This window comes from Mustela lutreola, chromosome 1 (assembly GCF_030435805.1).
Source record: "Mustela lutreola isolate mMusLut2 chromosome 1, mMusLut2.pri, whole genome shotgun sequence".
Classification (NCBI taxonomy): domain Eukaryota; kingdom Metazoa; phylum Chordata; class Mammalia; order Carnivora; family Mustelidae; genus Mustela; species Mustela lutreola.
In genome coordinates this window covers 177,823,330-177,895,418 of record NC_081290.1, presented here as the reverse complement: position 1 = coordinate 177,895,418, position 72,089 = coordinate 177,823,330, and the positions used below count along the sequence as shown (strand labels likewise).

General features: G+C 41.6%; 2 protein-coding genes and 1 pseudogene across 6 annotated transcripts in view; 2 read left to right on the top strand and 1 right to left on the bottom strand.

Annotated features, from left to right (window-relative positions):
* LOC131834822 (caspase-1-like) overlaps window positions 1-7,695 on the top strand; it is a 17,394-nt gene extending 9,699 nt beyond the window's left edge. Inside the window, exons 5-10 of one of the 2 annotated variants that reach the window (XM_059179487.1) lie at window positions 123-296; window positions 1,412-1,646; window positions 2,447-2,590; window positions 3,961-4,070; window positions 5,550-5,653; window positions 7,595-7,695. In XM_059179487.1, the coding sequence (XP_059035470.1) occupies window positions 123-296; window positions 1,412-1,646; window positions 2,447-2,590; window positions 3,961-4,070; window positions 5,550-5,648 (762 nt within the window). In that variant the 3' untranslated portion in view covers window positions 5,649-5,653; window positions 7,595-7,695. Of the gene's footprint in view, window positions 1-122; window positions 297-1,411; window positions 1,647-2,446; window positions 2,591-3,960; window positions 4,071-5,549; window positions 5,654-7,594 lie in introns of those variants that run through there. The other variant, XM_059179503.1, reaches the window with a different exon arrangement.
* Window positions 7,696-16,193: 8,498 nt separating this feature from the next.
* Window positions 16,194-33,223, top strand: LOC131834806 (caspase-12-like). Of its 4 annotated transcripts, none has more exons than XM_059179450.1 (12): window positions 16,194-16,365; window positions 17,715-17,963; window positions 19,184-19,243; window positions 21,094-21,342; window positions 22,666-22,713; window positions 26,252-26,343; window positions 26,766-26,939; window positions 28,003-28,237; window positions 28,823-28,969; window positions 31,950-32,059; window positions 32,386-32,505; window positions 33,054-33,223. In XM_059179450.1, exons 1-11 carry the CDS (start codon window positions 16,359-16,361, stop codon window positions 32,482-32,484), a joined length of 1,470 nt encoding a protein of 489 aa, XP_059035433.1. In that variant the 5' UTR covers window positions 16,194-16,358; the 3' UTR covers window positions 32,485-32,505; window positions 33,054-33,223. The 4 variants fall into 4 exon arrangements, with proteins under 4 accessions (XP_059035433.1, XP_059035438.1, XP_059035458.1 ...); XM_059179455.1 differs by having other exon boundaries at window positions 16,195-16,365; window positions 19,196-19,243; XM_059179465.1 differs by lacking the exon at window positions 21,094-21,342 and having other exon boundaries at window positions 16,201-16,365; window positions 19,196-19,243.
* Window positions 33,224-55,104: 21,881 nt separating this feature from the next.
* Window positions 55,105-55,184, bottom strand: LOC131822801 (U4 spliceosomal RNA; annotated as a pseudogene).
* Between the last annotated feature and the right edge of the window lie 16,905 nt (window positions 55,185-72,089).

Below are 72,089 nucleotides of genomic sequence, written 5' to 3'. Positions count from 1 at the left end.
CTGGTACAGGATAGAGGACTGGGCAGCTCAAGGAGCCCTTAGCGCAGTAACAGTGACCAGCAGATGAGGGTTTCAAAGGAGCCTGAGGTAAGTCAGACTCACCGTATGTCTGTTTCCTGCAGATCTACCCAATAATGGAGAGAAATGATCGTACTCGGCTGGCTCTCATCATATGCAATATAGAGTTCGATCATCTTCCGCCCAGGAATGGGGCCGAAACTGACATTGCAGGGATGAAGAATCTGCTGGAAGGCCTCGGCTACAGTGTGGACGTGAAACAGAAACTCACTGCTGAGGTCGGGGCCCCTCACCCGCCCCTAAGTGTATATTCAACGCACATCCTACTACGAACATGTTAGCTTCAGCATGTTAGGCAAACACCTTGACATCCTTATGTGTGTGTGTGTGTGTGTGTGTGTGTTAAAGACATGGAAGTAAGAAACATGTCTTTTTTGAGCTCTAATATCGTCAGTTCCATAACTGGGCAAAGTGGCTGGCATGTGTATCTAGACAATCCTCAGTTCCAAAGCGGGATGTTTAGGAGTCCGTCCCAACAGTCCCAGGAAATCCGAGTGTGATGTTAGTGTCATGGCAGTGTACTCACCATTACGTGCCCAGTCCCAGCTGGGTCCTAGGGTCTCTTCCTGGCACTGGGCACAGGTCTGTGAATGAGATGGGCAGCTCCCAGCTCCAGTGCTCTGGGCTTGCTTGGTGTGGGATGATCGTACCGAAAGCAAAACAGAACGTGTCACAGATTTGGTACATCCCTGGAAGAGTGAAAAGAAAGTTAAAAGTAAGTAAAGAGAAAAAAGAACAAGGAAACATGGCAGCAAACTAGTGAGTGGGGATCCCAGCAAACCTGATGTTAGATGGGCTCTTCAGGGAGCTAATACGGAAGCGGACCCATGAGTCTGGGAACCGCATGCCCTGGATAGCTGGGGATGACCTGTGTTCTGGATCGGAGGGGAAGCCACACAGGAGCCGTACAGAAACACCAGGGCAGCTGGAACCTGGGGGAGGCGAGGTACGGTGAGAGAGGAGTATTTGTACATCAGAGGTTTGATTTTATTCTAAGCATAGAAGGGAACGGTTTTACAAGGGTACTGGGAGGACGCATTTATGACACAAGACTCCTATCAAGTACTGAGAGACGGAAAGGAAAAAGTATGTAGGTGACAAAAAGTGACCATAAAATGTATGAAGAGGACAGTTTATGTATCACCATCAGGACTGGAAAGTTCTACCCACTGCTCCATTTTAGAAAGAAAACCCATCCTGGAGCAAGCAGTGCCTGGAGGCATAGTGAGTGGGGCGTTCTGGACGATTCTTACGCTGCTGCTTGTGATAAGCAGGAGGTGAGACCAACTGAAATGCTTCTCCTAGCAAAGTAAGATCTGGTGGTTTTTTCCAGGGTATGGAGTCAGAGCTGCGGGCCTTCGCCTCCCGCCCAGAGCACAAGTCCTCGGACAGCACGTTCCTGGTGCTCATGTCTCACGGCATCCTGAGCGGAATCTGCGGGACGGCGTTCAGCCCGGAAAATCAGGATGTGCTGCCTTATGACACCGTCTTCCAGATCTTCAACAACATCAACTGCCACAACCTCAGGGACAAACCCAAGGTCATCATCATCCAGGCCTGCAGAGGTGGTGAGTTCTAAGAGGGAAACCCCAGAGGTCATGCCAGTGTCTGCTGAGAACAGTGATGTGTGCTTTGCTTCTAGAGGAGACGATCTTAGACCCCATTCGGGGCAAACAAACTAGACTGAATTAGCAGGAAACTTGCCCTAGGGGGCTAACATCAGGAGCATCTGTCCCATCAGTGGACACATTTCTGTTCAACTCAAGAAGACCACTAGCATTCCTAAATAGAAGTTAAACACAAATATTCAAATCCTGGAACAAAATGATCTTAATGAGGGCTTTCCTTGTTAACGTTTTACATTTTGACAATCTCTGGCTTGAGAAGAATTTCCTTTGAAAGTGAGCATAGCATGTACTAGCCGCGTCTTTTTTCCTCAGGCATATTGGAAGGGAAATGAGTGGGAAGGTGTGGGAACAACAACAACAACAAAAACCCAAAAAACAAAAAACTTTTCTCCTGACTTCCAACTGTCCTTTTGCTTTGTGGAGCAGGGTTTTGGGGGAAAAGGAAACAAACATAACTTAGCTTAAAAAATGTAACCACGCTCTCTGAAATTAGGCAAATAAGGCTTTAACTTCTGCTGTCTTCCTCACAAACGGGCCCTTCCAGTTTTGCGATGCTGTCAGCGCTCACTGGCACATTGCTGAAGGACCCTAGAGAAGGGCAGAGCGCTGTGTGTGTGTGTGTGTGCACGCGTGTGCGTGTGTCTAACTGGTTGGAATAACTGCTTAGCAACAAAGTTGTGGGCAATTGCTCTAGTCATCCTGAGAGGCACACAGTGTGCAGAAATTTGATGTCTCCACAGAAAATCTTGGGGAAGCGTGGGTCAGTGACTCGAAAGCAGCCTCCGCCGACAGCTTTTCCCATCAACCTCTGCTCCTGGAGAGTGACGCCATCCACAGGGTCCACGTGGAAAAGGACTTCGTTGCTTTCTGCTCCTCAACCCCACGTATGTGTCTTTCCAGGGCACACAGGGATTTGTGGGCCTGAGGGGACCCCTGAACGATTCTAGAAAATCAAAACAGGCTCCGCACAGCAATGATCCGAGGCAAATTTTATGTGTTGTCGATATTGTTTAAATCTTGTCTCATCTGTTCTATGGAGACGAAGATTCTGTTTTTTCCCTTTACTTTCTAAGATCGTACTTTTATTATAAGGGTTGTGCTTTCGAGTCAAAGGTACACCAAACATTAAAACAACCTAATGCAAGGAACCTCCTTTCCCATATATCACCTTAAAACAAATGACTGATTCCTTTTTCTACTAAATCCATTTAACAGTTTGAGGAGAGTTTTTCTGGATCCTGGGACTGGCTGCCCTTTCTCAGAGGATCATGCAAGCCTTCCATCACACACCCCAGCCCAGTGTGGATGACCCCCCCGCTTTTTTTTCCTTAAAGATTTAATTATTTAACAGACAGAGATCACAAGTTGGCAGAGAGGCAGGCAGAGAGAGAGAAGAGGAAGCAGGCTCCCTGCTGAGCAGAGAGCCCGATGCAGCGCTCGATCCCAGGACCCTGGGATCATGACCTGAGCCGAAGGCAGAGGCTTTAACCCACTGAGCCACCCAGGCGCCCCATAGATGCCCCCTTTAAAACAAGTAGAAAGTGATACCTTGGGGCGTATTTGATGTACTAACAGTAGAGCAGTGTTTAGTTCTTGACCTCTATGTAATCATCTGAAGAAACCTTACATTTGGGTGTTTCTAAGTTGCAAATTTTTATTTTCAGTCTTTTTAAACCACTTTATAGAAATATGACTGACATCTGCTAGGACTTTATGAGCTTGGAGATAAGAATATATCTGTGAAGCTATCACCACAATCCATGCCATGAACGTATCCAACCCCTCCAAAAGTTTTTTTTCGGTCTGTTCACCTATTTTGTTGATGACACTATGAAAGACAGCACAGTAATTAGTCTGTAAATGGCCACCTGTGTAAATGTGGTGACAGTCTTGAATCCTTCTGAGCTTCTAGCTTTTCCTCTGTAAACTGGGATAATTCCAATGATCTCTCAGACCTCTTTTGGAAGCCAAGTGGATAACAGAGGGCACAGAGTTAAAAGTCAGTCAGTCCTAACAATACGATAGGATTACTGGGTCATCTTTTGCAGTTCTGATGGGCTGCCCTGCTAGTTCAACCTCTGCTAGCTTTTTATTTGTCTATTTGCTTCCTGTCTGTAAAAAATGAGTTAACGTAGGGTTATAGCTCCTTCTCCTAAAGACACCGAGATAACTACCAAGCTATACTTTAGAAAAACTTTAAGCGAAGTAAGAGTGAAGGCCCCAGTCCAAGGCTTACCACCTCCTCTCTTCATAGATAACGTATCCTGGAGACACGTCACAAAGGGATCTCTCTTCATTGCACAACTCATCACATGCTTCCAGAAATACTCTTGGTGTAATCACCTAATAGAAGTATTTCAGAAGGTAAGCTTGTCTTTCCTCTTCTAGTCATTTGTCTGTTCAGGAAGCCTTTGCCAGGTGACAATGTCGGAACTGGTCAGGCAAACACAAGTGGAGTGGGACCTGGTTCCTGCCATCTAGGTGTTTAAAACCTGATTGAGGAAAAAGAAAAAGAAAAATGTCAGTGCACTATAGCAAGAGATCAAAATATAAAAGAAATAATATAACATATAAGTTTGTATGTCATGGGGTATAAGTTCTTAAGTTTCAAAGAGTGGGAGGTATTTGCATTAATTTTCATTGTTTACTTTATAAATAAATATGAACTTGCTGGCATATTTGTGGGCTCTCTCCTGGTGACAAAGGGGTGAAGGAGACACGTGTGACCTTAAGGTTCTGTAGCAGGTACGTCGTTTGTGAGACACACGGTCACTGAACAAGTAGGCCAGCAAACAAATGTGTGGTTATGGATTGTGATGGAATCTGTAAAGAAAAGTCTGAGGACATGCGAAGGGGGTGGTCCAGAAGGGGGCCTGATGCTGCTTCCCCGGCTCTGGACACTCCTTAGTGGCCCCCTTTCCCTGTTTACTTTCCTCCGTGGCTCTTCCCTCCATGCACTTAGTATATGTATTTATAGGCTCATTTTTAAAAAATCTGTATTTACTCACTCAAATGTGAATTTACGAAAGCGGGAATTTGCTAAATGCGACATTCAGGCACATAGGAATTAATATCCATTGAATGAAAAAATGCTTGAATAAATAAATAGATGTTCTCCCCTTTTTTAAGGAACAAGGGATTGCTATTAAGAACATGGAAAACTGTGGTTGTGTTTTCAATCAAAAACATAGAGAACAGTTACACTCTTCTGGAAGAAGAAGGCAATACCACAAGTAAATTGGAGAAGTCAGCAGCATGACATGAGTTGGGGTCTCTAAATAGGAACTTAGCAAGCTAAGTCCTTTGGATGAGTAGGATTTGGACATTGCACTTGGAAGGGCATTTCCAGGAAAGACTAGAAATAATCGATCTAGGTTCAGCAGGATCTCATTGATCAGCCTGTGGCAAAAGACTTTAAGTCAGCCTGGTGGCAGGGATATGAAAGTTACTCAGTGTTCTGGACTTAACAAAATCCTGGGATTTGAGTCTCACTAAATTGAGGAGTTAACCCTGGTAGACATAGAAAGTAGAGAATTCTCAAGATCCAGTTCTCATGAAGCGACCCCAGGGGAAAACTAATTGTCAGATCACAAACAGAAAACAGGAAATAGAGTTTGTAAGGGCTTGGATTAGACATAAAGTGTTTGAGAAAAAGGACATATTCTGACACCAGGTATCACTTTCAAGAGGTAGGGCAGCACTGGCAAAGAGTCTGAGTGTCCATGGGGCTGGCAGCATCAACCCTAGGAGCACCCTGAATTCCCAGAATTTTCTGGCTCATGGTGAAAAATTTTTCCTGAGAATTCGTAAGAGGCATCATCTAGCCTCTCTTTTTGTTTTTAGGTACAACAATCATTTGAAAAACCAGATGTCAAAGCCCAGATGCCCACCATTGAACGAAGTTCTCTGACAAGACCTTTCTATCTCTTCCCTGGCAACTGAAAACGGTAAGTGCCGAGAGCTGTTGGCAGGTGCAGTAAGTGGGAAAGTCATATTGGTGGTGAGGTCCAAGGACCAAGTGGCGGTTGACAGCTTAGTTGGTTCCATTAGTGTTCCTGGTTGATGTAGTTTGGTGGTTAGTTGCTGTTTTTACTCTACTTCTGTGCATCTGAATCCTACCTCCACCTCCACAATCGAGCCGTTGGGTTAGTTGAGCGAAACCAAGTCAGGAAGTAATGAACTGTGCAGGACACAGCGTAGCAATTATTAAAATAGAAATGTCCTCATGTTTCCACTGACTTGCATTCATCTCTCTCATTCCCTCCCTTGCCCACCCCTCCCACATACCGAGTTTCCACACATTGCCTCAGATCCTGAGAACATGGGAAACACAGGAGCAGGGAGAGAGCAGGACTTTGGTCCTCTGAGTGCACACGTGTCATGTCGCCGCTCTGAGCGACCGCTGCCAGATGCTACAAAAGCTACCCTGTGTGGAGGCAGACTCCGGTTCCGTACCACTCCCACGGAGCGGATCTCACCCTCGGACTGTGCTCTCACAACTGCACATGCTCTGCATGAACCCCCTGAGCACCCACCGCCACATGTAGTAGTATTGTTGTTATTATTAGTTTTGGTCAAAATATTTTAGAATGGGTATATCAAATTAGACCCCAAATTTAGACCCCAAGTTAGACCCCAAGTTAGACCCCAAATTATTTCACTTACTCACAGCTGCTTTATATCATTATAAGCAATTATGAGTCTGCCTCTCAGAAACATCACTTAAATTCTGTTTTATCATGAGGTTGATCTCAGTGGTTCAGTGTGTGCCCCTGCCATCTCCCGCCCTGGGTTTCTGACACGGTCCCAGCGCAGTTGCCCAGATACTTCAGTGTAACAGCTGCTAAGGCCTAATGAGTGCAAGAGAACTACATGGAGGAACTGGCTTGTTTATGGGACTCGTATGTATCCGGCACCGACTACGTTCCAGGTTCTGATCCAGATGCTGGCAATATACCAGGCAACAAAGCAAGTGGAGTCCTTGCTCTGAGACGTGCGCTCGAGTGAGAGGGGACAGACTCTAACCACACAGGAAACAGATCCTGCGTTGAGAGGGAGAAGAGCTAAGAGAAATGGAGGAGGTTAAAGAGCCCCAGAGGGAGGATGCTGTCGGGCTACAGATAAGATTATTTAGGCAGAATTTCCTTCAAGTGATAAAACGATATAGTCAGAACAAGGAATGGACAGGCTGTGGTGGTGGGGGGGGACCTTGGGGTACCTGTTGGGGGAAAAGTGTCCCACCTCAGGAAACAGCAAGTATAAACACCCTGAGGCAGAAACGGGCCTCACATGTCTAAAGAAGTGTCAAGAGGCAGCAACCTGGAGGAGAATGAGATCAATGGAAATGGGAGAGGCAAATTCAGAAAAGTGGTGGGAAGCCTGTTCACGTGGACCTTGGTGGTCATGTGGTAAAGGTTTCAAATGTTTTATCCCGAGTGAGACAGAGAGGGTGTTTCAAGTGCTCTTACATACGGAAATGACATAATCAGGGGCCTGGGTGGCTCAGTGGGTTAAGCCTCTGCCTTCGGCTCAGGTCATGATCTCAGGGTCCTAGGATCGAGCCCCGCACCAGCCTCTCTCCTCAGCAGGGAGCCTGCCTCCCCCCTCTCTCTCTGCCTGCCTGTCTGCCTCCTTGTGATCTCTCTATCAAATAAATAAAATCTTTAAAAAAGAAAGAAAAAAAAAAGAAATGACATAATCTAGTAACAGAGATTTCGCAAAGATCACCTGGAGTACTTTCGGGTGAGTAGACGACAATAGTCACAACTAGAAGCCAAAGGAAGTGGCAAGAGCCACCCAGAAGAGGAAGGGAATGGAGCCATGAGAAGAGACAGACTGAGGTCTTTCAGGGATTGTTGTCTTGATTCTGCTCTTTTTCTCTCCTTCAGGCCATCGCAGGCAGCGCAGCCCGTCTTGACCAACTTCGGAAAGTACCTTGACCAAAGCATGCTCATGTGACCTTTGGTATTACAATAAAAAAGAAAACAAATGAACTGTCTTTTACATCCTCTAGCAGAGAATAGGATTTCCGTTAAAATGGTGGCTGAATGGAAATCAGGTGAAAGACGTAAGCTGGATTTTCCAGCTTTATGACTCACGGGGTGTGTGTATTTCCTGGGGGAACATAACCGGCCATGACTTGACCTTAGCAATAGGGTGACAGGAGGCAGTACCTGTCCAGAGACAAGAACTATAAATTGGTCAGCTCCTCACTTATATACTTATCAGACCCTAGACCTACAGAATGATCTAGAACAAGTTTTCTAATTTATTACTTGGCCAACATTATAGATGGAGCTCTTTTTTTCTTTTTCTTCAGTAAAGTGTGAGTTCAAATTAATCCCATGTATCTTTCTTCTTGCTCTCCTGTTTTTCTTAAGTACTTTTTCCCCAGACTTCTGCACTTCCTACATTTCAGGAAAATCTTATCCTTTAGCAAGCCCCTGACTGTCATCTAAAATAAGTTGGGCTTTTGTCCAAGATGGTGTAAATTCAGTGTATTTGTATAAACACACAAATGCAATTAGAAACACCACAGAAAATGCAAGGGAGTGTTAGCAGTGGAAGGAGTAATGTCTACTCTTCTGGAAGGATGAGTGTTGGTAGAGGAATTTTGGCTACATGGCCACTAGAACTACTACGTAAGGAGATACACCACTTCTACCATGTTCACGGAGAATGCTGGATAGAAATTTTAGCACATAGCTGAACTAAATTAAAAAAAAAAAAAGTGCTCTGGATGTCAAATAGAAACATCATAGTTAAAATTTATAAAAGTTAATTGAATGTCAAGATTATTGTAAAGATTTCGATTATTAAAAGGGATTTTTGTGTATAAGTAACTAATTTAAGCCTTACAACAGCCCTGTACTTACTATCAACATCCTCGTTTTACAGATAATTTAGAGCTTAAATGACCTGTCCAAGGTCACACAGTTAGCAAGTGAAAGTTCTGGACTTACTCTGAAATCTGAGTTATTAACCATTGTGCTGTGTTGTCTCTCCAATGCAAGGACAGACTAAAATTGTAGGGTTTCTGAACTGTAGGGGTTAACTGAATTTTGAATTGTAAGGATTAACTAATACTACAAAAATTCATGCTGGCTTTATATCTGGACTTGGCCTGCTCATGTAGACATGTAAGTCACATCACAAAGATTCAAAAATATGTTTCACAGATGCCTCAGTCTTTGACTACCAAGTGGTAATACTAGAAACCCAATAACAGAAAGACTGCCTCACATCTGTATATAGCACAGAATGAAAATACACACGCATACGCACACAGATTCCAAACATAGAACTATGTGTACATATAGGCACATACAAAAACCAGGAAGAAAAACATACAAACTAAGCATTCGACTTAAGAAATCAGAATATACTAAACCAATACATAAATAGAAGTAAGCAAATCATACGGATTCAAAAGAACGCATGAATGAAATTGTAATGAAACAAAGGACTGAGCAGGTCACTGAAGCAAACACTGGCCCTTTAAAGGGCTAATGAAATTACAGACAGCCAAGATTGAATGTGAAAGAAAAGAATTAGCATAGAGACAATATTCAAGATAAAAAGGTATGATAAATATAGGTAGACATAAATACAGAAAAAAAAAAATTAGAGAAAGGACACCTGGGTGGCTCAGTGGGTTAAGCCTTTGCCTTTGGCTCAGGTCAGGATCTCAGGGTCCTGGGATCGAGACCCGCACCTGGCTCTCTGCTCAGCAGAGAGCCTCCTTCTCTCTCCCCCTCTGCCTGTCTCTCTGCCTACTTGTGATCTCTCTCTGTCAAATAAATAAATAAAATCTTTAAAAATAATTATCAGAGAATATCACACATAACACAGAGGAAATATACGGAAAACTTTCTAGAAAAGGTAAATTAATAAACTTAACACATGATAAAATAAAAAGCTAAATTGACCCATAAACATTAAATAAATGAATTTTTCTTTGTCATATTCATCTGCAAAAATGATGAGTAGACCCAAATTGTTGTAAAGACATGTCTTACAGAACTTCTAAGAAACTGATTCATTCTACTTTCAATAAACAGTTCCACATGAAAAAGAGAAGTATGCTTCTTAAAATCTCTTATAGGCCTTATACAAAACTGAAACAAAATGTTAGAAGAGGAGGAGAAGTTAGAAAAATATTGGCTGATTTCTCATAAACACTCATGTAAAGATTCTAAAAAACATGTTAGCAAAACAAATCTAGCCGTATCTGAAATACTACTAATATTTATTAATTAGTATTTGACGATACTAGCATTTACTCTAAGGATGTGGTTATAGTTTAATAAGAGACATATTTAGGACAGCTTTCCTCGAAATAAAATTTAAAAAGTAGATGCAAAAATTTTAAGAAGTTTATAAATGCATTTAATAGTACTGAGAATTCATTTATGATAAAGAATAATTAAAACCTTAGAAAAACAAGAACAAAAGCAATTCCTTAATCTAATGCATATATTTAATAAGAAGTCAACCAACAAAATAGAAGTACAGGAAAAACAATGTGTGAAAATCTATAGCCTCCTTATGCAGAAATATTTGAGGATTACCTTTGAATAAGATACAAGTAAAAAATATTTCTATTCAGTTTTGCACTAGAGTTCCAAGCCAAGAAAGCTGAAAGTAAAAGTATGGAACACAAAAATAAAATCATCATTGTTCTTGAAAAATATGATTTTATTCACTAAAAATCTCTTCAAATTAATAATATATTCCCTGGATTTGTAAGAATTCAGATCAATATACAAAATAAAACAGCATTCTCGTATTTAAAAGATGATAGGAAGTGTTTGCTTTTTAAAGGCTCTTCTTGCAAATAGCAATTTACATCATAAGATATTTGAAGGTAATTGTAAACAAATACTTGCAAGGTATGCATGGAAAATATTTTTAAAAAATCACCAAGTGACATGTAAAGAAGATTTAACTACTGTGAAGGATATCCTCAACACTGATTAGAAGACAAATGTAAAGATTTCAATTTCCTACCCAAATTAATCTATAAACCCAACAGAATAACAAAGAAAACCTAACAGGAAATTTTCTCAAGCTGGATAGTTTACTTTTTTATTTTTTTTTAAGATTTTATTTATTTATTTGACAGAGAGAGATCACAAGTAGGCAGAGAGGCAGGCAGAGAGAAAGAGGGGGAAGCAGGCTCCCCGCCGAGCAGAGAGACCGATCCGGGACTCAATCTCAGGACACTGAGATCATGACCTGAGCTGAAGGCAGCGGCTTAACCCACTGAGCCACCCAGGCGCCCTGGATAGTTTATTTGTATGCCTTGTTTAGAAAATACAACAGTAAGAAGAGCTAAGAAAACAATTTTGTGTTGAAGGGATGGACACTGCCTAACTACAAATCAGGACATGATGTAAAGCTCCGTCAAGGGAAACAAAGCGAAACAAACCATTGGACTCCATCAAGACACACAGTGATTGGGAACAATGAACAAAACTAAAAGGCAGCATGTGGGATGGTGAAGATATCTGCAAGGACATATCTGAGAACGGGTTAGTATCTAAAATCTGTGAAGAAATTATCAAACTTAACAGCGCCTCCCCGCTCCCCCCAATAATACAACGCTTACACTTTTCAGGGGATGCAACATGGTATAGTTACTCTGGTAGGCAGTATAAAGGGTTCTCAAAAAGGTAAAAATAGGGGACACCTGGGTCAGTTTAGAGTCTGACTCTTCATTTTGGTTGATGTCATGATCGCAGGGTCATCAGATCAAGCCCCGCATCCGGCTCTGCCCTGGGTGTGGAGCCTGCTTAGGATTCTCTGTCCCTCTGCCCCTCACCATTCCCCACTGCATGCTTCCTCTCAAACAACAATAACAACAATAAAAAAACCCTAGAACTACCCTGAAACCCAGCAATGGCACTACTAAGTATGTACCCAAAGGATACAGAAATACAGATTCAAAGGCGTACACACCTCAATGTTTATGGTAATGTTATCAGCAATAGCCAAACTATGGAAAGAGCCCAAATGTTGACAGAGGAATGGATAAAGATGTGGTTTATATATGTACAATGGAATGTTATTCAGCCATAAAAGTAATGAAATATCATTTGCAATAACATGGATGGAACTAGAATTTATTATGCTAAATGAAATCAGTCAGTCAGAGAAAGACAAATACCATGTGATTTCACCATACGTGGAATTTAAGAAACAAACAGGTGAACACAGGGAAAGGGGGAAAAGACAGAGGGAAGGAAACCATAAGAGATGCTTGACTGCAGGGACCTGTAATGGAGGGGGTAGGCTAGATGGGAGATGGGCATTAAGGAGGGCACGGGTTATGAAGAGCCCTGGGTGGTGTGTGTAAGTGATGGACCACTAAATTCTACTCCTGAAACCAATTCTACCACATATGTTAACTAACTAGAATTTAAATAAAAACTTGAAATGAAAAAGAAATAATATGAAATGAAAAATAAATAAATAAATAAACCCTCATTTCTTCTTGGAAATGTTGCTGAGTAGCTTAATTTTCCGTATGCAATTCTCTGTATACGAGCTGATAATCGTCACACCCATACAATTCCCTTCATCTAAAATTGGACTGTTTTTAACCCATATTTTTGTTTTCCAGTGTCTAACGTCCTAAGATTTTCACTGACTTCTGCATCCATAACCAAGTGTTCTGTGCTTTTTTCAAACAATAACTCTCAATGCTAAGAAACAATGAAAAGCATTTATACTATTATGGCTATGTGAATCATCTCTGGACAAGTACTGTGTTGGGATGTATTTCCACCTTTTGGGGGCTGATCCCTCAGTAACTGTCCATTCAGAGAAGAATATTTCTAGCCTCAAAATCTACCACTTTGTTATTACCTGGTCACACATGCTTGCTTTTCTCTCCTATAATTCTAAGGCTAAGGCATCACTTCCCACTTAACTCCTTCATGCTTGCTGACCGAAATTGTTCAATAATAGTCCCATTGCTGTCCTACATCATGTTCCCACTGAATGATGTCATTGCTATTGCCACAAAACACATTATAATGATCCCATTAAACAACACACACACACACACACCGCTCTCTTCCCCATAACTCCTCAAAGCTCCCCAAACTCCCTTTATTCTCTCTCAAATCACTTCCAGTCCCTCTTTTGTCTCTAACCTTGAATCAAAAACAATTCTTGTTAATGTAACCAGTGTCTTCCACATTGTCAATTTGAATGTTTAATCTTCAATCACCGCTCTGACCAATTAGAAGTACTTCAGAGTGATGTTGACATCTTCGGTTAAGTTGTGTATTTGAGACTTTTCTTGTTTCTTGAGGAAGGCCTATATTGCTATACCTTTCCCTCTTCTGACAGCCTTTCCTGCACCTCCAAGGTTTTGAACTGTCTGTCATGTTTTCATTTCATTTGCTTCCATGTATTTTTTTTTTAAATTTCTTCTTTAATTTACTGGTTAACCCATTCATTCTTTAGTAAAATGTTCTTTATCCTCCATGCACTGGAGATCGTTCAAAAATTTTTCTTGTGGTTGACTTCAAGTTTCATAGCATCGTGCTCTGAAAGTATGCATGGTATGATCTCAATTTTTTTGTACTGTTGAGGCCTGATTTGTGACATAGTATGTGATCTATTCTGGAAAACGTTCCATGTGCACTTGAGAAGAATGGTTACTCTGCCACTTTAGGATGAATGTTCTCTATGCATTGGTTAAGTCCACATGGTCCAGTGTGTCATTCATTGTTGTGGTCATCACCATGGAGGTACATGGTCCAAGGTGTCATGTCCTTGTTGATTTTCTGCTTAGATGATTTGTCTAATGCTATAAGTGGGGGTATTAGAGTCCCCTACTATTATTGTATTATTATCAATGAGTTCCTTTATGTTTACTATTAATTGACTTATATATTACAACTGTCAGATTTTCCTGTTGGATAGACTCCTTAATGATGACATAGTGCCCTTCTTCATTTCTTATTAGAGTCTTTGGTTTAAAATCTAGTTTGTCTGTTATATACATATGGCTACTTTAGCTTCCTTTTGACATCCATTACCATGATAGATAGTTCTCCACTCCACTCCCTCACTTTCAATCTGTAGGTGACTTTAGATCTAAAATGAGTCTCTTATAAGCAGCATATAGATGGGTCTTGCCTTGCTTTGCTTTTCTTTCTGTCTTTTTTTTCCCTTTCTTTCTTTCTTTCATCCATTCAGATACCCTATGTCTTTGGCGTGGAACATTTAGTCCATTACTTTCAGAGTGATTATTTTTTTAAGATTTAATTATTTATTTGATGGGGGGAGGAGTAGAGGGAGAGGGAGAATCTCAAGTAGACTCTGCACTGATCACAGAGCTCAACAAAGGGCTCAATCCCACGACCCTGTGATCATGACCTGAGTCAAAACCAAGAGTCAGATACTTAGCCTACTGAACTCAGGTATCCCCATTCAGAGTTATTACTGATAGGATTTAGTGCCATTGTATTACCTATAAATTAGGTGTTTCTGGAGGTTTTCTCTTATTCTTTCTAGTCTTTGTTGCTTTTGTTTTTTCCCACTCAAACAGTCCCCTTTAATATTTCTTGCAGGGTGTTTAAGTGGTCATGAACTTTTTTAGCTTTTGTTTGGGAAAATCTTTATTCTCCTCCTATTCTGAATGACAGCCTTGCTGATTGAGTATTCTTGGCTGCGTATTTTCCCATTCAGTACATTGAATACATCATGCCACTTTCTTCTGGCCTGCCAAGTTTTTGTGGATAGACTTGCTATCAACCTTATTTGTCTTCTCTTGTAGGTTAAGGGTTTTTTTTTTTTCTTTCTTTCGCTGCTCAGGATTATTTCCTTATTTGTGTATTTTGTAATTTTTAAATATAGTATTTGATATTTAAAAATTAATCAAGAAAAGAATTAAAAATTATTATATCATGAAATATTAGGCAGCCTGGTGAGTAAGGCAGGATAAGTTAACTACATCTTATTTTTCATAAGAGGTAGTCAAGAACATTGTTGTATTTGGTCTATCAAAAAACAGAGGGATAAAATATGCACGTTACTGAAAGATCTGAAAATCAGCATAAGAAAACAAAAATGAATAATTTAGGGAAATTACATATAGAATGTGGGACTGAAGATGGGAGAGTTGTACTGAGAATATGTTTTCTATTATGCACTTTTCTGTACAACTGAATTAGATGCCTGCTGCATACATTACTTTGATAGAACATCTAAAACTTATTAATCTATCAGGGCACCTGGGTGGCTCAGTGGGTTAAAGCCTCTGCCTTCAGCTCAGGTCATGATCCCAGGGTCCTGGGATTGAGCCCCGCATCGGGCTCTCTGCTCAACAGGGAGCCTGCTTCCTCCCTCTCTCTCTGCCTGCCTCTCTGCCTACTTGTGTTCTCTGTCTGTCAAATAAATAAATAAACTATTAAAAAATAACCTTATTAATCTATCAACACTGTTAATACTATATGGTCATTAAAAAAATGAAATAGTTCCTAAGGTACTTTAATTCTTACAAATTTCTTTCATACATTGGGAAATTATAAAAAGCCAACTGTTGATGACATGGGAAAAAAGTTATTGGTAAGTATGTGTTTCTCTATTGGTGAGAAACTGCCCCAAAACACAGTGACTTAAAACAATGGGCCTTTTCTATTGTTCACAAGTTGATTATCAACTCTGTGGTTCTTCTTGTCTCTGGGGTTATCCAAGTGCCTGAGATCATCTGCACACGGGTTAGGCATCTCCATGTGATGTCTCTAGCAAGCTATCCCAGTCTTGTTCATGTGGACAGTCACGTGTCCAAGAGGAAGAAATGGGTTACATGTCTACTGGCCTGGCAAAGAGCTTCACAGGGTCCATTTACTGCATCACAGTGGCAAAACCCAGTCAGAGTTGAGTTTATAGTCAGACCAAAGGAAACAAAGATACTCCTGATAGCAGCCATCAATAACATCAGTACTATACTGAGTGCTTTTTAAAAGCACAGGATAAGAATTCTTACCAATGTAAGCTAAGCATATAATTGTGGTTAATTTGTGGCATGAGATTAAAAAAGACCGATGATCTTACTACATTTCATACAATTTGCATTATTTAATTTTTATAGCAAACATCCTATTGTTTAAAAAACTAATCTTGAGTAAAAGAGTCAGTATAGTAAAATATACACATTTTCCCAGTGCTGACCAGTACACAGATCAAGAAAGAGAGAAGAGATCACATACCTCTGTTTTTAAAAATGGTATCAGGAATAGCACTATTTGTCAGGCTCCAGTCAGTTTCCTGCTCCCCTTAAGTCTTGCAAACTCACACCTTACTGCAGGGGCTGAGTGGGTGTCTGTGGTGAGACCTCTCTGCCATTTCATGGCTATGGGGTAGCACAGAGGGTCCATTTGACTTCAAAATAGACTGCAAAACAGAACAGAGAAACTGTGTGAGAATGAAGAGGAAAGACATGTTTGCTTCCTGTTTTCTAGTAGAAGTAAGACACGTATCAGAAAAGTCAAATTCTATCTCCACACAGACAAAGAGAACTTGAAAAGCTGTAGTTTCCCATTTAGGCAATACCAGCATGCCAGAACCCTGAGAGCAAAGGGAGAAGGCTGCTTTCATTTTCACTACTTTCCTACCCAGAGAGACAGAACAGCAATGGCTGGTGAGTGTCTCCGGTTTTCTGGCATTTATGTCTGTGTTTTGGGGGAGTGACAGCTCAGGAAGGAGGGCAGGACAGGAGATGGAGCCCCGAAGGGGGCTCTCATGAGACAGGGCTGTTTTGCTCTGGGAATGTGAGGGATGGGGAGCTTGGGGCACAGCAAGCAAGTGTGCTATCAGACAAAGCATTTTTAGCAGAGAAGCTACAGCTTTTGTGGGGGGTGGGGGGAGGAAGTGTAAAAATTCTGGACCTATGTTCTCAGAACATTCCTAAGATTTTAGTCTTTTCTTTGAATTCATACTGCCTGAGCTTTCTTTCTTTCTTTCTCTCTTTCTTTTTAAGATTTTATCTATATTTTTGACAGACAGAGACCACCACAAGTAGACAGAGAGGCAGGCAGACAGAGAGAGAGGGGCTGAGCAGAGAGCCCAATGAGCGGTCCCGATCCCAGGACCCTGGCATCATGACCCAAACCGAAGGCAGAGGCTTTAACCCCCTGAGCCACTGAGGTGTCCCCTGAGATTTCTAACCATTTCTTCAGTGTATTTCACTTCCTCCATATTTCCGCTCTCTGTATGACCTCTTGTTTCCAGCAGTGAGCAAGCCAGCCACAAAGTGTGCTCTCAATCTCAGACTACAGACCCACCCTGCCAGCCCTGGCCAGGGAAACAAACGTACATTTTTCCACAGATGATAGATAATACTTCCACGCTTTACATCTACACATACTAACTACAGTGTGTTCTTTTGTTTAAAGATTTTATTTGTTGATTAGACAGACAGAGATCACAAGCAGACAGGCAGGCAAAGAGAGAGAGGGAAGCAGGCTCCCCGCTGAGCAGAGAGCCCGATGCGAGACTCAATCCCAGTACCCTGAGATCATGACCTGAGCCAAAGGCAGCGGCCCAACCCACTGAGCCACCCAGGCGTCCCTACAGTGCGTTTTTAAAAGAGATAATGATAAAAGTGACAGGAAGGGAAGCAATCACAGGTGATACCAAGCTGAAATGAGGCAGCCATCACTAATGGAGCAACTTAATGAAGTTGTTTAAGTTGCTTTCCTTCCCCGAGGCTCACTTTCTCCACCAGTAGAAGGCATAGGTTTGGGGAAGATCGGTGCTTCTCTGTGTGTGGTCCTCAGAACAGTAACTTTAATATCACCTAAGTCACGGGTGGAAATAAAGATTGATGTGCTCCACCCTGTCCTATCAAATCAGATTTCTGGGAATAGGGTGCAGGAAGCTCTGTTCATCGCCCTCTCAGATACTCTCTTCCTTGTTAAATTTGAGAACCACGCACCTAAATCAGAGACCTAACGTCCTGCAATTCCTAAAATCGTATTGTCCTCACAGAGAAGAGATCACTACAAGACCCAGTTAAAGAAATAAAGATGATTGCCAGTACCATGCTTGGTGGCTTCTTGGAAGACTTGAAGGAAAAGAAGGTATTAGATAAACGTGACTTACAAACAATAGGGAAAAAAGTGAACTTCATTGTGAATAAGACTGAAAACCTGGTTGATGATCTCTCTGAGAAAACTCAAGTGGTAGGTCAAGTATTTATGGACCGTCTCGTCAATTCCAAGAGCCTGCTGAGTTTGAGTGAGTATCTTGGGCCAAAGGACTCCTAACTTATTATCTGCCCTCCTATGCAATATCTGTTTTATTTCTATTTTCAAGTAGAGAACAAATTATCTGCATCTCCAGTACTTTCTTGCCTTCCCTCAGCAACGGTCACCTTCAATCACCCCTTAACATTTCCTGTTTACTGTATTATATCTCCCCTTGCTAAAACGTAAAGCCCATGAAGCATGGAACTTTGTCTGCTTTGTTTATCAAGAGAGCCCCAACTCATGGAAATGGCACCTGACACATTACAGGTGCTCAGTAATTACTTGTGAAATGCATGAATGGTCCTGGAGCTCTAGTAAATTCAGGGACAGCCCTTAGCTAATCTCTGTTGCTCTGGCCACACTCTAGACTCCAGAGTTATTTCCACCTGTAAAATGCTCAATAGAAAAAAACACCAAAATCCACACAGCAATCCACTATCTTCTGCTTAGCTGGAGCTTGGCCCAAGGCAAGAATCTCTGAGAACTTAGACTGTCTTTGTGAAAGGAGTACCTAGGGAGTTTGAGGAACATTAGTGGAACATGAGTATATCCTTCTCTAGGAAGCATGGGTTGGCTCACTCTCTCTTTGAAGAGTCAGGGGAGTCACTATTTTACGTTTTTCGGCACAAACTTTCTCTGTCACAGTGACTCAAATCCGATGCCGTGACATAAACTTAGCAATAGATAATAAGTACAAAATGGCTGTGAATGTGTTCCGATAAAGCTTTATTAACAAAAACTGCTGTTGAGCTGACCTTGGCCTCTAGGTTGGAGTTTCCTGACTCCTACTCTAGAGGACAATATATACATGCGAGTGTTCCCAATACTGAGGACATCCTTTTGCGATCATTTTGTGGTTGCTGAAAGACTACCTAAGTTTATAGACATGTGTACTTTCTTTCCTCAGAATGAAAAATGCTACTGCAGAAAAGCCTTGATTAAAGAATTTGATTATTCCTTGAATTATGTAAGCAGGAACATAATGAGCTCTTCACTGTGTTATAGAAACTCTGCTTCCTCCTTCACCTGGCACAAAGTCACAGTCCTCTAAGACAAATGTGGAGCTCAGACAAGGAACCAGATTTCCATGCTTTATAGGGTTACCGCAGGCCAAACATCATCAATTTCTTGTGAGTGAGAGGGAGTTACATGTGTGTAGATTCTAGAAACCTAGTTCTGTTAACAAATGTCCTTTTCCTGTTCTTTCAGAATCTCATGCTGAAAATGAGGATGAGGAATCTGAGAGCAGTGAGTCATCTTCTTTGACAGGTAAGTGCCATCAAATCTCATATCACAAATGAAAACTCAGACATCTAGGGCTGTCAGAAGGCACTACAGTCAAGACATAGGAAACTGTGTTTTTACTCACTTTCCATCTCTAGAAATAACCTTCAGCATTCAGCATTGATCCTTAACTTTTTGTTCATTCCACTTCAGAATCTGAAGATGAAAGTGAAAGCGAAAGTGAAAGTGAAGAAGAAGAAAATGCCAAGCCTTCCTAGGCATTGGCTGTCCCTTTGGCAGGTGCCACCAAACCCAGTGGCTCATGTAAACCCTCATGCGTCACTCAGGGTAAGGCCCTAAGTAATAGGGGCCCTAAGTTACAGTGGAGAGACCAGAGATGGGTTCAGAAATTCTGGGTTATTTCTTCCTTCTGTGCCACCCGAGACAAAGTAAGGTCAGCGTTCATATCCCCACTCGTTCATCCTCTAATAATCTGGAAGTGCAAGTGAAGATCATGAAATTAGGGAGAAGGCTGGAGGCCAAACATGGCTTCTGCCTGTGACAGTCAAGGTCATGGATGCTTGGTGACATTCTGTGAGCTAAGGCAGATGGGGAAGCTGTATGCTATAGTGGAAAGAGAACTGGAATAAAACCCAGGCAATCTCAACCTGAGCCCAACACGGCCACTGACTAACCATGGTCTCTGGTGTGAATGACCCAACCTTTCTGAGACTCATAGTTTTCAGTGAGATTAATAACATCTTTAAAAGATTCCCAAGACAGCAAACAGATAAGCAAGTAACAACTATATGAACAGGATAAGGATGTGGTTAAGAAAAGCATGTTAAGAAACACACAACAGGACTAGACGCACATACTGTGTGATCACTAGAGAAACGGATGAGTTACTGAACCACATCAAGGAATTGCAGTGTCTAGAAAGGGGCTACTGAAGTGTTGAGTCATGAGCACCATATTTTCAGAAGTCCGGGACAAGCTTCCAAAGGCACGAACACCTTGTAATCTGTTGTATCCATTATCCTTGTAATATCCGTATCCTTGTAATCACTGTTGTATCCATTATACACACATATGAACTGAGCACCTACTGTCTACCATTCTAATCACTGTTTCTAGCAGTAAGCAAGATGGGTCATGGAGTTGACAGTGTAATGAAGGTGCACACTTAGTACATATGAAAAATAAATAGTACAATTCAGGAAATGGACAAGAGAAAAGAGGTGAGGCAGGTGGGCCACAGTGAATAATTATGAGAACTCATTTGGGGTGATATTTCAGTACATGCTTGAACAACAGAGAGGGGGAGGGTTGTGCCACACTCTAAAGCAAAAGCATCCCCTGGAAGGGCAGCAGGCCCATGGGGGCTGAGCAGAGATGGACGTGCCATGCCATAAGCCAATCTGATGGGGGAGTAGCAAACTGGGAGGGCATGGTAGGAGGAGCTGTTCCAGGCTCCTGCTGAAGCTGCCATACCACTCTGGGCCTTTGTGGAAGTGAGAATGAACTGGATATTATTTGCAATAGAAAGTCTTTAGGAGTTTTTAAATGGAGGAATGATAAGCAAGCATAGCATCAGAAAGGCCAAATATTTCAGTTAAGAAATAATAGCTTTAAGCAGGGGTTGTACCAATGGGGAGGATGATAATTGGTGACATCTGGACCTCCTTTGCAGGTAGAGTCAACGAAAGCATAATTAGAAAAAAAAAATAATGCACTCTACTTTGACCTATTAAATTAGATTTCTAGGAATAGCATGCAGGAAGCTCTGTTCACCACGCTCTCAGATATTTTCTCCCTTGTTAAATTTGAGAACCCTGGGCCTAAATCAGAGATCTAATGTCCTGTCAATTCCTAAAATCCTATTGTTCTCCCAGAGAAGAGATCACCAAGAGACCCAGTTAATGAGATAAAGGTGATTGCCAGCACCGTGCTTGGCGGCGTCTTGGAGGACTTGAAGGAAAAGAAGGTGATAGATAAGCAAGAGTTACAAATAATCGGGAACACAGTAAATGTCATCGTGAATAAGACTGAAAACCTGGTTAGTGATTTTACTGAGAAAACTCAAATGGTAGGCAAAGTACTTAAGGACCATTTCTTCAATTCCAGGAGACTGCTGAGTATAAGTGAGTATCTTGAGCCAAAGGACTACTAACTTCTTCTTTATCTGCTCTCTTATGCAGTCTCTGTCTTCTTATTTCTATTTGCAAAAGGAGAACTATCCACATCTCTAGTAGTTTCTTTGCCTGACGACCTTATAAAAGATGGCAAAAGGTCCCGTAAACCCCGGCCCAGTCCATGTGCCAGCATCCAAAGTCACTTTATACTCGGACACATCACATCTATTTCCCTCAGCAACTGTCACTTTCAATCATCCCATAACATTTCCTGTTCACATTTTTATATCTCCCCTTGCTAAAACGTAAAGCCCATGAAGCATGGAACTTTGTCTGCTTTGTTTATCAAGAGAGCCCCAACTCATGGAAATGGCACCTGACACATTACAGGTGCTCAGTAATTACTTGTGAAATGCATGAATGGTCCTGGAGCTCTAGTAAATTCAGGGACAGCCCTTAGCTAATCTCTGTTGCTCTGGCCACACTCTAGACTCCAGAGTTATTTCCACCTGTAAAATGCTCAATAGAAAAAAACACCAAAATCCACACAGCAATCCACTATCTTCTGCTTAGCTGGAGCTTGGCCCAAGGCAAGAATCTCTGAGAACTTAGACTGTCTTTGTGAAAGGAGTACCTAGGGAGTTTGAGGAACATTAGTGGAACATGAGTATATCCTTCTCTAGGAAGCATGGGTTGGCTCACTCTCTCTTTGAAGAGTCAGGGGAGTCACTATTTTACGTTTTTCGGCACAAACTTTCTCTGTCACAGTGACTCAAATCCGATGCCGTGACATAAACTTAGCAATAGATAATAAGTACAAAATGGCTGTGAATGTGTTCCGATAAAGCTTTATTAACAAAAACTGCTGTTGAGCTGACCTTGGCCTCTAGGTTGGAGTTTCCTGACTCCTACTCTAGAGGACAATATATACATGCGAGTGTTCCCAATACTGAGGACATCCTTTTGCGATCATTTTGTGGTTGCTGAAAGACTACCTAAGTTTATAGACATGTGTACTTTCTTTCCTCAGAATGAAAAATGCTACTGCAGAAAAGCCTTGATTAAAGAATTTGATTATTCCTTGAATTATGTAAGCAGGAACATAATGAGCTCTTCACTGTGTTACAGAAACTCTGCTTCCTCCTTCACCTAGCACAAAGTTACAGTCCTCTAAGACAAATGTGGAGCTCAGACAAGGAACCAGATTTCCATGCTTCATAGGGTCACCGCAGGCCAAACATCATCAATTTCTTGTGAGTGAGAGGGAGTTACATGTGTGTAGATTCTAGAAACCTAGTTCTGTTAACAAATGTTCTTTTCCTATTCTTTCAGAAAATGAGGATGAGGAATCTGAGAGCAGTGAGTCATCTTCTTTGACAGGTAAGTGCCATCAAATCTCATATCACAAATGAAAACTCAGACATCTAGGGCTGTCAGAAGGCACTACAGTCAAGACATAGGAAACTGTGTTTTTACTCACTTTCCATCTCTAGAAATAACCTTCAGCATTCAGCATTGATCCTTAACTTTTTGTTCATTCCACTTCAGAATCTGAAGATGAAAGTGAAAGCGAAAGTGAAAGTGAAGAAGAAGAAAATGCCAAGCCTTCCTAGGCATTGGCTGTCCCTTTGGCAGGTGCCACCAAACCCAGTGGCTCATGTAAACCCTCATGCGTCACTCAGGGTAAGGCCCTAAGTAATAGGGGCCCTAAGTTACAGTGGAGAGACCAGAGATGGGTTCAGAAATTCTGGGTTATTTCTTCCTTCTGTGCCACCCGAGACAAAGTAAGGTCAGCGTTCATATCCCCACTCGTTCATCCTCTAATAATCTGGAAGTGCAAGTGAAGATCATGAAATTAGGGAGAAGGCTGGAGGCCAAACATGGCTTCTGCCTGTGACAGGCAAGGTCATGGATGCTTGGTGACATTCTGTGAGCTAAGGCAGATGGGGAAGCTGTATGCTATAGTGGAAAGAGAACTGGAATAAAACCCAGGCAATCTCAACCTGAGCCCAACACGGCCACTGACTAACCATGGTCTCTGGTGTGAATGACCCAACCTTTCTGAGACTCATAGTTTTCAGTGAGATTAATAACATCTTTAAAAGATTCCCAAGACAGCAAACAGATAAGCAAGTAACAGCTATATGAACAGGATAAGGATGTGGTTAAGAAAAGCATGTTAAGAAACACACAACAGGACTAGACGCACATACTGTGTGATCACTAGAGAAACGGATGAGTTACTGAACCACATCAAGGAATTGCAGTGTCTAGAAAGGGGCTACTGAAGTGTTGAGTCATGAGCACCATATTTTCAGAAGTCCGGGACAAGCTTCCAAAGGCACGAACACCTTGTAATCTGTTGTATCCATTATCCTTGTAATATCCGTATCCTTGTAATCACTGTTGTATCCATTATACACACATATGAACTGAGCACCTACTGTCTACCATTCTAATCACTGTTTCTAGCAGTAAGCAAGATGGGTCATGGAGTTGACAGTGTAATGAAGGTGCACACTTAGTACATATGAAAAATAAATAGTACAATTCAGGAAATGGACAAGAGAAAAGAGGTGAGGCAGGTGGGCCACAGTGAATAATTATGAGAACTCATTTGGGGTGATATTTCAGTACATGCTTGAACAACAGAGAGGGGGAGGGTTGTGCCACACTCTAAAGCAAAAGCATCCCCTGGAAGGGCAGCAGGCCCATGGGGGCTGAGCAGAGATGGACGTGCCATGCCATAAGGCCAATCTGATGGGGGAGGAGCAAACTGGGAGGACATGGTAGGAGGAGCTGTTCCAGGCTCCTGCTGAAGCTGCCATACCACTCTGGGCCTTTGTGGAAGTGAGAATGAACTGGATATTATTTGCAATAGAAAGTGTTTAGGAGTTTTTAAATGGAGGAATGATAAGCAAGCATAGCATCAGAAAAGCCAAAGGTATTCAAATATTTCAGCTAAGAGATAATAACTTTTAGGTTGGAGTTATACCAATGCAGAGGAAGACAAATGGTGGTATCTGACATCTTTTGGAGCTAGAGTCAAAAAAACTATGGATGGGTAGGGTGTTGGCTAATGTAGGAAGAAGAGGAATCAGGATGATCTTGGTTTTGGCTGGTAGCTAGGTGAAGGTTTTAATTAAGTGATGTAGAAGAAAGCTTATAGTTGAGGGAAAACTCAGGAGAACAGATGTCTAGGCACGGACAAACATTAGGGGTCTCTCCCCGCACATGTCCACTTTGATGCGTGTAGTACATCCCAGGAGTAGACATTGAAAATACACAGGTGGATTCAACCGAGTTGTTCACAGAAGAACCAGGCTTGGGACTAGCTCTGGCGATTCAGGTGCATGCAGACAGTAGGTAAGATGATGTCTTGAAGAGGCCACCTGGGCATTGGTGCTCACAGAGGATAACAGAGGGTCCAATGTAGAAAGGCCTAACTTTTCGCTGTGCAGCGGGAGAGCTGAGAGCCAGCAGCTTGAGGAAGAGCAGCCACAACACACAGCATCGCAGAAGCATGGAGAGATGCTGAAGGGAGAAGATGTGTTCTGCCAGGTTAAATGCTGAAATAGCAGCAAATGGTCAGTGGGAACCTTGATCCCAAGGATCTGAGGGTGACAGTGACAGCCAGTGTGTGTTGCATCAAGAACAAAATGAGATTGGGAAAATGGAAACAGGCTGTGGAACATCGCCTTTAAGGAATTGTGCTGAGCTGTGGAGCCCAGCCCCAGAGCAACAGCTGGAGGGGAAGGGCTTGGAGTGGAGGTGTCTGAGAGAGGAGGGCATGAAAGCGTGGGATTTGCCAGGGGGCGAACACAGCAGGGGGCAGGGGGAGACAGGGCTAGGACAGAGCTGAATAAAGGCCTGAGTCAAGTTCTTGCAGGAGAGAGGAATTGGAACTCAGGGCACAAGGAGAATCACTTAGACATGAGGAAGTGTATTTCTTCTTTTTATTGGGAGGGGAAGGACAGTAGATGGGGAGAGATACAGGCAAATTAACAGACTGGTTGCTTCAAAAGGTGAACTCATTTTTACAAAAAAAATAGTAGAAGGAACAGAAGAAGGCTTGTTTCCCTATGGAAAAACAAAAGGCAGGGGGTGGGGTGGATCGTTGGTGGCTATTTTCAAGTATTTGAAGGTAATGATTCATTAACAATCAGTTATAAACTTTTAATCTGTGCCAGACAATCAATCTTTCGAGATGCTGGATATAACAAAACTTAAACACACCTTTTCTGTCCTAATTAAGCTTACCATACAGTAAACACAATTAAGATTAAATATAATCATTATTCTTCTGGGGGCATTTACATAAAATAATCAAAACACAAGGTAAGCTATATGGAAGCCAAAGAAATATTCATCAGCTTTCAGTGGGCAAGGAATTAGACATTTTCTGGATGGTCTCAATGCAGGAAATACATACCAGTACCTACAAGGTTCACTCGTTGTGACCCTCAGGACTGTTTAGAGTGCTTTAGAACATGCACATTCCCCCATTAATGGAGACATTTCACTAGTGGCAATAACACAATAGGGATATTGTGAGTGGAGTTCAGATACCTGAATAATGACTTGACCAGGTCAGATGAACAAGAGGCTTCCTTGCAAATCTTGGGTACTGCGCACAAGTGAGGCTAATGTGCTGGGTATGAAAGATTAGTCCATATCATGGCCACTAACAAAAACAGAAACTGGTGGTGGGGTCAGTGAGAAGCAAAAAGAAAGAGGGAGTACTCAAGACTTTTGTTTTTGTCATTTTTTTAAAAAAATACAGAATGGTTTTCTGTTATATTAAGCTTTTTGAAGGAATGGCAATAAGCGTTTTCAAGAATGAGAGTCCAGTGAAAATATATTTGTATGTGCAAGGCTGGGGGGTGCTACTCCCTCAAGAGTTATTTTTTTCTCTCAGTTATTCAGGAAATCCAAGATTCCTCAATGGATATGGTGAAGATTTGTCCCTGCAAGCATTCTCAAGAACCGAAGACTGTGAGAGTCCAGGAGGTAACATGCTTTGAAATAGAAACACACATGACTGTCCATTCAAACCGCATACTGGGAACTCACTGGGAATTTTAGCTCTTGATACAGAAGCCTTTGGATTAGCCCAAAGGGCATAGAATGTTATTTAATCACGTCATCTAATTAAGTGGCCCTTCCGTCCAATTTCCTGTCTGTTTCAGCACATCCTCCAACATCCCTGAAACTCCTTCCCATGAACAACCAAATCCAGGTCTCCAGAGTGCATGCTCAGCTATGGTACACGTTTTCAGTCTAGAGTCCTATGTCTTTCTTCCTGAGCACCTATCTACATCCCCAAGTCCTTCAGGCATCCGTTCTGTAATCCTAGGGGTCTACTTCAGGTGGACTTCAGAGGCGAAAGTGGGCAGGCCACATGGAACTCACCCTGTGCCTGTTATTTGCAGGTATATCCAGTGATGGAGAAGGAGGGCCGAACCCGCCTGGCCCTCATCATTTGTAACAAAGTATTTGACCATCTTTCTGAGAGAGAAGGCTCTGAAAATGACATTTTGGGGATGCAAGGCCTCCTTGAAAACCTTGGATATTCAATAGTTATAAAGGAAAATCTCACAGCTCTGGTAATGTCTTAGGACAGTGGGATAAGCTTCCTTCCTTCCCTTTCTTTCCTGGACTTCTTCCTTCACATCTGGAAGAGTATAGTGCATGTTACAGGAGTTCTCCTTCTCCAGAATGGGCACCCCTGGGTTTCAGCCTCTTCCAATGCACACTTTCATTAGCAAAGATTTATAGAGTAGTACTTCACTAAAAACACTGGATCTTTCTAACGCTCTCCATTAGGGAGGCACCGATGACTTGATAGTCTTTGTGAGACACTACCCTGACACCTTTACAATTTCAGTATTACGTGTCTCAATGTAAAGCCAAGTATGCAGTCAAACAAACAAACAAACAAACAACAACAGCAAAAAACCGTGAGTGCTCACATACACAGAAAGTTGTGATCCCGGCTCTACTGAAGAAATACCACGGGTGACTTTGGATAGACCATTTTAAACCTCAGAAGGAATTTGTTAAGTATCTCTACTTTATGTCAGTAGGAACCAGTCCCTTACTATTACTCTTTTTTAATGAAAACTTGGGGGAACCCCAACATGTAATACAGATGAAAGCAAAGCCTTCTGGTAGGAGACCTGCCACCTCACGTGCTCTTCCTTATACTCCACCTTCCAGCACCTCCCCCAGCCTAGGTTTCCACTGAAAACCAGTGGGCTACACACTGGATGGAAATCTCTCTAGGAGTGCCTGGGGGGCATAGTGGTTTGAGCATTGCAGTCTTGGATTCGGCTCAGGTCGTGATCTCAGCATCCTGAGACTAAGCCCTGTGTTGGGCTCTGTGCTCAGCATGGAGATTGCTTGAGAGTCTCTCTCCCTCTGTTCCTCCCCCAATTCCCTCTCTCATTCCCTCTCTCAAATAAATAAATAAGTCTTGAAAAACAAAACAAAACACCCTGCTAGCCTTTACCTTCTGTATGTCTAAATTTCTGCTTTTATGTCGGGATGAAATTTCTCTTACAATTCCATTCTGTCCATGCCATCTGATTCGTTAATGCCTCTGTCTACTCTCTGAGCACACACTGTGTATGGAGAGTTTCTAGGTAGTAACTCCAGGGACTCTTTCAGGAAATGATAACGGAGTTGAAGAACTTCGCCACCCGCCCGGAGCACCAGTTCTCGGACAGCACTTTCCTGGTGTTCATGTCCCATGGCACCCTGGACGGGATCTGTGGCAGGAAGCACAGAGATGAAGAGCCGGACATTCTTCCCGATGATACCATCTTCCAGATTTTCAATAACCGTAGCTGCCATGGTCTCAAGGACAAGCCCAAGGTCATCATCACGCAGGCCTGCCGAGGCAGTGAGTAGGGGTGGGGGCACCCAGGGAGGGGCCATGAACCTCCTTCTATTTGCCTAGCAGCTCACCTTCATGTTCCCAGGGATGAGTGACACAGACAACATTTTAGAACTGCACTCACGTCCAGTCAAGGAAGAAATTAAGCCTGGGGGTGCCTGGGTGGCTCAGTCGTTAAGGGTCTGCCTTCAGCTCAGATCATGATTCCAGGGTCCTGGGATCGAGCCCCACATCTGGCTCTCTGCTCAGCAGGAAGTATACTTCTCCCTCTCTGCTGCCTTTTTTTGTGTTCACACACTTGCTCGCTCTCTCAAAAAAATAAGTAAGTCATCTTAAAAAAAATTAAGCCTGTATAATTTTTAAGAAGTGTGAAGCACACTAGAACAATAACAAGTGTCCTGGTCCTGGTCCTTTGGGTCATACTAAATATAAGTGGGCTCTGTATGTTCTGCATTCAGTGAGGTAATACCCTTGCATTTTTAATAAATCCCATACTGGAATGTACTGCAGTAAGGGTAGTATGGTAGAAGAGATTCTGTGTGTGTGTCTGTGTGTGTAACTTCTTTCCTAAGACACAGGCATCTCTCCCAGAAGGTGACGGGGCCGTCTGGGTGACTGACATGGGAGAAGCACTTGCGTGGACATGTTACCAGCCCTTGGAGCGCTACATCTCCAGTGATGCCATAAAAAAGACCCACATAGAGAAGGACTTCATCGCTTTCAAATCTTCAACTCCACGTAAGTGACTTCAGAGGGCAGTCTCTCCATCTAGCAGTTTCCAGGTCCCAGGATTGGCTAGGGATCCCACCTGATCACTAACAGCAGAGCATTTCTTCTCTAACGAGAAGTTTGATGTACAGAAGACGTTTAGAACATTGAGATTACTTTTATAACTTGAAAGCTGTTAAGTCTTGAATTTGGAGGAAACTTTCAAAGTAAACTGGACTTTGGTGAGGATCCGAACTTAAGCCAGTGAAGTTTAAATAAATGAAGAGTTGGTTTTTTATTGTTTGTTTGCTTGTTGCTGAATATAGCACTGGCCCAGAAGTGTATGTTAGTCCCATGGTTTGGTCAGCTGATCATCTACTAGCAATTAAACAAGGCAATCAGTAACAATTTTAACACTTGCTTCACATATTCTAGAACCTCTTGGCTGGTTATCTGAATCTAGTCTTAAAAAATTAGTTAACATTCAAATGCCTGACTTCCATATAATATAGCCAATGACTGAAAATCCTCCTTTGGCAGGAAAAGACATAACAGAAGATAGAAAGAGAAGATACGCGGAGTCAAGCATGGTCAAACCTGTAGGAAATCTATTTAGTGGTCATCTATAATTTTGTTTTATGAGTGATTTACAGAACCTGAGCAACTTCCAGAATCTAGTTTACATAAGTCACAATTCTTTTTAAGGATTTTATATTTTATTTTATTTTATATGTATAGAGAGAGAACACAAGCAGGGGCAGCAGCAGGTAGAGGGAGAGGAAGAAGCAGACTTACCACTGAGCAGGGAGCCCGATGTGGGGCTCGATCCCAGGAGCCTGAGATCATGACCTGAGCTGAAGGCAGACATTTAACTGACTAAGCCACCCAGGTGCCCCGCACAAGTCACAGTTCTAATACAAACCTGGATGTGCCCAGAATATCACTACAATAGAGTTCTGATTTGTGGGTCCAGGGAGGGCCCGAGATTCTGCAGGCCCAAGAGGATGCCATGAGTCTCGTCTGGGGAAACAGGACACAGGCTGTGCCAGGAACACCCATTCCATACCAGGAGCAGTTCTACTTTGTCTTACCTGTTGGAGTTTGAATAAAGTTTTATTGGAAAGAGGAGCTCTCCACTTGTAGCTACTAAAGGAAGTTAAAAAGGTATATGCAGCCTGATGCACGCTCTAAGAGACTATTTTAGTTAAGGGCAGAGAGTCTCCTACGTGTAAATCCTCCGTTCCTTTCTGTACACATAGCGATGCAGTGAGATGGACCGGCTCTGGGCACATGGTGCACAGCTGAAGCCGCCGGGCTTGAAGAGCCTTATGGAGTGTAGTCAGAGCAGAGGGGCCGAGGTGAACTGAGTGGAAAACCCATGCACAGCCTCATACAAATAAATAATGCTTGTCAACCGTGCTGCGTGCATTCAGGAAAAATGTGTTGAAAAATGAAGGAGTGAATTGTGTCAGTGGTCAGAGGACAGTGGACACAGAATCCTGGGAAAGAGAGGAGCTGGAAAACAGGGCCAGAGTGTCTGAAGCCCTGAGCCAGGGGCCAGTACCAAGAGGGAGACTGGAGGGGTAGGCAGGGGCCGTATAATTTGAGGCCTCATATGCTAGGGAAGGATTTGATCTTTAACATTGACATGCTTTATTACTAATATTGCTTTATACTAATAGTAATTAGAAATTTTGGAGAAACATACCTCACGAAAAGATGAGACTGACATCTTTAGATGTCTACTCTGGGGATTCTGTGGGGGATGGGTTACGACATAGCGAGAGGCGACATGGGGAGACAGGTTAGAATGTGACCAGGGTCTCACAGGCCACAGGTGACTACACCAGGCTTGGGAAGACATAGCTATTGAATCCAGCAATAATTAGGATGGAAAATTTGTATGACCTGCTGTTTAGTGGATATGGCAGCTGAATAAGACGGGGTGACACAGGCCACCCGAGGTCACCAGAGATGATCGTGTGCCTTCAACAGAAGGGGAATCCTGCGAGAGAGTGTGAGATGCCTTCAGCATACTTCAGGAGGAAAGGAAGAGAGTTATAAGAGCTACTCTGCAGAACAGAGATCGGCATCAGGATTTGGGGAGATGTTTGCCTAAGCATTATCTTTAATGTTCTAACAATGGGAAAAATAACCCAGAAATAGAGAACAGACTAAGACATCCCAAAGCGGAGGCTGAACTGCAGAGAACAAAGGCCCAGGCATCCGAGTGGCCTCAGGAAGTATGGCTGGAGGATAAGAAAGCGAAGTGAGAAGAGTATGTGTTGTCAGTTACCCGGAAAGAATCTGTGGGTGCTATGGCCTTTCTGATTTGAACGAGGCATCAGGTAAAGGTGAGGTGCAGTAAATGACCGTGAGGTTTAATGACTTGGAGGTCACAGCTGGCCGTGGGAGAGCCCCACGTGAAGGTAGGGCAGGCGGTAGGGAGACAGCAGCTTACAGTGCGTGGGCTAGGAGGGCGAGCCCAGGAAGGGAGGCAGCCGCTGGTAAAGGGACAAACAGGAGACGACTGGCATTTTGGTGATGGGAGACTCTGGATCACACTGCAATGGTAACGAGAAGCAGGTGCTCCAAAGATGTTCCTGATGAAAAAGTACCGGTAAACCATTACAGTACCAAACAACCTGTTGTTCCAATTTTAGAACACATGCTGCTAAAGCGAGCACTATAGTAGCCAACAGTGTGGATGAGGGGTTCAGACTCAAGGAACAGCGAGATCTAGGTTCCTTTTTCTGATTATACAGTAAGTGCTGGAAGGAATTCCATTCTTCCCCTCTCCCTGCAGCAGCGGGGGATAGCTCTGTGCTTAGGAATGTGCAGGGCGTTCATGACTGAGGCCCCTTGAGGGTCTCCTCTGACCAGCTCTATCCAGACTTGTCTCTCCTTCAAAGCACTGGCATCAAACCGTGTCCAATAGCTATGACTCTAAGACTCCTCCACACCTACACAAAGGCCCCATCTCCCAATATTTTAATGCTTTCCTTTGCAGATAACGTTTCCTGGAGATTGAACACAAAGGGGTCTATCTTCATTTCCCAACTTATCCACTACTTGGGAGAGTACTCTTGTTGTCACCATTTGGAGGAGATTTTCCGAAAGGTAGGGGTGTTCTTATCTTTTCACTGTTTTGTCCTGGAAAACTGTGCAACCATTATCAAACCTTTTTTGGGGGGAATCCTGAAAGCTCTTAAGCTGTCGTGCCATGCCTTCTGGTACCCCAGGTTCGCTTAAAGAGGAGGTTTTTTGGAAGTGTTGCTTGGAACCAGCATGAGTTTCATGGGCTCTGAGTCTTGCTTATTCAGAAAATGCTTTTGATGATACTATTTTGTTCATGTATGCACTATAGACAAGGAAAAGCTCAGAATTTCTTCTGTGTATTACCTGGCCACAGCCTTGATCTCTGAAGATTTTCTTTAATACCTCAGGTTCAAAATGCATTCGAGAAACCCAATGCAATGATCCAGATGCCCACGATTGAGAGGTTATCCATGACGCGATACTTCTACCTCTTTCCTGGGAATTAAAATCCATCTGAAGTGTCTCAGGTAAACATCTCCAAGAAGTGGACTTGGGTGCTCCCTGCTCAGTCTGTGAGTATAATCTAGAGAGAGCAGAGAGCAGGGACAGAGGGCAGCTGCCCACTAGCCACAGTCACCTCTGCATTTTCTTAATGGCCCTGGTAAAACTCTGATTTCTTTTGAAATTACCAGAAATTGTAAGTCTAATGGTAGCCAGCTAGAAAATCCTTCAGTCTTCATGGCTCTCAAGGACTTACCTAGTGAGTGGAAAATATTTAGTTTCGACGCATGTGTAAAACAGCTGGCCTTGTATAGGCAGCTGACGTGTGGCTTCCTCCCCAAGAAGGGCTGAGTCTCATTCCTCTGTTTCTGACAAGGCCCGCCTGGTCCACAGGGCCAGCTGATGGCTGCTGGGTCCGTTCTGAGACCGTGAGGCTCCTGGCAGATCCTCCCCTTGGGGATGAGGGGCTCATGGCCCTTCTGTAAGGCACACCTCATAGTAGATATTAGTGCTATTTATGTCTTACCTCCAATAACATCTTTACTTATGTTTTCTTCTTTCTAATTTTTTCCAGGAAAATTGAGCCATTCTGTTTTCTGTGAATCTACTACTTTAAAAGGTTAATGTTTGAATGTGAATATTTTTCTATCAAAATTCCCACTTGCCCACCCTGAAACAACGGCATGTGAAAACCATGGTCGTAGTGTTGCTGAGTTAGTGCTTAATAAAATTTTTTGAAAATAATATTTGTTTTCTCATTCTATTGTAGAGTAAATCATTTTCACTGCACAACAAAGCTCAAGTATAGAAAAACAGAAAAGAATAGTTAATGGATAAATAATATGATCACATTAATAGGTATCCTGATATTAAGCAATGATTATGTTCTTGGGATGGCATCTTTGTCATAGAGGGTCATTCATTTATTCTCCATTTGAGGTCATGTTACTGATATTTGACCTGGAACTCCACATTTATATTTACAGACGGGGTTCTCATTAATTTTGACTTATGTCTAACTTGGCCATAGGATATTTTTAATAAATATTTTGTAATGAGCTACAAGTAGTTCATTGTAGTTTGTGAACTCTAGAATGTCAAAAATCTATTATTTTCAAGTTAACTTATAAGTTCACCTGAGGGGAGGAGTGAAGATGGCGGAGAAGTAGCAGGCTGAGACTACATCAACTAGCCGGAGATCAGCTAGATAGCTTATCTAAAAATTGCAAACACCTGCAAATCCATTGGCAGATCGAAGAGAAGAACAGCAATTCTAGAAACAGAAAATCAACCACTTTCTGAAAGGTAGGACTGGTGGAGAAGTGAATCCAAAGCGACAGGAAGATAGACCCTGCGGGGAGGGGCCAGCTCCTGGCAAGCGGCCGAGCAATGGAGCACAAAATCGGAACTTTTTAAAGTCTGTTCCGCTGAGGGACATCGCTCCAGAGGCTAAACCGGGGCGAAGCCCACGTGGGGTCAGCGTGGCCTCAGGTCCCGCAGGGTCACAGAAGGATCGGGGGTGTCTGAGTGTCGCAGAGCTTCCAGGTATTAGAGCCGGGAAGCCGGCTACAGAGACAGAGCCGACAGTAAGCTCACAGCTCGGGGTGACCTTGAACCGGTCGCAGGCTTGGTGAGCTCGGAGCGCGGCCGGAGGTCAGGCAGACGGGAGTTACTGGGTGCTGTTCTCTGAGGGCGCACTGAGGAGTGGGACCCCAGACTCTCGGCTTCTCCGGGCAGGAGACCAGGAGGCCGCCATTTGTATTCCCGACCTCTGGGAACTTTATGGAAAGCGCTCAGGGAACAAAAGCTCCTGAAAGCGAACCTTAGCGGATTACTCAGCCCGGCCCCTGGTAAGGGCGGTGCAATTCCACCTGGGGCAAAGACACTTGAGAATCACTACACCAGGCCCCTCCCCCAGAAGATCAACAAGAAATCCAGCCAGGACCAAGTTCACCTACCAAGGAGTGCAGGTTCAATACGAAGGAGAGCAGCGGAATTCCAGAGGAGGAGAAAGCAAAGCACTGAACTCATGGCTTTCTCCCCATGATTCATTAGTCTTGCAGTTAATTTAATTTGTTTTTTTTTTTTTTTCAAATTTTTTTTCTTCTGCTAAATTTTTTTTAACTTTTACCCTTTTCTTTTTTAATGTTTTTTTAACTAGCTTATCTAATGTATATATATATATATATATATATATATATATATATATATTTCCTTTTTATATTTTTTCTTTATTCGTTTTCTTTTTCTAATTGTTTCTTTCTTTCTTTTTTTTTTTTTCCTGAACCTCTTTTTATCCCCTTTCTCCCCACCACAATTTGGGGTCTCTTCTGATTTGGTTAAAGAGTATTTTCCTGGGGTCTTTGCCACCCTTTTAGTATTTTACTTGCTCCTTCATATACTCTTATCTGGACAAAATGACAAGACAGAAAAATTCACCACAAAAAAAAAAAGAACAAGAGGCAGTACCGAAGGCTAGGGACCTAATCAATACAGACATTGGTAATATGTCAGATCTAGAGTTCAGAATGACAATTCTCAAGGTTCTAGCCGGGCTGGAAAAAGGCATGGAAGATATCAGAGAAACCCTCTCCGGAGATATAAAAGCCCTTTCTGGAGAAATAAAAGAACTAAAATCTAACCAAGTTGAAATCAAAAAAGCTATTAATGAGGTGCAATCAAAAATGGAGGCTCTCACTGCTAGGATAAATGAGGTAGAAGAAAGAATTAGTGATATAGAAGACCAAATGACAGAAAATAAATAAGCTGAGCAAAAGAGGGACAAACAGCTACTGGACCACGAGGGGAGAATTCAAGAGATAAGAGACACCATCAGACGAAACAACATTAGAATAATTGGGATTCCAGAAGAAGAAGAAAGAGAGAGGGGAGAAGAAGGTGTATTGGAGAGAATTATTGGAGAGAATTTCCCTAATATGGCAAAGGGAACATGCATCAAAATCCAGGAGGCACAGAGAACCCCCCTCAAAATCAACAAGAATAGGTCCACACCCCCTCACCTATAGTAAAATTTACAAGTCTTAGTGACAAAGAGAAAATCCTGAAAGCAGCCCGGGAAAAGAAGTCTGTAACATACAATGGTAAAAATATTAGATTGGCAGCTGACTTATCCACAGAGACCTGGCAGGCCAGAAAGAGCTGGCATGATATATTCAGAGCACTAAACGACAAAAACATGCAGCCAAGAATACTATATCCAGCTAGGCTATCATTGAAAATAGAAGGAGAGATTAAAAGCTTCCAGGACAAACAAAAACTGAAAGAATTTGCAAACACCAAACCAGCTCTACAGGAAATATTGAAAGGGGTCCTCTAAGCAAAGAGAGAGCCTAGAAGTAGTAGATCAGAAAGGAACAGAGACAATATACAGTAACAGTCACCTTATAGGCAATACAATGGCACTAAATTCATATCTCTCAATAGTTACCCTGAATGTTAATGGGCTAAATGCCCCAATCAAAAGACACAGGGTATAAGAATGGATAAAAAAAACAAAACCCATCTATATGTTGCCTACAAGAAACTCATTTTAGACCCGAAGACACCTCCAGCTTTAAAGTGAGGGGGTGGAAAATAATTTACCATACTAAAGGACATCGGAGTAAAGCAGGGGTGGCAATCCTTATATCAGATCAATTAGATTTTAAGCCAAAGACTATAAAAGAGATGAGGAAGGACACTATATCATACTCAAAGGATCTGTCCAACAAGAAGATTTAACAATTTTAAATATCTATGCCACTTTTAAGTTCACCTAAAAACATATATAAAGGACACTTGTGAATTTATTCCTAAGAGGTAATATTTAAAAAACTATCAGAATGTTGATATATTCAATTTTCAATATTCAACATTGAAATTGAATATCTTTTTAAAAAACTACCAATGTATATATGCATCTGTGTATTCATTATTTTAACATTCAAACTGCAAGTGAAGGCCGATTTATACAAGCACTAAAAAACAAGCTTTACTTTGTTTTAATCTTGAGAACAATACTATGATGTAACAATATCCCTTTAGAGTTGAGAGTTATAAAGAAGGAAGTGAAAAACCATGTGTACTGTGAAATGATTTATGTTCTCTTTCCTCCATCCTGGTGCCTCTCTCTCTCTCCCTACATACACAATCTTACAGATGTGTTTAGAAACATAACCATGTATGATACTCTATGACCTGCACTTTTATTTTTTTCAAAATAATTGCTGAGGATTCCGATGAGTAAGGCAAACAACAAGAGCCGGTGGGGGAGTGAGGGGCAGTAGGGTGTGGGCAGGGGGAAGCCATCCAGGACTGACTGTAGGGCAGGGAGAGTCCTTAGGCTATCCCTCTGTCCTCCTCATTGAGCACCTTGTATCTCAGAGATCCCGTCTTGGTCAGAGACCTTACAGGTCTTACAGACCTTACAGGAGCTCTTACTGGCACCCCGAGTGCAGCCCTCCGGCCAGCAAGAAAGAGGAAGGCACAGAAGACTCAGGCCCCTTCCTTTCCTGAAAGCCAAGAACCATCACAGAGCCACAGAGTAACTTGGGGCAGCACAGAAATGGAGAAGTTAAGTGTTTGTTCCACATGGCCAAAGGATGGCTAGCTAAGAACATGGAGTTTCGATCATGAAAGGGGAAAAATCAGATATTGGGGCTCACCACGGTCTCTGCCAGAGACGGCTTCCATATTTGATGGCTGCCTAATAGTCTATTGAATTGAGGTACCAGAGTGCACTTTACTAAGTTAGGGGATTTCCATACTTGTCATTATCTTCCACAGTTTTATAATAAAAATTTCCTCATAAATATATCTTTAAGTTTCTCTCTGATAATGCTGTTGGGATAAACTCTCAGAATTATAATGATGGGGCCCAAAGCAGTAAAATTCAAATTTTCTAAGTAGGCCAGTGCTCGGAAAATTGTCCCAACATGCTCTCCCCTTGAGCTGAATGTAATATGGGCCATTTTCCTGTATTTTCACCATCATGATACATCATCTGTTTTGTTCATTTATCAGGCCAAAATCCAAATTACTCTAATTTTTGTTTGCTTTCTAACTTGGTTATGCATCCTTTCCCGTGCTTATAGGTTACTGTATACAAGTTAAATGTTAGCTGTTAGCTTCATCTCCATCCACCAGCTATGAGTCCGTGCAGGAGCTGCTCGCTGGGCCACCGCTGTGGCTTCAGATCCTATCAGGGCTGTTTCTCTTACCTGAAAAGCATGACTGTACTGGAGAATTTGCTGACCCCTTTGTCTGAACCAACCAGCCTTCTCATCCCCACGGTGACCTGACTTGCTATTACCCTTCTCGGGGCACCCACTAAATGAATACCTTATCAGCAACCTCAGTGCTCTAAACAAAACAGCCGGCCTTGACCTGCTTTTGATACCCCCTACATCCTTACCCTTCTTGATTATTTTTCCACAGGACTGATTGCTTACGACACACAACATAATTTGCTACTTGTATGTTCATCTCATCCCATGAGAATGTAAGCACTGCAAAGGCATTGACTTTGTTCTCTTCGTTATGGGATTCACAGAATTTGAGAGCAGGGCTTGGATAGAGCAGGCACTCACTCACTTTTTGACTAGATGAATGAATGAATCCATCTATAAAACATGATGTTGTTGAGCTCTGGAGATAAAAATACACATTTTTGCAAGTGGCTTTGCAATACAAACTATTTTCTTGGCAATATAAAACTTAAGGATTTTTGTGTGTGTGTGTGTGTGTGTTTTAAGTCAGGGATTAGTTGTTTTTTGTGGCTCTCTCCCCCAATCAAACCCACTTATTTCTTTTTTTCTATATTCTTATTTGGGAATGTTTTTATTTATGTACAAAAAATTCATAACACACTCCTTCCTTCACAATCAAATGTCATTCCTTCCCTGAACAGTGTTGGTATGATTGTTCTCTGCCTGACGTAATAGTCACTCTCAGGAATATAACACGACAGACATGTCTGCTACATCTACAGAACTTAGCTCATACAGATAGCTAAAACACATAGGTAGTGTCTGAATGCTTGTGTCCCCACAACTCATATGTTCAAATCTTATTGCCTGGGAGACGGCATTAGAAGGTCTCTGGGAGGTACTTAAGGTGATGGGCTGGGCCATCAGGAATGGGATTAGTGCCTATAAAAGAGGCTCCAGAGAGATCCCTGGTCCTGCCCCCACAGGAGAATTCAAGGACATGTCTGCGAGGGCCTTCACCTGACCGTGCCGCCACCCTGGTCTCAGACTTCCAGCCTCTGGAACTGTGAGCAGTACATTTCCGCCTTGGGCAAGCCACCCAGTCTAAGATAATTTGCAGCCCAAATGGACCAAAACATGCATCAGGTTTTAAACTGAACTAAGAATCTTAGTCCAGGTCTATTCCTCTTTCTAGAAGCATTTTTCTGATGGCTGGCTCTTCCACGCACACACCTGTCATTGCCAGAAACCTTGCTCCACAAGTTAATTTCTTCTTATTGTTCTCCTTTTATACCAAATCAGTCACCAACACTGCCGATCCTACTTCCTGACTTCCAAATCCCTTCTGTTCTCTTCAAACCCACTCTCACCAGTTCATGTCCAACAACCTAAACCTGCATTGGAAATCGTGCACAGACTCCTCCCTGGTCAACCAAACCCACGTGTGTCTCCTTCAGAAATGTGACTGGACTTCCATCAGAGAGAATGCTCTGTATGCAATGTCAGCCGTCGGTCTACCAGCTCTCTGTCCTTCTCAGAACGAAATGCCAATCTATTCTCACAATTCACGCACTCTGTCGTGCCCTCACTCCCTTCAACTTTTCCTCTTCCATCTGGAAGCCCATCTACACTGAACGACTTGCCCTTCCCTATGTCACACTCTCCGTGCATCTACTTGTTCTAGGTGCCCTTCTGTGTCCTCATCTCGTGCCCCAGAATGACCACATCCCCCATTTCCAGAACCCTTTTAGCTGTCCAATCCCTTATTACCCCTCATAATAATAGTAGTAATAATAATCAAAATAGCAGTCACAGTGGCAATGTGTGCAAACAGGAGAAAAAATATGCATCTTGAATAATTTTATTTGTACGAGGAACTTGGTAAAACATTCTATAAATATTTCCTCATTGGAAATTCAGCTCAGATACCCGCTCCTTAAAGAAATTGTATTTGACAATTTTCTCCCAACTATCGGGTACTCCTCCAACATGTTTTCACACGGGTTGATAGGCAGTATTTATTGGACAGAGTCCACACAAGACAAAGGACACCACTCCGTATAGACGAAGAGATTAAACTTAATACAGAGATTTTATAATCTGGTGTTCAACACTGAAAAGGAAAAGATGGAATACAGAGGAAACACTAAAGTGATACCTGCAGGAAGCATCTAGCAGCCAGTTCTAAAGCTGAGGGGTAATAAAAGAAGGAGCTGGAGTTATCAAAACCCAAATGCTGCAAAATTAGGATGCGGCCCTCCATGGAAGGGGCTTGGTGGAGTAGCTATTAGTGTTTTAGAGCCTGGACATGGGAGTGCCAGTTCCTCAGCGGGTGGGACAAGGCAGGGCTCTAGAAGTGATGGGATCAGCCTGGATTGGAAACTAACCACCACTTCTAAAGGGAAGGGTCACTGCTGACAGGAATCGAGACACAAGTAAGTTAGTCTCTCGTCCTTTATTTCTCATGTTTTCTGATCTCCTTCTTTGCTCCTTAATGGCAGAACCTGACAGAAAGTAGGCTGACCAGAGTAATTTGGAGTTTGTAGAATTCCATCCCCACCACCAGAGAGAACAGTACCACGTCTGGCCTTGTCCTCTGTAGCTTGTCAAGTTCATTCTGCTCCTTTGTTCTTGATGCTACAGTACTATTACCACCATCTGCAGCAGCCCAACAACAACATAATAGAGAAAGGTTGTTCAACTGTATCATTCATGGCTCAATCAATCAAAGAAGAATCTGGAAGTTGGTAAAATCGTCAATATGAGGTTGACGCTTCTCTGGTTATGGCTAGAGACAGAAGTCCACTGGGCACTGAAGATGGACATGAGTAAAAGGAGCAAGGCAAGCTGAAACCTGCAAGGATCAGAGAGAAATCAAGACAACAGTTGTCAGCCTCTGACTCTGTCCAAGCCTCCAACTTAGAAATGGACATGTCCTACTGCAAAAGCTCACATGAAACTCACACCTAAAGCGAAACATTCATCTGACCCAAGAGTTGTAAAAGCTGAAGGAGAAACTCTGGCTGGGCCTGGAGGAGGTGGGGCCTGGCTATTTTCCCAAGCCAAGCACGTGAGCGGCTGCTTATGTCCTTCACGGACCTCCCGTGTTTAAAAAGCATGTGGCTGCTGCTTCCAAATCTTCCAGATTTCATGAAAAATATCTCATGTGCATGAAGCTAACCTGAAAATATTTATGGAAGAAAATTCTGAGAAACCTAGTTTTAGCTTAGCTAAACTGATGTATTAGAAAATTAAAAATTTGACCTGCATAGAGTACATGATAAATATTTATGTACATAGGCTTATAATACTGATTCACTGAGTTTCTTTTCCCTTCTACATTCTTTTTCTAGATGAAATCATTCCATTTCATGGTATTTAGTATCATCTATATGTAGAAATATTCTCACTGTATATACTTGACAGATTTGTCTTCTAAGTTTCACAGTAATATTTAACTAATTACCAAATCAACCTCTCCCTTGGAGCATAATTTCAATATGGAATTTGCACACATTACAGGAAGACCTCAGAGACATTGTGTGTTCAGTTCCAGACCATCGGCAATAAAGCGAGTATCGCAAAAAAGCACATCAAATGAATTTTTTGTTGTCCTAGTGCAGGCAGAAGTTATGTACTGCAGTCTATCGAGTGTGCAGTCACATCATGTCTAAAAAAAATGTGCATAGTTTCATTAAAAAATACTTTATTACCACAAAATGCTAACCACTACCTGAGGCCTCAGTGGGTGATAGTCACTGATGATGGACCACAGTAACAAAAATAATAATGGAAGGGATGCCTGGGTGGCTCAGTGGGTTAAAGCCTCTGCCTTTGGCTCAGGTCATGATCCCAGGGTTCTAGGATCAAGCCCCACATCAGGCTCTCTGCTCACCAGGGAGCCTGCTTCCCTTCCTTTCTGCTTGCCTCTCTGCCTACTTGTGCTCTCTCTCTCTCTCTGTCAAATAAATAAATAAAATCTTTTAAAAAAATAATGGAAAAGTTTGAAATATTACAAGAATTGCCAAAATGTGACACAGAGACAGGAAGTGAGCAAATGCCATTCGAAAAATGGCGCCAAAGATTTTCTTGATGCAGGGAGGCCACAAGCCTTTGATTTGTTAAAAAGGTATCCCCCTGACCCCACTCCTCAGTTACTCCTTTTCTAGTCTTCTCCCACACTTTCCGTAAATGATACATGTGTAGATCCAGAAACTGGGGAATCACCCTTCATATCTTTCTCTGCTGCCAACGTCACTCAAATTCGGTCTCTTGGATCTGTTGAGTCCCTCTCAATCTCATCCATTTCTTACCATCCTGTACTTTCAGCCCAAGCCGAGACGCCATCATCCCTCACCTGAACTACCACAAGCATCTCTCGATGTCACTAAAATATGGAAATTCTTTTTTTTCTTCCTGTTAGAGGAAAGAGTGGGGGATAGAAAGAATGGACTTTGTGATTATGACACTAATCAAATTGGACGGCCCAGCTAATGGTATTCTGTAATGGCATTTTCCGTACTGTTGAGAATATTCAGTTCTGCTACAGAAGACGAGAAACAAACTGGATGGATGGAATTCATAAGAAGTATTAAGCACAGGCAATAATAGACTAGAAAGTAACCATATAAGTTATAGGGAAAACCATAGGAGAGGTTTACTATAGATAATGAGTAAGACATAGCTGGTGAGACATGGACAGAATTCATAGGATTGGGTAAGTACAGACAGTAAATTAGTACTATGTGAGACACACCAAAGATAGGAAAAAAGAAAAAAAATAGAAGACGCAGCAGAACAAAAATAGGCTGCTTAAAGATACCAAGGGATGGGAAGACCCCCTTCATGATCTCGCCACCTTTAGAGAAGAACTTTCTCACACTGACACTGCCACCGTTGGTTGATACCCACTTTGGCTCCATTAGGATCCTACACACGCTCTACTCGAAAAACAAAAATAAGACTCAAAGGTGTTCAACAAGATGACTGGCACCTTCTCCTGCATCAAGTAGACTTCCTTGCAACTCTCGGGAGGGTAGGTGTGTATCCTTAGATGAAGAGACTCTCCTCTGTGGCCCTCCCTTGTTCTGACCATGAGTCGGGGTCTCATCAGCAAGCCATCCCTTGCGAAGGCTGATGCAGCAAGAGGGGAGCAGGACTTATGAACGATGTCCTCATCAGGACTCGGGGCTGGGGCCCTTTTGCCCCTCTTGTGATACCTAGTGTTAACTTACCTCTTTTCATTCTCACTTCTTGCTCAGTATTTTTATTAATCCCATGAGCTATGTTATTTGGTCATTTTAATTTGGTCTGAAAGCCTTTTTGTTGTGTGACCTCTCGGATAGCCTCGTGGTTAGTGTCCCTGATGGCTGTGGCTAAGGTAGCCCCCCACAAAAACAAGACCTCAGTGAACGGAGCATCCCTTTGTCTTACAGGAGGCATGGGAAGGAGGCAAAGCCTTCTAGCACGAGGATCCCAAGTCTGTTATCTTTAAAGTCGGGTCAAAGTCAAATCAACAAAATAAAGTAACAGTCTGTAATGAGACTAAACTATATATTCTTTGGGAGAAAATTTAATAAACTTGGAACTGGCATGTTTGCCCTCAAGTAACTGGAGAGGAAATCCATCTTCACTGTTGGGATGCCGACAGCGCTCAGTCAGTGAGCATCTGCCTTTGGCTCAGGTTGTGATCTCGGGATCCTGGACGAGCCCCACATCGGGCTCCCTGCTCAGTGGGAGGTCTGCTTCTCCCTCTCCCACTCCCCTTGCTTATGTTCCCTCTGTCTCTCTCTGTCAAATAAATAAATAATTTTTTTTTAAAGCCTTCACTGTTGGAAAGCAGGAAAATTCCCAATCTCAAGAGAACGGAGCCCCCCGTTTTCATCGGAGTTAGCAAAGCCCAGGCAGAAGAAAGCAACTCCTGGCATCAGTCAAATGTGTGACACATCCGACCTGGAACGATCTAAGAAGGAACAAGGAACCTGGAACTCACTGGGGAGTTTCTGTTTCTGAACGAAGGCAGGTGGATAGAACGCTGTTATGACAAGCGGACTTTGGAAAGATTCGGATTTCATAGAGAAGGAGGAAGGGTATCAGAACCCGGCACGTGCATAGGGAACACATGGGAACTCCCAAACTAGGGCACGCAGGTGCATGCACACGCGTGTGCATACACACACACACACGCACCCTGAGGCGCAAGGGCAGGAAGGCCTCCCTCAGCCCACTCTGTCCTGCTCTCATGGGCTTTCAGGCTCACCGATATTTAATCCAGTCCTGGAACTCCGTGTAATTTCGGTCTGACGTGACAACTTTCAGGAAAAACACACCTTTGTTTTCTAATAATTTTAAGAACTGGAAAAGGAGGGTTTGGGCTTCTTCCTGGTCTGAAGAAAACCATCGAAGAGAAGATGCTGCTGAGGATGAGGAACCCAGAGACTCATGTTTCATCAGGTGGGGGCGAGCTCCCCACAGCCCCCAAGGGACAGGAAGGGAGGCCTGCCCAGGCCAACCCCCATGAGAAGCCCCATCTCCTAATCACATCAGACCCCACGCCCTCCCTGCCTCTGATGAGTCCTTCAAACAACACCGAGGGATCTGGGGTCCAGTACAGAATCCTCGGCAGGCCCTCCTGACCGCGCTCACGTCATTTCGTGTGGTCTGTGCTCTCTGAACGACACTCGGCTGAGCAACTCTCACCCCAGGGCCTCCGCACAGTCCCACGGAGTTCCCTCTGCTCCGGTAATCTTCCTGTCACTGTCCCGGGGCTTGCTCCCACACCTCCTTCAGCCGCCCCCTTAACACGTACTTCTGAGCAGAGCCTTTGCTGACTTCTAATATAAACTAGTATCCTGTTATCTACATGCGTCTGAGGTAGTGATTTCTTTCTCCACTGGCGACTTATCACAATTTACATGGACACACTTTCCGATGCGGTTGACAAGTGGCTCTGGAGTCAGGACCACGCCTACCTTACCCCACATCGCAGCTCCTACCTGAGCACGGGGAGCAGCTGGTGCTCAGAAATATCTACGTGATGAGAAAAATCCCAAACTAACATAGATGTTCCCCCAAATTATGTGGATTCACCAATGCCATGTGGACTGGAGAGTATGCTGGATGGGAAGGAAATAAAACCATGGAGATAATAATTTGAATATTCTTTTTGACTCAGGTTCAAAGAGTTTTATCTTCACGCCAAGATCCCAGAAGCATATCAGTAGATACATGGTCTTCATGATTCTTTTAAGAGTGTTAGATGTTGATAAGGACTTCTAGAATAGTAAAAGGAGTTGTTACTTGAGAGGTTCAGTCTATACCTCCTTAATTCTATTTGAACAAATGAAAGTCTCCTGAACAAAGAGATTTGCGCTTTTCAAAATGTATTTCCAGACCTGTACCCCTGGGGATAAAAATATATGTTTATAAAAAATAAAAAATTTAAAAAAAATGGATTTCCAGACGCAAAGCTTGAAACTTTCATTGTCCATTCAGATCATTGGATGACCCCTCAGATCAACCCTGCATTGGCAGGGAGAGATGCTGGTAACACGGACGTGTGACTTACACAGTGATGTGATCTGCGCTATGCCTGCCTCTGAGGGGGTCATCTTGGTGACAGCAGCTATAACCTCACCCCATAAAAGACCCAGAAATATCACCTAGCTCTGATTTCTTCCCAGAGAATAACAGAGCCAGCTGTGATGATCTCAACTTGATTACCTTGCCCCTGGCTTCCTGAATACAACACATCATCTCATGACCCCAGATCATGACCTGTTAATGTTCAAGATAAGACCATGTCTTGGGGTGCCTGGGTGGCTCAGTGGGTTAAAGCCTCTGCCTTTGGCTCAGGTCATGGTCTCAGGGTCCTGGGATCGAACCCCATATTGGGCTCTCTGCTCATTGGGGAGCCTGCTTCCTTCTCTCTCTCTCTCTCTGCCTGCCTCTCTGACTACATGTAATCTCTGTCTGTCAAATAAATAAATAAAATCTTAAAAAAAAAAGAACATGTCTTATATATAAAGTGGGTTATTCATACCCTTTAATCCTTTAACCATTCTTCAGTTGACTTGCTATTGTTTTTCAGTCCAAAACTAATGTAAAGTGATGGCATACTATGCAGACTTAAAGCTTCTGGTTGTTCGTCTGCTTCCAGAGTACTCATCTACCCAAGGGATACATTCAGGTAAAGCACACTGACTACTGCCGGGGTTTGTGGGCGATGGCTAATTACGTTCTTCTACCTCCCACTGAGTTTTGAACCAGCTAAGAAGCACACACATATTCAGGGAGATAGAAATAAAAACAGCTGCTTTGTTACTCATGAAATTGGTGTCCTCATTGTAGTTTGAAAACCTTTAGCTTGAAAGTGAGGTTGTGAGCATACGCCAGCAGCCTTCTCCTTCAGGGCCTTGCTACGCTGAACTCACTTTGTGGGAGGGAAAGGAATGAGTATTTTCTCAGGACGTACCCCCCAAACACAGGTAAGGAGGAGGTCAGACTGGGTACATGCCAAGTCATCTTTCAATCCCAGAAATTAGATAAATCACTTCGCTTCCTATAGGGAGAGGAGAACAGAGGATAAAAGGTGCAGAGCTCTCTTCCTGATGAGCCAAACATGGACTTTGCAGGCTAATAGGGAAGTGGAGGAAGACAGAGACCATGGTTCCAGGTAACAACTTGCTTCTTTTTTCCTAGCTCTCTAGTTTAGTCCAAACACTTCTTTCTACTACGACCTTCCCTGGCCACATAATACAGACAAGTCTATGTCATTTCACTTCACCTGAGCCCTTGGGCTGCTATCTACAATCATTTAGGAAAAAAAGTAAGGGGGAGAAAGTAACATTTAAAATTTAAAGGATGGGCAAATTGTACGAAAAAGGAGAAAAAACAGTATAACACTGCATACACAAGATAAGCTAGTTTATTAACTAATTCTATTTAACCTGTTTGTTTGTTTGTTTGTTTTATAGCATTATGGAAGGATATAAAAAAGGGAAAAGGAAAAACAACGTAAGCAATTTTTGTTGCAAAGAAGAAAGTTTAAAAAAAAAAAACAAAAAACCAGCACAAGATTACATGCCTACAGTGAATACTGAGGAGCAAATTAGTATCCTACCCCTTTTTAAGCAATATGGCCCATAGTTACAATAATTCTTGTTTTCCTGGTTATTAATGGTTTGAATGATTTGAACCAATGCCATACTCTTTTTTGGGGTTTCTATCTGCATCTGTGTTCTCAGCAGGCACGTGTCCAGTCCAAGAGCTAAGCCATCATGGAAAGCAGGAAAGGGCAGTGATTGGTTACCAAGGTTAAAACTGACAGATCTAAGGATGGTTCTGGCAAAAACTGAAACAGCCCCATCTTGAGTGAGAAAGAGGATAGACATGAAGGAGGGGTGAGGCTCTGGCAGCCACAGGAGTCAAGCGATCGCCTTTTATTAGTCAAACTCCATTCTAATACAACCGAAGAAATCGCATTCCCACTCACCGATGAAGACATAATGCCAAAAGTAAGTTCAAAATTTTTTGTTCTATTTTCTCTCCTACTTTAGTCACATTTAAAGACATTTTCTAGCAGAAACGAGGTTCCTGGTACAGAGAAAGAGAAAATGTGGTGACATCAAGGCACAGACCATCTAGAGGGAAGGCCTCTCACGGTCTCACGGACCAGTATCAGCCTCAAGGTGTGCCATCTGGGACCGGGGGTACACACAGATCAGACAGGAGGAACAGCCAACCCAGACGGGGACGAGCAAAAAAGGCTGTTGAAGTGGAGTGTCGCACGACCGATCAGAAAGGATGGAAAAGATAATTTCAGGTTAAAAAAAGAAAAGAAGTCCTAATGTAAGTATAAACATAGATGAAAGGTGTTAATGTGTTGTTAACTGGGATTACATCTCCTTTGGGCTGCTGGTTCCTGAAACGTGTGCTGTAAGCGTGTATCTGTTTGCCTGGGACTCAGGCAGTACCTTCCAGGAGAAGGAAAGACAGTTTGAGCTGGTGTCTTAGGCCATGGACACAGATCATTGCCTAGATTTGCTCCTTTTTTATTTATTTTATTTTTTAAAGACTTGTTTATTAGTTTACTTGATAAGAGAAAGAGAGACAGCAAGAGAGGGAACACAAGCAGGAGGAGAGGGAGAGGGAGAAGCAGGCTTCCCGCTGAGCAGGGAGCCTGAAGCGGGGCTCGATCCCAAGACCCTGAGATCATGACCTGAGCTAAAGGCAGATGCTTAACTAACTGAGCCATCCAGGAACCCCTTTATTTTTATTTTTATTTTTTTAAGATTCATTTATTTATTTGAGTGAGAGAGAGAGAGAGAGAGAGAGCGAGTGAGCGGGGGAATGTGCAGAGGGAGAGGACCTCCAGCAGATTCCTGGTAAGCCCAGAGCCTGGATGTGGGGCTTGATCTCACAAGCCAGGAGATCAGGACCTGAGCCAAAACCAAGAGTCAAATGCTTACTGGAATGAGCCACCCAGGCGCCCCTGCTCTTTATTTTTTTTCAACATACCCTAAGCTTGAATCTCCTGTCCTCTGCAAACCTCTCCCCTGCAGCTCTCAGACTGTTAACTGGTGTTAGTGGGGCTGAACTTCCCTATTCTGTCCCTTTCTTTACTGCAGTGACGTTTCCACTCACCCACTACCTTTAGTTCCCTAAGTCTCCAGGTACCTGAGCCCCTGGCTTGTCACACTCCTCCTAGCCAACAATTCTAGCTTTATGAATCCCTATAGATTTCAACTCCAACTTGTTGCAAGCCAATCCCTTGGTTCCCACTGTTTAGTCCAAGCCAATCCCTTGCTTCCTTCTGGCTCCACCTTTGAAGACCTGCACTCCCAAGCATGCAAGGAATGATCAACCTCAGGAGACAGCGGAGTGTAGCTGCACTGTATATTCTCAGGTCAGAGCATCGTCTGAAGAAACGGAAAAGAGAAAGCACTGGACCAGACAGGCACGGCAGAATTTATTCCACACTATGGGAATAGGAGACAGCGAGTGATCCCAACTGCACTGGGACAAAGGGAGGGAGCATTTTGAAGCACTGGGGTGAGCTAGTGGGAACGTACTGGAGGGCACGGGTGAAGAGGCTGGACGAGAGGGAGGCCCTCTGTGCTTGCTACCTGGAACTCACGAAAGTTAGGCTCCTGCCTTCTCACATCAATGATAGGACCTGGGTGCTATCTGTCCTGATAACTTTATTTTAAAGAGATAGCTCTCCGGTCTTTGAAAAAAGACACTCCTGAGCAGTAAAACTGGGGAAACACTAGAATATCCACATCTCAAGAAGCAGGGAGGGAATTCACAATTGCACCTTTTCTAAATTAAATGCTCAAATAAAAGACCAGGGTCTGGAGTCAGAAGGAAGTCTGTGTCAAACGCAGTCCAGCCAGGGGAATGTTAAGTCTATCCCGGTCAGCTCCCAGGCTCGTTCCAGGCAGTCCCAAGCCCATGACTGTAAGCACTAGAAGCTGATTTCTCTAAAGAGTATGTCTGCATCGAAATATTCATGCTGGGCTCAAAACTGTATTGACTACTGCCGCTATATTTTGGAAAGTAAAACAAGCCCCTAACACAGAGCTCCCCAATAAACAAATTACTTTTGAATCTTAAGTCTTATCACACATCTATCTTCAAACAGGTTTATATCAACACAATTCCATATCCTTACATCATGCTTACTCTGGGGGCAACTGAATGAAAGGTATGTAGGATTTCTGTACACTATTCCCCCTCCTATTTTATGTCCTTTGTCCGGGGAGCCTTTGTTGAGAATCTTTGAGAATCTGATGTGGGAACATAGAGTCCCACATGGATGAGACCTCTGTGTGGTAGGTAAAGATGGAAACGAAATAACCACGTTCATCGACGCCAGATAAGCACAAGCAACAGGGGAAGGGGGCTGGTCTGCTGTTCCAGACTCAGGGGAAGATCAAGGGGAGCCCCAGTGCTCCTAGCACCCCAGAACACAGCAGGAGAGTCACAGCCCCTTGTGCTTCCACGTGTGGCCCACAGCCACTCCAGTCGGTCCGTGCATGAGCATGTGTAAGTGATAAAAGCACATAAAATAAAATCCACTCTTTTCAACCGTTTTGAAGTATACAACTCAGCATCTTTTATTGTATTCATAGCCCTTAGCACCCTTCATACCACCCTAATTTCAGAGTATTTTCCTCACCCTAAAAGGAACTCTATGCCCATGAAGGAGTCATTCCCCTGCCTCTGACTTACAATCTTTCCATCTCTGTGGAGTTGCCTAGCTGAGAGACATTTATATAAATGGGATCACGGCACACGTGGCCTTTCAGGTCTGGTTTCTTTCACTTAACATAAAAACATTTTCAAGTTTCATCCACAATATAGTATGCATAACTGGTGTTAGTGGGGCTGTACTTCACTTTAAAAAAAAAATTATTTGAGGGGAAGGGGCATTGGGAGGGACAGAAATAAACTCCCCACTGAGCAAGGAGCCCAGTGCTACCTGAGCAGGAGGAAGACAGCCAAATGAGCCACCCAGGCATCCCTTCATTTTTTTTTTTTTTGAATGACCAAATAATATTTCATGGTGTGAATATACCTTTTTGTTTGTCCATCGATCAGATCATGGATATCTGGGTTGTTCCCACTGTTTGCGTATCATTAAGAATGCCGCTATAAATATTCATGAACAGGTATTTTGTGTAACATAGGTTTTCAGATCTCTTTAGAATACCAGGAGCGGAAATGCCAGGTAATTCTATGTTTCACATTTTGATTAGACTATTGCTTGCCCCAACTGTTATCCACTGCCATAAGCAGCAGCAACTAATAACAAACAGTCCTTTAAATGACTTCAACAAGTATTACTAGGTTGTGTAGGCTCCTTAGCCCTAGGAGGGTTATGAGTTAGGCAAAGTAGAGACAAGCTCTGTGGGCCAGACTTTAGAAGGCCACCAGATGGGTCAGTGAGCAACCATAACTCTTTGAAAGTAAGGTCCACTCTACTCCTTCTGACATTACACATTTGTACTGGGAACACAGGCTGCGGTCTTCAAGACCACTGCCAAGTTTGGGATCAGAGGACTAACTTAAAATGCTATGAAGTTCCCTTATTGAGATTCAGATGCTTCGTTCTTTTTAATTTTTTTTAAATTAAGCATTCCCCTGGTCGCTGAAAGGTTTTGAGAAATGTCCAGCATTCCAAAAAAGCTGATTCTCAAAGCTTTTGCCAGGTGACTCATTGCTATTGTTAGTGAGATAGACTTTAGGAATTTCCTACTATGCCATTTTCACTGATGTCTGCTCTGAGTATGCATTTTTGTAACCTCCTGTGAATCCATAATTATTTCAACGTAGAAGTAAAAAAATCTAGATTTTTCCATATATATTTGATGAATCATCATACAACAAAGGGTAAGAAGAAATAAAATACTGTGGCGCCTGGGTGACTCAATGGGTTAAGCAGCTGCCTTCGGCTCGGTTCATGATCCCAAGGTCCTGGGATCGAACCCCATGGGCTCCCTGATCAGTGGAGAAAGGCTGCTTCTCCCTCTCTCTCTGCCTGCCTCTCTGCCTACTTGTGTTCTCACTCTTTCTCTGTGTCAAATAAACAAAAATCTAAAAAAAAAAAGGTAATAAATAAATAAGATACTAATAGCTAATAAATAAAGTACTATTTAAAATGAATTTATTTAATAAATTCAAAATGGGTTAAAAACCTAAATGTGAGACCATTAAAATCCTAGAAAACACAGGCAGTAATCTCTTTGACCTGGGCTGTAGAAACTTTTTCCTAGAGAAACAAGAGAAAAAATAAAGTACTGGGACTACATCAAAATAAAAAGCTTCTGCACAGTGAAGCAAGCAATTAACAAAACTAAAAGGCAACCTACTGCATGGGAGAAGATATTTGTAAATGACATATCTGATAAAGGGTTAACATCCAAAATATATAAAGAATTTATAAAATTAAATAGTCCCCAAATAAATAATCCCATTAAAAATGTGCAGGAGACGTGAATAGACATTTCTCCAAAGAGGATGGTCAAAAGACACATGAGAAGATGCTCCACATCACTGGGCATCAGGGAAATAAAAATGAAAATGACAGTGAGATCCCACCTCACCAGTCAGAATGGCTAAAATTAACAAGTCAGGAAACGACAGGTGTCGGTGAGGATGCAGAGAAAGGGGAAGCTCCTCCACTGTTGGTGGGAATGCAAGCTGGTGCAGCCGCTCTGGAAAACAGCATGGAGGCTCCTCAAAAAGTTAAAAATAGAGCTACCCTATGACCCAGCAATTGCACTACTGGGCATTTACCTAAAGAATGTAAAAATACTAATTCAAAAATGTGCACCCCAAAGTTTACAGCAGCATTATCAACAATAGCCACATTATGGAAAGAGCCCCAAAGTTTATGGACTGATGAACAGATAAAGAAGATGTGGTGTGCATATACAATGGACTATTATTAAGCCACAAAAAGAATGAAATCCTGCCATTTGCAGTGACATGGATGGAGCTAGAGTGTTGTGCTAACTGAAGTATCAGTCAGAGAAAAGACAAATGCCTTATGATTTCATTCATATGTGGAATTAAGAAACAACAATTGAGTAAAGGGGAAAAAAAAAAAAAAGAAACAGAGAGGCAAATCAAGAAAACAGACTCTGAATTACAGAGCACACACTGCTGGTCACCAGAGGGGAGGTAAGCAGGGGATGGGGGAACAGGTGTTGGGGATGAAGGAGGGCACCTGTTGTGATCAGCTCCCAGGGACGTACGGAAGTGCTGAATCACTCTATTGTACACCTGAAACGATATTACACTGCATGTTCACTAACTGGAATCTGAAAAAAAAAATACAAAACTTTAAAAAGATAAAGAATAGAACAAAACAAAATTTTTGCTTCCTACCAACAGCCAAAATGTTAAATTATGTATTTTTGTTCATTTTGTTCAAAAAATCTGGTAGGAAATTTATGAGCACAGACACATCAATTATGTTAAATTATTGTTAATTTAGTGTGGATCTTCTCTCATTTCTACTCTTTCCCCAATATTTTGAGACATTAACTATCTGTTACTATCTTCAAAGAAACATTACTATCAAACCATGGCTTTGACCCAGAATGCCACATATATATATTTCCATCTCTGTAGATGGGACTAAAGTAGGGCATATGTTTTTAAATGTAAAAACAGAAATGATAATTTGAATGCAGTAATTACCTCAGCTGCCAATCAGCATGTTTGTATTTTATTTCCTTTTGACACAGTGTTGTTTTCTATATTTGTATGAGAAATATTTAAATTGTAGTTTCTCTAAAGAGGCATTTATTTCAAGTGTATGGTAAGTGCTGATTCTGCAATTATTGTTAATTGGAGAATTTCCAACTTGCTTGCTGTGTTGAGAGCCTCATGATTTTGTCATATTCCTTTCTCCTTTATACTTCAAATCTGTGGAATGAAAAATATACTAAACTAAAATTACACTTTCAAATACATCATACTACAACTAAAGTACTTTCTATGCTTTACAGATGGTGCGAGCTCAAAAGTGACAGGTCTTACATACCAATGACGCCTCTGTTCCAGTGAGTCAGAATCATGTAAAGGTTATTTATGGTACAAAATTTTACTCTACTCAAATAATAAAAAATTTTTTTTTTCATTTTTAGTATGAATCTACAACATACATCTGAAAATGAAATCAGAATATAATTTTTATTTATTTTTACTTTTAATAAATGTTCATATTTAAGATGTATAACATGTTCTTTTATACATATAAATAACAAAATAATTACTACATTCAAGTTAATTAACATATTATCTCATCAGAGTTATTTTTTGAATGTGTGGTGGGAGCACCTGAAATCTACTTTCTTAAATACATTTTTGGGATAAATATAGTTTACTTAACTATAGTTATTATGCTCTACATTAGATCTCTAGACTTACTCATCCTACGCAATTGCAACTTTTCACCACCTGACCAACATCTCCCCACACTTGTAACTACCATTCTAATCTCCACCTTCTACATATACAACTTTCTCAGCTTTCACATATGAGTGAGATCACACAATATTTTCTTTCCATGTCTGGCTTATTTCACTTAGCATAATGTCCTCCAATTTCACCCATGTTGTCCCTAATGTAAGGATCTTCTTCTTTTTATTTTTTTTTAAGATTTTATTTATTCATTTGAAAGAGGGACAGAAAGAAAGAGCAGAGAGAGGGCACACAAGCAGAGAGGGGCAGAGGAGGAGGGAAAAAGAATCCAGAGCAGACTCCTAGGGTGGGAGCATGCACATTTACAAATGTTAAATCCTTTTTTTTTTTTTTCCTCTTGCTAAATTGACAGGTTTGTTATATAATGAACTTCTTTGTCTCTTATTACAGTCTTTACTTAAAGTCTAATATGTATATAGATGCACATATCTATATCTTTGTTGCTTTCTTTGGATTTCCATTTGCGTGGAATATCTTTTTCCAGCCCTTCACTTCTAGTCTGTGTATACCCTTACAGAAGGGGAACCTCTTTTAGGCAATATATAATTGACCCTGGGGTTTTTTTTGTGTGTTTTGTTTTGTTTTGTTTTAAGATCTTATTTATTTATTTATTCTAGAGAGAGACAGGGGCAGGCAGATGGGGAGGGAGAGGAAGAGGGAAGGAATCCCAAGCAGACTCCCTGCTGAATGAGGAGCCTGACTTGGGGCTCAACATCACAAGCAAACATCATGACCAAGAGTCAGATGCTTAACCGACTAAGCCAACCAGGTGCCCATGAGTCTTGTTTATTTATCCATTCAGATACTCTAAGGCTTTGGATTGGAGAATTTAGTTCATTTACATTTAAAGTAATTATTGATAAATATGGCATTACTATTGCTATTTTATTGTTTCCTGGCTTTTTGGTAATCCCTTTGTTCCTTTCTTCTCTCGCTATCTTCCTTTGTGATCTGATGATTTTCTGTAGTGGTATGCTTAGATTCCTTTCCCTTATCTTTTGTATATGTACGCTAACTTTTCACTTGGCCATTACCATGAGGCTTGCATAAAACACCTTACATTTATAGCAGTCTATTTGAAACCAGTAATAACTGAAATTCAAATGAATACTAAAGCTCTACATTTTTACTCTCCCCTCCCAGTGTTTTGTGCTTTGATGTCACAATTTACATCTTTTCCCTTTGTGGATCCATTAACAAATTACTGTAGTTACAATTATTTTTAATACTTTGACTTCTGAACTCTTTATCAGGTAAATAACTTATTGTCATTTCAGTTAAGATCTGTTTCTGGAGTTTTCTCATCTTCTTTTGGGTGGGGGGCATCTTTTCTTTCATTTTCCTTGACTCTCTGTGTTGGCTTTAGTTGTAACAGCCACATCTCCCACTGTTGACAAATTGATCTCATTCAGCCTGGCTCAAGCTCCTGATTCATTTTCAATTAGCAATAATCGCGCCTCGGATAAACCTCATTGGCTACGATACTGCCACTGCGCAAAGCTCCTGATTCATTTTCAAACCTCTGTGACTGTCCAAACTACCTTCTTTGTTCTTGGCGGTTCCCAGTAGCTGAGAGAGTGACAAGACCTGTCAGTGTCCCAGTGGGAAAGGATCCCAGTTAGTACCAAGATGCAGATGACTGGAAGCCAGATACTCAGGCAGTGGCTCTTAAGGTATGCAAACAGGCCTCTTCCAAGGAAAAAACTGGAAGACAGACACTTTCGTCTGTTCCATCTGTGCTGAGCTCTGGGAGACAGCTGATTAAGAACTGTTTCCTCACTTGCTACAGTCCTGTGGGACCAAGGAATAGAAGCTCTGCCATCTACCAGAGACAGTCAAGAGGTGCTTCCCCTGGGTGGCAGCCACAAGAGCTGGAGCATGAGACATGTGCACAAACTCTTTCAAGGGATATGCTGGCTACCTGGGGGAGGACAGAGGATGCCCCCATAAGCCTCCCAGGTGTCTGGGGAGGATCACCATCATCCTGACCTTCAGGCAGCAGCTTTACACTCTGGAAATGGGCTCTTCCAGACAGAGATTGGGAGATCTGTGTTTCTGTCTGCTCTGTTCATGCTGAGCCCTGGAGGAACTGTTTCTTATTTTGCTTTAGGCTTGTGGTTCTCATGGATACAAGTTCATCATTTTTCAAGTTTTCCTTTTTTGGAGGCTATCTTTCAGGGGAGTGTTGACACGTGGGTGCTAGATACGGGGTCTAAACCCTCTGCTGCTTGGGTTGCTGCTGGGAATTGTGGGTTCCCTCTGGAAGGAAGGTACTTCCCTGGGCCAGGGGTGAAGTTATGGTTCAATGTGGGTGGGGTGAGTATTTTCTTTTGTTGCCTGCTGGATGTTGCCTGCACAGGAGTTGTGAGTTTAGTTTCTGAGTTTCTTTCAGAAGAAACTGCTCTGTGAGTAGCTGTAGATTCGGGCTGTCCTGGGAGGAGGCGAGTTCATGGTTCCCCCACAGGTGGACTTCTTGAACTAGAACCTCTTGGTTTTGAACTTTATTTCTTTCTACATCCCAAGTGTTTCACACTGAGCAAACACTCGGTACCAGTTTGTTTAGTGGATTGAGGTACCAGGAAGGGAACAGTTAGCTGTATGCACTTTGACTACCAGAAGACTATTAGATAAAGGGCTAATTTCCCCATCCTTTTACATGATGAGATTTTATCTCCTCCACCACACCCCTGCTCCCCTCCCAAAAAGTGAAGGCTGGTCAATAAAGAAGGGAAAAAAATACTCCTATTATCATAAATAAGGTCAGAAAGAATTAGAGAAGGTGAAGCCCTGTGACTTGTTTTTAAACATGGTGGAAAGCAACAAGACTTTCGGAACACAGAGTGCTAGCCTGCCCCTTTTCTAGGTCCTTCTCCATGGTGCCACATGGTCCTTGTATAATTCTTACCTATGCCCTACATTAACTACAGCTTTCCTCTTCTGCCGACGTTGTCTGACCATGGTCATATTTATTTCAACTTAAAAGTCTCAAATTCCTGCCCAATGGCGGTGTTCAAAAGCTTGTTGCGACTGACATTTCCCACTTTTTTTCATGTCTCCGCATTTCTCAGCCTTCTGCCGTCTGACCGCTTTCATACCCATTTCCCAGAAAATGCTCCTGCCAGGGTCACCTATTATTCCTAAATTCAAAGTAAAAATGTTTAATGACTTGACTTCTCTCCAGCAAATGTCATGGCTGATTTCTAACCTCCTGGACGCTTTGGATTCCGTGGCCTTTCTCTCTTGATTTCCCCAAAGGCGAGCTCTCCTTTTATAGCTCCCTTCCTATTTTATATTCTCATTTCTTCATTTCTAGGTCTTGCTTTGCATGGTTTACCAAGCATGTGTTATTTACCTCTAGGGATTCGATGGCCATGTATACAAGGATGGCTCCCTACTCTGTACTTGCTGAGTTTAGACCTATAAATCCAACCCTCCCTTCACCCTCTCCAGTGGATATGTTTTGAAAACAACCATTCAGGGACACCTGGCTGGCTCGGTTGGAAGAGGGTGTGACCCCTGATCTCAGCTCGTGAGTTGGAGCACCATGTTGCAGGTACAGATGACTTAAATAAAACTTAAAAAAAAAAATTAAACAAAAACAAGTTCAAATGTGATGTCATCCTATCCCTGCATAACTAACCTGCTATACACCTTAATTTCTCAGTTGACATTAATAGTATTAGCAGCAAAACCAGAAACAAGACACCCTCCTCGTCTTCTTCCTCTCTCTCCATCCACATCAATTCAGCCTAAGTCCTAGGACTCCCAAAGTCACCCAGTATTTCCCTTTCTCCTGCCCAGGTTTTCATTATGGCCAATGTAGTCTCTCACTCACATGGATACATTTTCATATCTCCTTACTGGACTCCTTGTCTCTATATGTTTCCCGCTCTAAGTTCTCCAATATTTTCCTGCTGTCCATGAGATAAAATAATACCAGACTTGATCATAGAGCTCTATCATAGTCTCTAGCTACAGTCTGTTGTACCATAATATCCAGTCACAAATGATCTGTGAGGCTCAGGGCGGCTGTGTTCCCTAAGATGCACATCACGCCTCTCCATGTGTGGCCACCTCATGCTCATCCCTGCTCCCCCATTCTCTGGATCATTCTTAACCATTATTTTGGCCTTAATATCAGTCTTCAATTTCCTAGTAAGATCCTCTTCTGATTTTTTTAATTCACCACCAGGACATGTAAGTATCAGCACCTTTGTATCTCCCCTTATAGCATTTGTTATTCTATATTTTCAACTATTGCTTGATGGACCATCTTGCAGTTAAACTGAAAGTACAACAAAGACATTGTCCACCCCTGATTACTAGTGTAATCCTAAAATGGAAGAACCTTCAATAAATATTAGTTGAACAAATGGATGCATTAGTAACAAATGAGGAAACCTGGTATATCTTGTTTTATCTGACTCATACAAAAAGAAACATATGTACACTACAGACAGGACAGAGGTAGTAAACTCTAGTTATTTAATTCTGCTCAGCTCTGTGCTTCTAAGAGGGTGCCATTCACTCTTTCGTATATAAGCATAGTAAAATCTACTTAGTCTCTGTTGTAGCAACATTCTTTCTGCTTAAAGCTAGCCTTGAAGCAGGAAAAAAGCCCTCTGGGCATTCACCAAGAAAATATATACTATAAATTTTGTGCGGAGTAAAGATATTAATAGCTTTTTTTTTTCTCTTAAGAGAGACAGAAGAATTTATCTTGCACTTCACGAAGGATTTCACTCCAAACATAACATTACTGGATGTTTCCTGACTACTCTGTTAGTCTAGGTTTGATCTTTTCCTTCTTTGGGCATTTAATGTTCTTCCTGCCCTTTCTTCTCAGAACAATCTGGCTTTGTGTCAGCTCACTCAGAGCTAGATCCCCCAATGGTAGATTATGCTTGGTTAAGTTTACATTTATTCCCTATCCACAAGACCTAAACAAGTACCCCACCCAAGGGAATACATATTCCCATCCACCCATGATTCCCACACAATACTGCATCAATCAAGGAATCACTTTACAGAAAAGGAAGCATGGGGACGGGCACGATATTGATCATGAAAACTACCAGTTCTAATAGACACCACACTATACAAAGGCCAATCTGAGAGAATGATGAAAGGTCCTCTTCAGAATGCAACAGAAGTACCAGCTTGGACTCCATACCCTGAGAAAGTGGCACACCAATCTCCAGGATGTAGGCTACACCTTAGAACAGCACTAGTTGATGGTGCACTGTAGTCAACTAGGTAAAACACAGGAGTCCTGAAATTACGGGTGGAAGCAGAAAGTGGTCCTAACAGCTCAGTAAGGAGTGTTTGTGCCCTTTTGTCCTACGGCACAGAGATCTTTGGTTCTAGAAGACTCCAATGGAGAAATGTTTCTCCCAGAGTGCCTAGGAAGAATCTCATTACCTTTTGGCTATGATCGCTGTCTCGTCATTTTGGGCTCCTTGAGCCAAAAGACGATCAGACAAGGAATGGAGTCAGCTTCCAGGTCTGACCTTCAGAAGACAGGGTTGATGCTATATATATTGGGGGTGGAGGGCAGGGCAGGCACAGCTGGCACCCTGGGGTTCACTGGAGGCATGTCTTGGCACTCCCCTCCTTAATTTAGACAGTGTGAAGACATACAGCAGCCAGAAACTTTGAAGTTTCTGGGCTGAACTGGATCTTGGCTCTCTTAGTGATGTGGGTCTGGGTCTTGCCAGCAGATAGTACTCCAAAACTAGCTGATGCTAGTGGAACATGACAGGAAAATAGGAAGGGGAGGAGAGAGAGATGATGAATTTCAAGTGTAGCCCTGGGAGTGGCAGCTATGGCTCAGGTATCTTTCCTCCCATTCTGTATTTCCTCACCGAAAACCCAGACCATTTGGAATCCTGAAGGAGCTGTTGCTAGAAGGGATGTACTTATTTTTACAAAGCAAGTGTAACTGAAGGGTTCAGTGGGGATGTTGTTTTTTGCCCCTCGATCCCCCTTCTCCATGACTAAGGCACTCTTTCTCTGAAATGCAAAGAACACTGGTTTCTGAGGTCTCCTTAAGGAGCTATCCCCATGAATTAACCTACGATGAAGACAACAGCCAAACCGAGCACATGTCTCCTCCCTGGGTACACCCTACACCTAACTGCTAGTTGGGGTCAGGTACAGAGGTACAGCCCCCTACTGTATGTCCTTAATGTCTGATCCCAGCTTGGGGCTATGCACCCCATGAGACTGGCTGAAGCCCTGGGGGAGACGCACTTCACCTCCCTCAGCCCAGTCCTGTTTTCCTCATCCTCACAAATCTTGTTTCTGGAGAATATTTACTGTCAAACTTCTTCCACGTCAGTCTTCAAATGAGAGTATGTTTTCCAGGTGCTTAAGCATACGTGAGGCTAAAAGTATGTATATACTATAAGGTAGCATACGATTAATGAAAGAAAAAATGAGCCACAATATACTTCCTTGTAGCAACTTGGAGAACGCTTGGATTTTAAGTATTATGCTGTATATAAGGAAGACAAAACATACCATAACGTCTGGGGAAGACAGTCCCCACTTTGTACAGCGAGAGGAATGAGGAAAGACTAGGAGTAAAACAAACCCCAGCCCCCAGCTTAACGAACAAAGACTGGATACAGTCTACTGGCAAGAATGACCACTTCACAGGCAGAGTCTATCGGGACAGTAGAGAGGACCATGAGAAGGTTGACTGATGTATTTAAGTAAGCGGCAGTTCCTGTTTCTTTCTTTCTTTCTTTTTTTTTTTTTCCTGTTTAATTTCAGCCATGTCACAAATTACCCTATGGAACATAATTATCTGCATATGTCACAGTTCAAAACACTTCAGAGTCTTTAAAGTATATCATTGAACACCACTTCGAGGACTAATTATGGACACTACAGTAACTAACTGAACATAATAAAAAAAGATAAAGTATACTGTAACCTCACTGTAGTGAAGACTAAAAATCCAAGATGATATTTCAAATCAAGATGGGACCAGAGTCTTGGTTAGCATAAATACCTTAAACATGCCAAATTTAGGGATACCTTAGTCATTAATATTTAGTATTCATCATATGATTCAGAACAGTTTATGTTTTTAGAACATGAATAAGCTATCTATATATTTCTAGATACATATCTATATCTATATATCTATATAGATAGATAGATAGGAAAGGGAAGAATACTCCATCTATCGGTCAACCAAATGTCTAGCTAGGGGTTGGATAAGTTACCATGTAATATTGATTGAGTGCCAACCATGCTTCAGAAAATATGCTCACAGATTTGTACACATTTCCTATTTTCACAGAATCCCCTGTCCTACACTGCAATACAGTTTTTATAATCTCGGTTTCAAATTAAGAGATTGAGGTTTCAGAAAGCTTTTCAATTCACAGAACTAGATTGGATTGAGACTGCAATCCTGTCTTGAGAGCCTAACCGAAAGCAAATTAGGTAAATAAGAAATGCAATCACTCGGTTAATAAGCAAAAGAGAATGGGATGAGGCATCAGAAGAAGACGTAGTGTAAAGGGAATATGGGAAACAGAGACATAATATTTCCATTTCCTCCAGGTTGATAGTTGGAGGTGTTGGAGCCTTTACTGAGTACGCGAGCGGCTGACCGCACAGAAAAACTGAATATGCATGTTCACACACACGCACACAGGAAATATGCTGTCTGGACCCAGTGTAATATAGAGTCTGTATTTACATTCACGTCGGCTTTGGCCGACTGAACCACATCCAGGTCTGGACAAGGGAAAGGAGTTGGCCCACTGGATTTCTTTGTTGGGGAGAAGGGCTGGTTTCTAACAGCAGATCCATTCAAACTAGGAAATTACTTTGTGGATCTAGAAACAGCATGGGAATCAAACTCTTGGTTAAGAGTACGGAAAAGCGATTTTTGAGTTTATTATTATCCTCCCCTTCTTCTCCCGTTCCTTGCATGGTAGCAAGCAGGCAGACGCCTTGCCTCATACGTGCTTAAGAAGTTACTAGCAGGATTTTCTAGATTTATTTTCCAGAAGCTGGAGAAAATCTACAAAGGGAGTGGTACTGGCAATATTCAAATACTATCACCTGAAGCGGGAGAAAAGAGATCGGGGTGTGGGGACCAGTGAGCAGCAGCGGGCTGGAGAGGGACGGTTCCTTTCCGAGCTTGCAGGCTACACGGGACGCAGTGCTGCGGGATCGGCAGTCAGGTGTGCGGGAGTCCTGAGGGCAGGCCTGGACTCCCAGCCTCCTCAGAGATCCCAGGGTCTCCACGTGCTAGCCGCAGGGCAGTGCCAGCCCCGATGTTTCTCAAAGGGCAGGACAATGGGATTCCTAGCAATGATCAGTGTCTGCAGAGACTAAGCGCCGAGACACGCTAATGCCTTGGTTCCGAGTCAGACCCTCAAATGCAAGCAAACCTCAAACACTGGGACAGAGAGCGCCACCCGAACAGTAAGGCCCACACTGAGCTCCCATCCAATTCTGGGGACTGTGCTCAGAGTAGAAATTAAAGTAGGTTCATGGTGGGGGGGGGATAAAAAAAGGAGACACATGTTCACGTGGGTTTGTAAATCAAAACTCACATCTGCTTCAGATGCAAGGAAGGTGAGCAATGACGGATGTGTTCCCATCTCTAAACCAGAGACATTAAATATTAAAGTCACTTATAAATTTCATGTTTTATATTTCAAACTGCATTTTATAGCATTTTTATAGGATTCACACAATGAATCCTTCTCAGAAATGAGAGACATTCCTCCAGTTACATCAATTCTAAGTGTCATTCGATACACAGGTCCCCACTGTATTGTGGCACTTATTTTCTGCATCTGAGCTTTAAGTTAATAAAATATGAAGCCCCAGTCCCTAGTCATAAAATCTGCTCTCCTGCATATAAATTATTTTCCTGGAGAAGATCTTAATGCAGAAAATGTCATTCTTGATCTTGAACTAGAAATGTAGAGATGACTTTATCTGTTTAAATTAAAAGGAAAATGACTGCAAATGAAAAAAACCCCATCTTCTTTCCCACTTAGGCTGATATAATGCTTTATTTAGGATTAGCTTCCTTAGATGTAACATATGTTAGGAAGGATGATACTTAGTATTTTATTTTTATTTGTTTATTTCTTACAAAGCTCAGTTTACAATGCATAACAGCTTTCTTCCGAGCTGAATTAAAGAATTCTTAAAATTTAAATATTGTTAGTTCTTTGAAAAAGATGTAAATTCTGATATGAGACTTAGTGAAGACTTGGGGTTTGAATGCTGAGTTTTCAAAGTATTTAAAAAAACTTTTTTTTATTCCTTAAAATAATGAATGTGCCAGTCCTCAAAGAAAGAATATTAATGTGTTGCATTGTCTGTACACTACTGTGGTTTTTACACTGTCAACTGATTATTACATAGTCTAGTATCTAGATTAGGTTGATGTCCCTAAGTCATTCTGACTGTCCTTTGAAAGAGTTAGCTTCACATTTTTTTAATATTTCATTTCATTTCATTTTGCGAGCGTGGGTGAGGGAGAGAAGCAGAGGGAGAGGGAGAAGCAGGCTCACCCCTGAGCACTGAGCCTGACATGGGGCTTGATCTCAGGGTCCTGAGGTCATGACCTGAGCTGAAATCAAGAGTCAGAAGCTTAACCAATTGAGCCACTCAGGTGCCCCTTCATATTGTTTTTTGAGAGAAAAAAAGAAACGAAACTCTTTGTATCTAAAGAGGTCAGCAGAACCTCTTTGAAATTAACTCAGAATTCAATTTTTAAGTAAGGTTTCTGTGCTCAGTTCCCAAAAGAGCCTTTTGTTTTTCCGGAGTTCTCTTTCACTTCGAGATTTTACAAGCGAACACTTTGTGCCTTTCTGTCACCAGCCACTGCCTCTTTACTTCCTGAACAGAGACCGCTGACGCTGCCGGTCTGCTTGCACAGGAGCATTTCCGAGCTCCGAATGGGGTCAGAGCGGAGGCACCTGTTATCTCTGCAGTTGAAGAGAGATTGGAAATGGCCTAAGCTTGCAGACTATTTCAGCTCCAAAGAGCTTTTCCTTAACAACAGCCCATTTTTCTGGGTAAGGACAGAAAGCATGAATCTTGAAATCGAAGAGATGGCATGCATACTTTAATAGTGTTTTGGTAAAACTCTCTAACTCATCTTCATTGTGTCTCCATGACAGGCTTACCTTGGAAAGAAGTCCACACACCGCACTTTCCGTTTGCTCAGCTTGCTCACAAAAATTCAGTAAATTATTGGAATCACGCTGTTCATTTTTTTCCTTGAAAGACAAATCCACAGCCAAAGAAGAGATCCCTAACACAGGCATTACCTCATCTCTCACCAGATCTCCTTTGAGGTAGTTTGTCCAAAAAAAATTAAATAAATAAATAAAATTGTTTGTTTGTTTGTTTCCTTCATGACATACTTACTCTATTGTGATCTGAGACTCGAATGCTATCATCGAACAAGAAGTGACTTCCCTCCCAGAGAGTCGTCAGGTCTTTCCTGTAGACTTCTCAGAGTGATTTCTTAGGTTTGTTTGTATACCTTTCCTACTAAACTTTGAATTGCAGAGAGAAAAGAACATTCTCTATTTATTTTTATTTTCATGGTCTCTGTCATATTTTTGTTGAACCAGTGGCTTAAAGAACACTTTTTTTATGTCTGAAGGTACAATGGACACTTAGTTGTGACTTTGGGCAGGGTAGGTACACTAAAGCTCAGCTTCGGGGCGCCTGGGTGGCTCAGTGGGCTAAGTGGCTGCCTTCGGCTCAGGTCATGATCCCAGGGTCCTGGTGTCGAGCCCCGCATCGGGCTTCCTGCTCTCAAGGAGCCTGCTTCTCCCTCTCCTCTTCACCCTGCTTGTGTGCCCTCTCTCACTGTCTCTCTCTGTCAAATAAATAAATAAAATCTTAAAAAAAAAAAAAAGCTCAACTTCCTTGTTGTAAATAAAGACAATAATGCCTCCTCAGTATACCTCAAAGAATTTAAGGGTTAAATAAGGGGAGATGATTTGTAAATTGTAAAATACTATACAGATGTGAGTAATATAAGAAATTAATCATCACAACAAACATTCAAATTACCTATCTTGTTATTTAGCTTTTCTTTGCCAGAAGTATATATATTTGTTCAACTAAAGCACTAAAATTAGAAACAAAACTTGAGAAGATTGACTAAAACACAGCTTAAAAAATTAGGTTAGAGACCTAGCAGCAGGGACATATATATTATGATTCTGCTTATATTAAATCATGTACACTTTAGAGGAACAGACAGAAAGACGTTCAGAAAGTCAGTGTGCTTTCAGGTGGGGTTTGCATCAATTTTTAAAAATATTCTTGGATTATGTAGTTTTTGACAAGGCCTATTTATCATTTTCCCGGTTACAGAATAAGGGTCAAAAGAAAAAAAAAAAAAAGCCTCAGAAAAAGATGGTCTCCCTTTATGGCTTTCCTTTTTCATATTTCGTTCATTCCTCCAAATTCTGCACTGTGTTTGAAAGCCCCACCAATTTACGAAATACTCTTGCAGACACACCGACAATCCTTGGTGGCCACGTGGGATAGGCTTGAACTCTTTCAACTTAGGAGGCAGCCCCGGAGCTGTGCACTCCCTCGCTCTCCAGATCCTTTTCCTCCCTTGATCTCAGGAACATCTCGCGCCCCATGTCCCTTTACTTCTCTGAACAATCATTCAGTTGTCCTCTTTGCAGCTGACTTTTCTTCTGGTCTTTGAAAAACATAATTTTCAGGAAAGGATAAGTTAGGACTTTCAAAATGAACATATTTTAAAGATCTACTAATTTATTGAAGGGATCAGACAGATGTTATAACGGGTTCAAAAGATAATTTTTTAAAACGGGCACATTTATAGATCAAGAATATGGAAATGGGTGTGGAAATGGGGGCAGGACTGGTTTTCCCACAGGGTAGAAGGGAAGATAATTAAACCTCCACCAGACAAGACCTAATTTGCATGGATATCAGTGACCTACAATTTACAAAGACTTGTAAAATAGACCAAGGTCAATAAAAGGTTAGAACTAATAATTCCTAGAAGTCTGTGCTATATGCAGACAATTCATAGCATTTTATGAAGCTGACTCTATTGAAACTTACTTTTTTCCATACCTTCTCCCATTAATATCATTGATTTTCTAAATTCTGGTACTTTTCTCATTCTACTCATTCCCTCTGCTTCCATACTCCATTTAGATATATTGACAAATAGGTCTGATTTTTTTTTCTCCAGAAGCACTTGGGTACTGGTTTATTGATGAGTCAATGTCTTACGTTGATTTTAATTATAATAACACCCAGTTGATCATGGTGCATTATCTTTTTAATGTATTACTGAACTTGGTTGGGTAATACCCCATCAAAAGATTCTTGCATGTCAACTCACCAGGGATATTGGCCTGTAGTTATCATTTCTTGTCATTTCCTTGCCTGGCTTTGGTAATGTTGGCCTTGTGAAATGACTTTGGAACTATTCCCTCCTCTGTTTTTTGGTACAGTCTAAGAAGAATTGGTATTCTTCTTTAAATGTTTGGTAGAATTCACTTGCAAAACCATCTGGTCCATGACTGCTTTTCATTAGAAAGTGTGGCTGGGTGATGGACTGTGGAGAAGGTAGGTGCTATGGTGAGTGCTGTGAAGTGTGTAAGCCTGATGATTCACAGACCTGTACCCCTGGGGCAAATATACATTATGTGTTAATAAAAATAATTAAAAAAAAAAAAAGAAAGAAAGAAAGGTTTTGAGTAACGAGTCAATCTCCCTACTAATAACTGGCCTCTCCAGATTTTCTGTTTCTTCCTGATTCAGGCTTCACTTCGTTTCTAAGAATTTATCCACTTATTCTAGGTTATCTAACTGTTTGGTATAAAATTATTCATAGTAGCCTCTTAGGAGCCTTTGTATTCCTGTGGTATCAGTTGTTAACACCTCCTCTTTCACTTGTAATCTTATTAGTGGGAGGCCTCTCTCTTTTCTTCTTGGTGATTCCAGTTAAAGACCGGTGCATTTTGCTTATCTTCTCTAAAACCAATTCTTAGTTTCATTGATCACTTATACTGCCTTTTTAGGTTCCATTTCATTTATTACCATTCTGATCTCTGTTATTTCCTTCCTTCTAGTAATGTGGGCTTAATTTATTCTTCTCTTTCTAGCTTCTTGAGCTGCAGTTTGGTGGCTTACTTAAGATCTTTGTTCTTCCTAATGCAGGTACTTATGACTCTGAACTTCCATCTCAGATCTGCTTTTGATGCATCTCATAGGCTTTGACTTCTTATAGCTCCGTTTTCATTTGTCTCAAGGTATTTTTTAATTGATCTTTTGATTTCCTCTTTGACTCACTGGTTGCTCAGACCATGTTGTTTAATCTCCACATATCTGTGAATTTTCCAGTATTCCTCTTGTAATTCATTTCCAATGTCTCACCACTGCTGTCAGGAAGGATATACGATATGATTTCAGTCCTATATGATCTACAGGATCTATCCTGGATAATGTTCCATGTGTTCTCAAGAATAAAGCATATACTACTGCCATTTGTTGGAATGTTCTGTAGATGTCCATTAGATCTGCTCTAACAGAGCTCATGTCCAGTATTTCTACAGTCATTTTCTGTGTGGATAGTCTATGAATTATTGAAAGCAGGATGTTGAAATCCCCCACCATTATTGTACTACTGTCTATTTTTTCCCCCTCATATCTGTTAATATTTCCTTTAGGTATTTAAATACTCTTAGGTTGGGTGCAAAAATATTTACAAATGTTCTATTTCCTCAATAAACTGACTTCTTTATCATTAAAGAAGTTTAAAGCTTTTTCCATCTCTTATTACTATCTTTGGTATAAAGTCCATTTTTTTCAAGTGAGATTTATTGCAGAGATGCAAAGATGGTTTAACAGCCACAAGTCCATCAGCGTGATATACTACATTAACAAAATGAAGGATAAAATCATATGATCATCTCAACAAATGCAGAAAAAAATTTTAAAGAATATTCAGCATCCTTTCATGACAAAAAGTCTCAACAAACTAGATATAGATGCCCCTACAAAATAAAAGCCAGTGATGACAAACCCTCAGCTAACATCATACTCAATAAGGAGAAGCTGAAAACTTTTCTTCTAAGATCAGGAATAAGGTAAGGACAGCCACTATCGCCATTTTGATACCAAATAATTACTGGAAGTCTAGCCAATTAGGCCAGAAGGGTAAACAAAAGGCTTTAATTTGGAAAGGAAGAAGTAAAATTGTCTCTTTTTGCAGAAAATGTATTAGATAAATAGAACTTAAAGAGGCCATCAAAAGTCTGTTAGAACTAATAAACAAATCTGATAAAGGTACAGGATACAAAAGTCAGTTGTCTTTCTATACACCAACAACAAACTATCAGAGAAAATGATCCTATTTATAATTGCATCAAAAAGAATAAAATACAAAGGAAAAAAATCAGTGCATGGATTAAAAGGTTTGTATGCTGGAAACTGGAAGACAACGATAAAAGAAAGTAAAAAACATACAAGTAAATGAAATAATATCCTGTGTTCATGGATTGAGAGAATTACTATTATTAAAATTTCCATTCTACCCAAAGCAATCTACAGATTCAATTCAATCCCTACCAAAGTTCCAATGTTTTTTTTTTTTAAAAAACAGGTGTGGAAATTAACAATCCTAAAATTTGCATCAAACTGCAAAAGACCCTGAATAGCCAAAGCCATCTTGAGAAAAAACAAAGCTGAAGGCATCATACTTCCTGAATTCACACTGTATTGTAAACTGATCATAATCAAAACAAAATGGTATTGGGAGACCTGGGTGGCTCAGTGGGTTAAAGCCTCTGCCTTCAGCTCAGGTCATGATCTCAGGGTCCTGGGATCAAGCCCTGCATCGGGCTATCTGCTCAGCAGGGAGCCTTCTAACCACCCCCCCCAACCCTGCCTGCCTCTCTGCCTACTTGTGATCTCTGTCTGTCACATAAATAAATAAATAAATCTTTAAACAACAACAACAATACGGTATTGGCACAAAAACAGACACATAGCTCAATAGATCAGAATAGAGAACACAAAAATAAATGCATGAATATATGGTTGAGTAATTTACAACAAAGGATCCAGGAATGTACAATGGAGCGAGGACAATCTCCGATAAATGTTTCCAAGAATCAGATAGCTGCATGCAGAATAATAAAAGTGGACTCCTATCTTTCCCATACACATAAAAATCAACCAAAATGGATTAAAGAGTTGAATGTAAAACCTGAAACTAAAACTTCTAGAAGAAAACAGAAGGGGTAAGCTCCTTGGCATTGGTCTAGCAAAAATAAATTTTTTTATTTGACCCTGAAAACAAATGCAACCAAAGCAAAATTAAGTGATATTACTTCAAACTATAAACATTTCTGCATGCAAAGGAAACCATTAACAAAATGAAAAGGCAACCTATGGAATGGGAGAAAACATTTGCAAAACATAAATCTGATAAGACGTTGATACCTGAGATACACGATGAAATCATACAACTCAACAGCAAAAACCAAACCAAACCAAACCAAAACCACACAAATAATCAGATTAAAAATGGACAAAGGATCTGAATAGACATTTTTTCCAAAAAAGACACACGAATGACCCACCAGTACATGAAAAGGTACTCAACATCACTAGTCATCAGGAAAATGCAAATCAAAACCACAATGGGTTATCACCTTATACCTGTTAGGATGTCTATTAGCAAAATTCAAGAGATGGCTAATGCTGGTGAGAATACAGAAAAAAGGGAGACAACTCTTTTGCAGTATCAACTGGTATAGCCATAATGGAAAACAGTATGGAGTTTCCTCAAAAAATTTTAAAAAGGACTTCCTTATGATCTAGCAGTATCACATTTGGGTATATAATCCAACGCTAACAAAATCATTATTTCAGAGATATCTGTATTCCCATAGCCAGTGCGGCATTATTTACAGTAGCCAAGGTACAGAAGTAGCCTAAATGCCTACCTACAGATGAAGGGATACAAAAACGTGGTACATGTAATACACAATAATATTTAGCCATAAAAAGAGAAGAAAATCCTGCCACATGCACACAATAGCCTGGACCACGTAACACAAAGTGAAATAAGCCAGGCAGTGAAAGACAAGACGAATACTGCAATGTATCATTTACACACAGAATCTGAAAAAAATAAAACCAGGAGGAAAAAGAAGTTGAATTCATAGACACAGAGAGTAAAAATGTGACTGTGAATGCCTGAGATATGGGAGAAACAGGGAAAATTAAGTAGAGGGCACATACTTTCATTTGTAAGATTTATAAGGTCTGGTTATCTAAGGTAAAACATGGTCACTGTAGTTATTAACACTGAACTGTATCCTTGAAATCTGCAACAAAATAGAACTTAAATGTTCTCAACATAAATAAGAAAGGGTAAAAATATGAAGTGATGGGTGTATTAATTAATTCAATGGGGGAATCTTTTCATAATGTGTATATATATATATATAAAATATATATATATAAAATCATCACACTGTATACTTTAAATATCTTATAATTATATCAATTATACCTCAGTAAAGAAATTTAAACACATAATGGAGATTAACACTTCTGAACTATATTCTTTAAAATGATTAAGATGGTAAAAAATAGAGAAAAAATAAAATACCTACAAAATAAAACACTAAAAATTTTTAAGTTCCTATAATGATTTAATGCTTGTATGGCATTTTCTGCATTTTGAAGCCTATGATATCCCCTATCTCAATTAATGCTCATATAAATCCATAAAATTGTCAAAATTGTCAAAATTTACTGATTTGAAAAAAAGGGAACCTATTTTACAGATGAATATGTGTGCTTAGGATAGTAACTGACTTACCTAACATATTAGTGACTGGAATATTGAGGCCTAAAAGTCAAACCTCATTTCTTCTTGTATATTGCGTTTCCTAATATTTCAGGAAATGACAATTAAGTGGAGCTGGGGTTGCGAGTATTTTTTAAAAAATCTTTCCAGATTATCCTAATGTGTTTGGCAGCTCTAGCTGAGAGTTCCTTTTCATAACGTCCTAAGAACTGAGAGGTGAGGATATTCACACGGAGTGAACTATTTCCTAACAACCTGTAGTTCGTAATAGTCCTTTATAGTTTTGCGTAGAGGCCTAGAAGGACCCTGTCACTCACAAGAGGACAACTTTGTAGTTGTTTCAGTGGGAAACTTTCATACCTTACATCCTAGCCATACCTGCTCTAGCATTTCATTTAAATCTCTACAGTGACCTCAGTATTTCCTTTAAGAGTATATGCCCTCCCACCTGAGGAAGTGAAAAGAAACAACTCTATTTTGCATCTGTGATTTGTAGCAATGAAATGTAGTTTTGTTTTGTTTTGGTTTTTTGTAAAGGGGAATGGGCATGTGTCTGCTTGCCCTGTCTGTATTCTACAAGGCAGTAAAAAGCTATATACATATCAAAATAATACTGCTTGCGGATCATCTATGTTCTTAATCACTTCCCTTAATACAGTTGTGTACAGATGGTAGTCAAACCAATTCACATAAACAGTATTTAAGCAAGAAAAATCAATGCCAGAAAAGGAAAACTTTCTACATACGTAATGAAACAGGAATAAAACAAAACAAAAACAAACAACCCCAAACCAGTAATCTTCCATTTGGTCTCCTGTCTCTCCTGATATCACTATGTAAGATACATGTGCTTTCCTTCATCATTTCAACTGTTTATTATATTAATCTTGAAAATTCCATTACCATCATTTATTGCAGATGAGAGGAAGCTTTCAAATACAATTTAAATATTCACAAATAAGAGACATGACCTGGGTCCACTGCTATTAATGTGCTATCTGCACATACATATGCATAGTTTGTTTTATTTTAATTTTTTTTTGGCAATATAAAAATGCATTAAGCTCAATCCTAGGCATGTAAAGCCATCCTTTCTCTTTTTTCTGGGACAGTGGTATCAGAATGTGATGTTCTCCCTGTGAGAAGTCACAGGAGCCAAAAACTGCATGAGCACAGTTTATAAAAATGCTACTGCCATGGAGAACCTTGTGTTCTGTCCTCTGGGATGTGGCCGGGTGCTGTCTGGTTACCTTGGGCCAAAGCTGTCATCTGCGGTATCTGGGCCATCACGTTCCCTCCGGCAACTGGTTTACCAGATGCGTACTAGTATTTATGAGCACTGCTGTGTGGATTTACGCTACTCTGATTTGGACTTTTGTCATCGATCAGGGCACTGAATGCCCTACATCTACTTACTTTTGTCTTTGTCATCCAGCCATTCAAAATCTGAACTGAAAAACGTCAGCACTGCCAAGCACCAGGTCCACTTACTCAGAACCCATGGCAATTAGATACAAACATTGAT

What these genes read in the sequence shown, in the direction of transcription:
- LOC131834806 (XM_059179450.1), top strand. An exon ending in CAAGAGCCTGCTGAGTTTGA is followed by an intron (nt 17,964 to 19,183) that starts GTGAGTATCTTG and finishes CTGTTCTTTCAG; the next exon opens with AATCTCATGCTGAAAATGAG. An exon ending in TTTCAAATCTTCAACTCCAC is followed by an intron (nt 28,970 to 31,949) that starts GTAAGTGACTTC and finishes TTTCCTTTGCAG; the next exon opens with ATAACGTTTCCTGGAGATTG.